We start from the raw sequence: 57,472 nt of genomic DNA on the forward strand, positions 1-57,472 counted from the left end.
TATATTTTCGTCTTATTTTATGTAAATAGTGTACCAAAGCACTTATATTTTTTCGATTTATACGAAATTTTGCATAGCGTGCTGAATTAAGTCTATAATGTGTGTTAAGTTTCGTGAAAATCAGTTCAGATTTAGATATTGCTCCCAAAATAATGCACATCATATCGAATAAAGTCCGGTTTAATGTCTGTGAAGTTTTGCAGAAATCGGTTTTGCACGATTCCATAGATTTGGTACACCAAAGAACCCAAGTCCTTTGGTCCTTCAAAGATATAGTCGGCCCCGTCCGACTTTTGAACATTGAACAGAGGTCAATGGGAAATAGAGTGTGCAATGAAGTCAAAAATACCAAAAATTCTAAAATCTAGAAAAAAATTAAAATGCTAAAAAAGTGATAGGTCCTGGACCAAGTTTTTGGTGCTAAACGAGTTTAAAAAGTGCTAAATATAACTCTTAAAGTGCTAAATTGGCAACACGGGGTAATGACTAAGCCCCTATGATTCTTAACGATTTTAGGTGTTTTGCACGATACAGTTAATTGTGAAGCAAACATATATACACTTATAGTAATAAGGTCTTAAAAACTTGTATTTAAATAACATTTTTTCTCTATTATATTCGACGGCTTATTTAGAAAATATGGAAAATCTATAAGAGTCTGTTAAACAGATAAAATATTCTTCGACAATCCACATAAAATTATTCTATCAGTTTTGAAAATATAAACCCTTCAAACAGTGAGCATGAATTGTTTGCACTTCCCCTCCAAAAGAAATGAACATACCTTTGTAAGATAAATCAATATTTAAAAGCATAACACTTAACCATAACTCCATCATACATTTATACTTTAATTGTCATAGCATAACTGTTGCGGAAATAGAAGACCTACATAAACATACACACAATACTGCAAATTCATGCTGTTATGTTTCCACTTACTGATTTCTGTTCTTTTTTTGGGAAATTGCATATGAAATAATATTTTATTTTTGCTAAAAATTTCCATTATAAATGTACATACATGCAACAATATATTTAAATGTGTATGTACATATGTACGCACTCAAATGTACACACTTTTAAATAGGGCAATACCATTAAAATGTTACTATCTATACATGCTCGTATATGGAATAAGGAGTGTGTCATCAATATTGCACTGTGTAAAAAAACAAATAAAGACAAATAATAATAGAAACAAATGATAATCTATTGATGTATTTAGAAAATAGAAATAATGTGTAATAAACATTTCAAATTGGAGAAGATTGAAATTGTTCAAATTTTCTAAATTTCCTTTTTTCACTCCACTGTTCATCATCCGAAACTGAACTAGCAATAATATTACTGGTGTTTAAGCAGTCACATATGGTTATTACTATCGGATTGCTTTACAAGCGAAATGAGCAGAATGAGAGCACTCTTATAAATTGCATTTCGAAACAATAATGATTGTCGGCCAATGAAATTTTATTGGTCTACATGCAGACAATGTTTAAGTAGATAATTTTATGGTAGAACTATTTTAAGGACTATATTACCAAATATACCCTTATTTGAATAGTTTAAGAACTGGAACTACTTGTTGTTGTAAAAGGAAGTAAATATTTGACAATAATAGATGATTTACATAAGTGAAGTCAAATATGAGTCGTTTATTTTGAAAGTGGTTTAAGTCCAGAGATACTAATTGCAGCAACCTTTGATGCCAAATTTTTCTAAAATGAAGTTTACAAACCCACTAGAAACTACATTTTACTGTCTTGACTTTCGATGTTTCGAATAATGTGCGGGATTAATATGGGGTTGGAGAAAAACAAATCCATTCTTTTCGGCAGATGACTGTACTTAGATTTCTGCTCGTTGAAAGAATGACATTTCGCAGTAAATAAACTTATTTTGTTGTTTTTCGGTACATTTTTGAGTTTTTCGTTGACAAAGGCGAAAATGCAAGCCATGCGGCTAAAATTGTGAATGGTGTTAATGGTTCCGATACTGTAACAGCCAATTATGTGCAATTTTGGTTTCGTAGATTCCGATCAGGAGTTTTGATGTTAAAAATGCACCTCGTACAGGTAGGTCGGTCGTCAAAAATGTCGATAAAATCAAGGAAATGATCGAAGTTAACCGGCATGTTAGCAGCCGACCATAAAACTGTTTTAAACCATTTACATTTGACCAGAAACGGCCAGAATTGGCCAACAGGACAGGTTTCGCATTCCACCAGGACAACGCTAGGCCACACACATCTATAGTGACTCGCCAGAAACTTCGGGAGCTTGGTTGGGAAGTTTTAACGCATCCGCCATACTGCCCGGCACCAAGCGATTGTCATCTTTATCTAGCATTGCAAAATGTTTAATGATAAAATTCCAATTTCATACTGATTTGGGTGTTATTTTACATTTGACCTGATAGAAAAATGCTTTAAATACGAATTCCTTAAAGATCACATAATCGACTAGAAGAATTTTTGAGATCTTCGAATAACAGAAAATACTTTAACCAGTAAGGAAAATTCAAAATTCGGACGTGGCCGACTATATGATAACCCACTTTGGGTACATTTAAGAACTTTTCAAAGTATGAATTTAGATATGTTATATGGATTGATATGTAAACCAATTCAAATTAACCCATATACATCAGACAGAGTTGGGTTCTTTACTGTACCATTTATATGCGATAAAGGAAAATTATCTATGGGAGCCATTTATTAGCTGCAGCAAAGTGCCCTATAAATCAGTGTACAATTTGCATGAACATATTTTACATAATCCAAAACACGTTACTCAGAGCATTATCTGAATCTGAACCGATTTTAACAAAAGTTCACATACGTCAATCTCTACTTAATTCAGTACGCTGTACACAATTTTGTCTCAATCGGACAAAAATTGTGACTTGTGTAAACTATTGTGGAATCGGAAAAACCTATATATGGGAGATATATCTAAATCTGAACCAATTTTCTCCAAATTCAATAGAGTTCGTCCTTGGGCCAAATATGTGGTCAGTGCCAAATTTCATAAAATTCGGATAATAAATGCGACTTGTATTTTGTTTACAATTTAAAATGGGATAGGCAGACGAATATGCATAAATCGACTCAGAAAGTGATTCTATGCATATTCTCAAAAGATGTGTTTATCTAGTTTCCTTTTGCCTATTACAAACATATCCACAAAGACATAATTCCCTCTACCACAGTGTGTTGAAGGGTATGAAAAGTAATGAAACATATACTTAAACGTGGAACAATATATCCCATCTTCGAACTTGACCTGCCTGCAAACAAAAGACAAACCTATGCATAAATTCAGCACCCTATCTCAATTCCTTCAAAAGATAGCGTGATTACAACAGACGGACGGACATGGCTAGATCGTCTTAGAATTTTACCCTGATTGTATATATTCTTTATAGGGTCGGAAATGATTATTTCGATGAGTTACAAACGGAATGACAAAATTAATATACCCTCCATACTATGGTGGAGGGTATAAAAATTCAATATCGCACATAGCCCACGTAATTGCAGAATACATTGAAGCGTATGAAGTATACCGATTTAGGACATAATATGTTACGTATACGCAGCGTTTGCCAAACTTTGTTGAGAAAAAAATACTAGAAAGTGCTAATAATTAAAAAAAAATTCTTTTTCAACCTAATTTGCTTTAATTTGATATTCTAGGTTCTCCCTTCGTAGAAAATCTTCCTACTAAATATGATCAATATTATCACTAGAACGCCGAAGGCAGTCATTTTGACCGCTTTCCAATTTCAAGTACAAAAGCAACTGTGCATTTAATGACACTTTTTTTTAAAATATGGTGACTTTTTGTACCTCATAGAATTACGTTTATTATAAAAAATTCACCAAATTTAAAAAAAAGTGTCATTGAATGCACAGTTGCTTTTGTACTTGAAATTGGAAAGCGGTCAAAATGACCGCCTTCGGCGTTCTAGTGTTATTATCAATTATAGGGTAGACTTCATACGTAAATACGTTTCATAACCTAATTGATTCTAACTAGATATTTTAGATTCTCATTGGGTTGCAAATCTCACGACAAAAATTTGATATTGTTTGGTAATGTTTGGTATTTTGATGACTTTTGCGACGTTTTTCATCTGAAGTGAACTTCCTACAAATAATTATCAATACTAGGTCATGTTTCGGGGTAGTCCCCAGAGAGGAATGTCCCTATTTTCAGTATTCCAAAGTGGCTATAATTTACAATTCTGTATTGTCAATGTATAGAAAACTTATTTCCAGTTTCCAATATACGTTCATGATTTTTACATCGCTTTCATACAAAGGCTCCTCTAAAATTACTAGCCCAGGTTTCCAACCTGGGTGTTTGTTGCTTGGGTAAACATTTTCATAAATAAACTTATGTGGGGCTATATTGATCGTTTTCTATATATAACCTTAATTCCAAATTATATCCACATCGCCAAAAAATCAGGCTAAAGCCGTCGAAATACCAAAAATGTGTCTGAATTTTTATTTATTATATTTGTGCATATGGTTGTAACAGGCAAAAGGAAACGAGATAGACACATGGTTTCTTTTGAGAATATGCATAGAATCACTTTCTGAGTCGATTTATGCATGTCCGTCCGTCTGTCTGATCCGGATTGGATGAAATTTGGCACAGGTCACTTATTTGGCCCAAGGACGAACCCTATTGAAATTGAGAAGAATCGGTTCAGATTTAGATATAGCTCCCATACATATTTTCGTCCGATTTAATATAAATGGTGTACCAAAGTCCATATATATCTTTTGATTTGCACGAAATTTGGCACATCGTAATGAAATAGGCCTCGAATGATGTGTGTTAAATTTCCTGAAAATCGGTTCAGATTTAGATATAGCTCCCATATGTATTATCGTCTTAACCTGGATCGATTTTATGGTAAATGGTGCACCAAAGTTCCTATATATCTTTCGATCTGCACGAAATATGGCACAGCGTAATGAATTAGGACTAGAATGATGTGTATTAAGTTTCCTGAAAATCCGTTCAGATTTAGATATAGCTCCCATATATATTTTCGTCTGATTTAAGGTAAATGGTGCACCAAGGTCCCTATATATCTTTCGATTTGCACGAAATTTGACACAGCGTAATTAATTCGGTCAAGAATGATGTGTGTTATTTTTCCTGAAAATCGGTTCAGATTTAGATATAGCTCCCATATATATTTTCGTCCGATTTTATGTAAATGGTGCACTAAAGTCCCTATATATCCTCCGATTTTCACGTAATTTGGCATGGTGTACTGAATTGGGTCTAGAATAATGGGTATTAAGTTTCCTAAAAATCGGTCCAGATTTAGATATAGCTCCCATATATATTTTCGTCCGATTTAATGTAAATGGTGTACCAAAGTCTCTATATATCTTTCGATTTGCACGAAATTTGGCACAGTGCAATGTATTAGGTCTAGAATGGTGTATGGTAAGTTTCCTGAATATCGGTTTTGATTTAGATATAGCTCCCATATATATTTTCGTCCGATTTTATGTAAATAGGCCCTATATAACTTTCCATTTGCTCGAAATTTGGCATAGCGTACTAAATAAAGTCTAGAATGATGTGTGTATATATATACAGTTTTTCTTCCGATTTTATGTAAATTGTGTACTAAATAACCAAGGTTTGTTCGATTGCCACATAATTCTGTACAATGAGCTGTAGTTAATATAAATTAATCTCTGGCAAGTCTTGTTTAAATCGGTTTAGTTTTAGATATAGTTGCACCAAACTCCTCATTTTTATCGGATATTTATCCAAATAATCTACGGGTGTCCGATTGATATTTGCTTTAAATTAATTTACATAATTTTGTCCCATTGTAAGGAGCCACTCTATATCTGACCAAATGAAGAATTTAGTGTAGGTTGCAGAATGACATGCTTATGGATCCAACTTCATTTTACTGGTCCTTCAATAATGCGACGTTCTTTAGGATTCATCTGTTGAATATACCCAAAGTTTTGAAGGGTATCATATAGTCGGCCCCGTCCGACTTTACTACTTTACTTACTGGTTGGACTTTAGGAATGTTCTAGTCAGTGAGAACTCAACATACCAAATTACAGCTGATTAGGTTGAAAAACGTATCCAAAATCTTTAAAATATCGAATATTTGCAGTGCCGTTTCAATGCAGGCTACCCTGAAACATAGGCCCATATTTATAATTCTTAGTAGGAACATGTTCTACCAAAAATTAAAGTTATTTTATATTAAAAATGTGCCCAAAATACCGAATATTGGGGTGTACTGCTATCTACTACCGTAAAAGTTGACAGAGTACACTCTAAAAAGTGGACCGATATTGCAATATCAATCATATTAAAAATTCTTCATTTCTTTAAATTTCAAATTACCTTCTATAAAAAATCCAATAAAATCTTCCGCAATAAATCCACCCTAATGTACATTAATTAATGTTTACATACCAAAATTTACATTTAAACAATTACATTTTATTATCATGATCATTAATATTACATAATTTTTTCGAGGCAACATTAATTTAAAAAAAAAACATTCAACGAAAATAATGACAAATTATGCAAATTGAGCATTGCAATAAAACAAACAACCAGACATAAATACATACATACAGAAATTTAAAAAGGGAATATTAAAAGTAATGTTTAATTGGCAGCAGGTACGTGTTTTACACAATTGAATACAAATACCGTAATAAACTTCTGACATTACCAAAGATAATCCCTATCATGCTGTACGTAATTACAGTGGTTGGCTGTTCGCTTTGGTTGGTTGGTTGTTATCGGACAGATTAATTAATTATGGCTATCAGATGCAAAGGATTTAAAGTCGTTTTTGGTTTGGCTGCCAAGGTCCTGTTTAAAAACATAAATTAAAATGAAATGCAAAGTGACAATTTTTTAAATACTATTTTTAACAATAAATAATGAGAAGGATACACTGAAACAGAATTGTTTGTATATTGGTTATAGTATTTTCTGGTTCAATATATATATATATATATATATGTTTTTTTCATTTCATAATATTTGACATTTGCAATACTCTCGCCATTTTATAATGCCATAAACGTAAAGTATTTATTTCATTTTTCCACCTATTATACTTATTTCCATGAGCACCTCCTGGTGCAAGTGTACTTCAAATTCATACAATGTTTCGAAGTTTATATTCAATTATCATTATATCAATAAAATGTCCATCATTGATTCGCATACTTCATTCTTTCGTTGGTTTTTCGTCATTTGTTCAGCACTCCCAGCAAAAATTTGCTGCCATCAAATACCGATATATTCGACAAAAATAAAACCCCAACCAACAATACGTGGTGTGTCTGGGAAAATTGGAAACACAATTGCCAAATGTTTTTTGTTGTTTTTTTATGAACAACAAATATGGGAATACAACTTTTATGATCTGTCTTTACCTTGACAGCCAGCACAAGCAACAAATAATGCTATTGGGTAAAAATAATAAATAACAACCACGAGAAAGTTTTTTTTACGTTTATAAGTGTTTGAATATATAATTGTAATGGAACTTTGCATATAATTGGAACTATTATTTTGGCCATTAGTTTTCGAAGTAAAGTACATGTTATTTATAAAAATTATATTATTTATATAAGTAGAATATGTTAATAAGTTCTACTCCGGTTGGTATTTAAAGAGAGGAAAGGGATTGATATAGCTCCCGTATATATTTTCGTCCGATTTAATGTAAATAGTGCATCAAAGTCCCTATATATCTTTCCACTTTGCACGGAATTTGACATGGCGTACTGAATTGAATCTAGAATCATGTGTGTTATGTTTCGTGAAAATCGGTTCAGATTTAGATATAGTTCCAATATATCTTTTCTTCCGATTTTATGTAAATTGTGTGTTAAAGACCCAAAGTATGTCCGATTAACACAACATTTTGTACAATGTACTCAAGTTAATATAAATTAATCTCTTGCAAGTGTCGACACGACACGAAACTTTTCACAACCTATCAAATTCAGACTAGAATGACGTTATTGCGTTTTTATACCCTACACAACTATGTTGTCAGGGTATTATAGCTTTGTGCAGCCCCAAAATTGTGTAACGCCGCGAAATATTGGTCCTAGACCCACCTTTAAGTATACCGCTCGTCATATCTCGACTACCTGAGTCGATCTAGACGTATGTGTCATATCTCAAATAGCTGAATCGATCTAGACATGTGTGTCCGTCCGTCTGTCCATTATAATTTGTAAACACAATACAGGCCACAGTTATGGACCAATCTTCACGAAATCTTGCTGTAGGATGGGTTCTGGCCAATAAACATCGGCTAATATTTAGGGGATGAAATGGACCAAAATCTTTATTTTTGTCGATTTTTCTGGTCACTCCAGATGCCGCAATTATGGCCCAAAGACAGGGAATTTTTTGCACGTAGAAGGGGATCGGGCCAAAGAATAAGCATGCCAGTTTTGATAAAGATCGGTCAATATTTAGCTGGTCAAATGGACCCTGACTTTTGTGTGAAAAATTACAAAATTTGTATTCTATGTATTCTATATATTTGCACCTGAAGGTCCTAGACCCGAGAAGTTGATAGTATGTTCAAGAGGAGTGGTTGACATTTAAATTGATACCAATTATGTTGTAGTATGTACTCGGATGTGGGACTTACACATAAATATTTACAGGTGCTTACGTATTCATATATTAGAGGGCGGAAGTATAGCGCTGATCGCTTTGAAATTTTTCATGAGATTCAAGTTATGGTCACCGACAACGCCTATAATTTTCGGTGATGATCATATAATAAGTTTGGGATGAAGTGGAACGAAAACTTATTTTTGGGTGTGTTTTTTTTTCGAGTCGATCTATAGGCCAAAATTGAAAGCCGAACATCACAACCCACGATGAAGGGAATCTGGACAAGTGATTAGAAGGGCTGTACTGAATATTTGTTGAGCAAATATTTGTTGGTCAAGAGGGAGTAAATATCGCGAAATATTGCCTAAGCTCAGAATATAGATCCACAGAAAGTTATAGTTTCGTGGAAGTTGTGTAGGGTATCATATGGTCGGCCCCGTCCGACTATACTGCTCCGCTCATTGTTTTTTGAAAAAGCTTCCTCTGTCACAGGAATTTTTATACCCTTCACCACACTGTGGTACAGGGTATTATGTCTTTGTGCATATGTTTGTAACAGGCAAAAGGAATCGACATAGACACATTTGAAAATATGCATAGAATTACTTTCTGAGTCGATTTATTCATGTCCGTCTGTCCGTACGTCCCTCCGTCGGTCTGTCCATGATACATTGTAAACAAGGTGCAGGTTGCATTTATTATCCGAATTGGATGAAATTTGGCACAAGTCACTTATTTGGCCCAAGGATGAACCCTATTGAAATTGGGAAAAATCGGTTCAGATTTAGATATAGCTCCCATATATATTTTCGCCCGATTTAAGGTAAATGGTGTACCAAAGTCTTTTCATATAATTCGATTTGCACGAAATTTGGCACAGCGTAATGAATTTTGTCTAGAATGATGTGTGATTAGTTTTGTGAAAATGGATTCAGATTTAGATATAGCTCCCATATATATTTTCGTCCGATTTAAGGTAGATGGTGTACCAAAGTCCCTTAATAAGCGTAATGAATTAGGTCTAGAATGATGTGTGCTAAGTTTCGTGAAAATCGGTCAGATTTAGATATAGCTCCCACAATATTTTCGTCCGATTTAAGGTAAATGGGGCTCCAAAGTCCCTATATATCCTTCGATGTGCTCGAAATTTGGCATAGCGTACTGAACTATGCCTAGAATGATAAATAGTGAGTTTCGGGAAAATCGGTTCAGATTTCGATGTATCTTCCATATGTATTTTCGTTCAATTTTATGTAAATGGTGCACCAAAGTCCCTATAAATCCTTCGATTTGCACGAAATTTGGAATAGCGTACTGAATTGAGCATAGAATCATGTGTGGTAATTTTCGGAAAAATCGATGCAGATTTCGATTTTGTTGCCATATATACATATATATTCGTCGGATTTTACATACATGGTGGGCCAAATTACCAATGTTTATTGCGTTTTATTGACATTTCTGCAGATGAAGACATAGCTTCCATAGCTTTCGAATTATTATTAAAAATAAATTTTTAACATCAATTTTGCTATAAATCGTTTTCCATAGATTTGTCCCATGGTACGCAGGCGATACTAAATCTGGTCGAATAAAATTAAATTTATCATAGGTTGCAGAAAGACAGGATTATGTTCCTTCGATGTAATTGTAAAGATGCCATGTAATTGTAAAGATACATATGACCATATACATACATATGAATAGTCGGCATTTTCAAGCTTTCAGACAAATTTTTGGATGTAAATAGGTATTTTGTGTTTACATTAAGTATTTAATCTCCGTACGAAAAATTATCAATATTGGTTCATGTGTCGAGGTAGCCCTCATATAACGGTACACACATTATTCGGTATTTTGAGTTTTTTTTCACATTTTACAACCTAATCAGTTCTAAGTTGGTATTTTGGGTCCTCACTAGATTGGAAATCTTTCTATTAAAATGATCAATATAGGTCCATTTTATAGAGTAGCGCCTACATCCCAAATTTCGGTATGAATCCAGTTCGCTGTAATTTTATATCTTCGTAATTTTATATCTTTATATCAAGTTTCCTGATAGCCCCCATTAATTTTACCCCCAATATTCCGTAGTTTGGGGTTTTTTGGCTGTAAATCTTTCTATCATGGCGTGTCAAGTTCGCATTTCCCCCATCAAGTGGCTGTAACTTGCTATAAAAGGGTTATTAAAGTTTGACATAAATGAATATAGGTCCATTTTTGGACATATCCCTCATATAAAGTAAGCGCCCTATTGCAAGTATTTTTAATGTTTTAGTCGCATTTTCCAATTGATTGTGGCTGTAATTTGGCATAAAGGGATTGTGGAGGGTAAAACCCCGATTTAAGGAAAATTGTCTATATAAGTCCATATTTTGATGCGTTGTAAAGAAATCTTCATTGAAACATCCACGCCCAATAGTCATTGAACTAGTCTTCATTGAAAAATCCAAGGCTAGAAGTCATCGAAAAATTCTTCATTGAAAAATCCACGCCCAATAGTCCTTGAAAAAGTTTTCGTTGAAAAATCCACGCCTAGAACTCTCGAAAAAGTCTTAATTGAAATATCCACGCATAAAAGTCCTTGAATAAGCCTTCATGGACAAATCCACGCCTAAAAGTCCTTGTAAAGAAATATTCTTTAAAAAATCCAGTCCTTTAAAAATACACGTCTAAAAGTCCTTCAAAAAAAACCACGCCTAAAAGTTCTTCTAAGAAATGTTCTTTTAAAAATCCTCATTCTATCCCGAGTCCTTGTGGGTCTTTTCCGTCCTTATTTCCTTGAATCGTATACTAATTACCACACATGATGTACCTCCAAATAATCAATAAAATTGCTTTAAGGTGGGGACCCTACCAAAAATCAATATTAGTATATTTTTGTCATTCTGTCATACAAAGAAAGATCTACACTTTTTCTTTCATGAACTTTGGAGTTTACCTCTTTTCGTTAAAACCTCCATGATGTATTTTTTTTTTAATTATTCTTAAACTCAAGAATAACCCCTAAATATAACAAAGAAATTTTTTATGTATTTTTTGATTACGGTTTTCAATGAAAAAATCCTGCTATAATTAAGTACAAAAAAATGACCCAATCAAAATTTAAAACATACCCATTTTAAAGAACAACTTCAAGTGGCGGACAATTCATTATATGTTCAATTATTTAAATTTTTATTTTTCAAATTTATTAGCTTATTTTTAAATTTAAATTCTTAATAATCGCTTTCTTTTGTCAAGAAAATCTCCCAGACATGTCTATCAATTACACTAATTGAATTGCCTTTAACAATTATTTCATTCGTTCGTCCATCTTTACAGCTTAATGTTGCCGGTTTAACGAAGGCCTTAGTTGTTTACAAAGTCTATCAAACCATGTTTCGTGTTGTCAAGGAATCTGAAACGGTGGACAGTCGCCAACATTGTTTTCTGCTGCAGAGTGCCGGCCATGAGCCGCGCTATCTAAGTGTTGAGACACGACAAGAGCTATTGCGCATCGAGAACAGTTGGAATGCAGCCATAGTAACGAGTGTCATTAAATTGGGGGTAAGTAAACGAATTGAGGGGGAGTGGAGCCGTCGGCTCCCCCAAAACACAAGCAAAAACAAATAAAAAAGCAGGCCAATACAATATTCCTTAATACTATCAGTAACACCATCATCCTCACCATCATCCATATCGTCACCAGCACCATCTCAATACGAGACAATGTATTCATTACTTCCATTAACAATCTGCCTCCTTTGGGACTGCTAGTCCTTGAAAAATTCTTCTTTAAAAATCCACGCCTTTGGGACTGCTAGTCCTTGAAAAATTCTTCTTTAAAAATCCACGCCTTTGGGACTGCTAGTCATTGAAAATGTCTTCTTTAAAAATCCAAGCCTTTGGGACTGCTAGTCCTTGAAAAAAATTCTACTCCCTAATAAAAATCCACCCTTTGGACTGCTAGTCCTTGAAAAATTCCTCTTTAAAAATCCACGCCTTTGGGACTGCTAGTCCTTGAAAAATTCCTCTTTAAAAATCCACGCCTTTGGGACTGCTAGTCCTTGAAAAATTCTTCTTTAAAAATCCACGCCTTTGGGACTGCTAGTCCTTGAAAAATTCTTCTTTAAAAATCCAAGCCTTTGGGACTGCTAGTCCTTGAAAAATTCTTCTTTAAAAATCCACGCCTTTGGAACTGCTAGCCCCTGAAAAATTCTTCTTTAAAAATCCACGCCTTTGGGACTGCTAGTCCTTGAAAAATTCTTATTTAAAAATCCACACCTTTGGGACTGCTAGTCCTTGAAAAAATCTTCTTTTAAAATCCACGCCTTTGGGACTGCTAGTCCTTGAAAAATTCTTCTTTGAAAATCCACGCCTTTGGGACTGCTAGTCCTTGAAAAAATCTTCTTTAAAAATCCACGTTTATAGTTCGAATAGTCCCTGAAAATTTTTACTTCCTGAAAATTCCAGCCTGTAGATCTGCTATTCCCTGAAAATTTATTTTCTAAAAATCCACTACTGTAGGTCTCCTAGTCCCTGAATAAATCATTCTTTAAAATCCACGCCTGAATGTCAACATTTATTTTTTATTTATTTTTAGAAGAATAAGGTATTGAAATATATACTCCTTGAACGTTATCCTCTATTCCGCTAATGTGATAATTATTATTACCGATGATTGATTATAAAATCAATGACCACCTCATTACAAAAAAATCTTTGCTAATTATATGTTTTGCATATAAATACCACAACATTACAACTAATTAAAAATATTCACTAAGTACCCAGTCGAGAGTTCACCACGATTTTCACTCTCCTCCACTGAAAAAATAAAAATCCAATTTTAACATGAATTCCCGGGAACATCGTGAACTATTGGAAATCTTCTATAAAAAACAATCGTATGTTTTTCGCCTGCTGGCTTTGTGGAAATTGCCGGATACGGTATCGGACCGTTTTCGTCTACTACATCGTTTCTATTTCTATTTCATACTCTTCTTTTGGGTGTTATCCTTCGACGCGAGTTGCCTGATTCAATTCATATCGAATATCAGCGATTTGAATGAAGTCATTAAGGTGTTCTTTATATTTGCCACTTCGTTGGCGGTGTTTGCAAAATTCTCAACAATTAAAATGAAAAATCATCTCTATGCGGAATTGATTGAGACCATACACGAACCGAAATATCGTCCCGTCAACAGCCGCGAGGTGAAAATTTTCCGCGAGACACATCGTCTGTGTGGTAGGGTGCGTAATTTTTATCTCGTGATCTCGTTGTGTGCCCTCAATGTCGTTATGCTGACTCAGTATATTTTTGATAATTCCGAATTACCCCTCTCGCTATATAATCCGATTAATATTGATACGAAGCTACGCTATCGTCTAATGTATTTGTATCAATATATTGCCGTATCGATTTGTTGTTATATGAATATTGCCTTTGATTCGATCTCCGCCTCGTTTATGATTCACATCAAGGGTCAATTGGATATTCTGTGTGATCGTTTGGAACATTTGGGTATGGATTATGAGAGCAGTGATGAGGTGATTACGGCCCAGTTGAAAAATTGCGTCAAATATTATGGTGATATTATACATATTGTTCGTATAGCTGAGGATTTGATAAGTTTTCCAATATCGATACAAATTGCATGTTCGGTGTTGGTATTGGTGGCGAATTTTTATGCAATGTCATTTGTAAGTATTAAAAAAAAGGATTAGTTTCAACACTTTTTTTAATTAAAACAATTTTTAAAAAATCCACGCATTTTGATAACCCTTCAAAAATATTTTTTTAAATCCACGTCTTGTGGTAGTCCTTGAAATTATCCTTGGTAGTCCAAATTATCTTGTGGTAGTCCTTGAAATTATCCTTGGTAGTCCAAATTATCTTGTGGTAGTCCTTGAATTTGAAATCGCATTGTCGTATTTCTTGAGAAATATTTTTTTAAAAATCCACGCCTTGTGTTAGTCCTTAAAAATATTTTTTAAAAAATCCACGCATTGTGGTAGTCCTTAAAAATAATAAAAAAAACACGCCTTGAGTTAGTACTTAAAAATAATTTTTAAAAAATCCACTCCTTAGTCTTTAGCAATAATTTTTATAAAAATCCACGCCTTGTTTTAGTCTTACATAGCTGGCTTGTGACAGAACTTTCGTTACATAAGCCGAGCTTAAAAAAGATTTCCAAGCGCGTCGGTCTTTTGCGCAGTTTTTCCAATTTGAAAGACCATTTTCGGCAATGTTGTCTCCCACTTGATCTTTCCATCTTATTCGTGGCCTTCCCCTTCTGCGTGCACCATCAACTAGTTCGCTTTTACATGCCTTTTGGGCTGGGGCATCTTCATCCATTCTCCATACGTCTAACAATGCCGATGTCCGAGAATAGCTGGTACATCTCATGGTTCATTCGACGGCGATATTCACCGTCAACGCAGATCGGCCCATAGATCTTTCGGAGAATTATTCTCTCAGACACTCCAAGAGCTGCCTAATCTGCTTGCGTAAGTACCCATGCTTCAGATCCATATAATAGCACGGGTAGTATCAGCGTCTTGTAGAGTGTGAGTTTGATCTGGCGAGAGGTGGCCTTGCTTTTGAGTTGCTTACTCAGACCATAGTAGCATCTGTTGGCCAACACTATACTTCTCCGAATTTCAAAACTGATGTCATTAGTTTTATTTATGACCGTACCAAGGTATGAAAAATCGTTGACTACCTCGAATCTATAGTTCTCAAGTTCCACAGTTGGTACGAGTCTAGTGGAGGTCTTGCGCGTTGATACCATCAGCTTGGTCTTCTCGCCGTTTACTGCCAGACCCACTTTGGCAGACTCCTTCTCAATTTGTTCAAAGGTGGCTGTTACCGCTCTCAATGTTCGACCCATTATGTCGATGTCATCGGCGTAGGCAAGTAACATGTGTTGTTTGGTATACAGAGTGTCATTTCTGTTCACCTTTGCCTCTCGCATGACCTTTTCCAGTAGGATGTTAAACAAATCACACGACAAACTGTCACCTTGTCTGAATCCTCGTTCGGTATTGAAGGGCTCCAATAGGTCCTTTCCTATTTTAACTGCTGATCTTGTGCCAGTTAAAGTTATCCTGCATAGCCGAATTAATTTTGCAGGAATGCCAAACGCAGACATGGCTTTAAACACTTCTGAACGGATAGGGCTGTCGAATGCGGCTTTATAGTCGACGAATAGGTGGAATGTGTCGATGTGCTTTTCGTGGGTTTTTCCAGGATTTGGCGCAGAGTGAAAATCTGGTCAATGGTGGATTTGCCAGGTCTGAAGCCGCATTGGTATGGTCCGATGATGTCATTGACCATTGGCTTCAATCGTTCACACAGCACACTGGATAGCACTTTATATGCGATGGAGAGGAGACTTATTCCTCTATAGGTGGCACATATCGTCTTGTCTCCTTTTTTGTGCACGGGACATAGGACGCTAAGGTTCCAATCATTGGGCATGCTTTCCTCTAGCCAAATTGTAATAATCAGCTGGTGCATGCTCCTTACCAGCATCTGACCACCAGTTTTGAATAGTTCGGCTTGTAAGCCATCGGCACCTGCTGCTTTATTATTCTTTAGCCGATTGATTACTATTGTGACCTCATCTTGGCTAGATGGTATACACTCTATACCGTCATCTATTATTGGTCCTGGGTATCATATTCATCGCTACTATTTGATACCAAAAGTCTTTCAAAATGCTCCTTCCAGATCCTCAGCACTCTGTCTGTATCTGTCACCAGGTTTCCTTCTTCATCTCTACAGGATGATGAGCCTGCACCAAAACCTTCGGTTTGGTGTTTTACTCATTGGCAAAATGTCCGGACTACATTCTGACTCCGATCAGTTCTAGTTCTTTCTTCTTTTTATGAAAATACGTTTCTCTTTTCTCCTTTTCCCTCCTAGCAATCGTGCCATGGATTTCTTGGTGGTGGTTTTGGGTACCCAAGTGTTGCTTTTGCTGCAGTATGTAGGGAGTGGGCAATTCTTTGCTTTTGTGCTTCTATACTATTATTGGGACAAGAAGTGCTTTCGTCAAGCAGGTGTGTAAGGTGAGCGGAGTAGGCCTCTGCCACTTGTTGTGTTTGCAGCTTTTCGACGTCGAGTTTCCGTGTTACATTAGATCGCACCTTTGCTGCAACATTAAGACGAGTGCGAACCTTGGCTGCTACAAAGTAGTGGTCCGAATCGATATTCGCTCCTCGGATCGATCGAACGTCTAATACACTGGCTGAATGCCTTTCGTCTATCACAACATGATCAATTTGATTTCTCGTTATTCGATCGGGAGAAATCCAAATGGCTTTGTTTATATCGAGATGCTTGAATCTGATGCTGCTAACTACCATGTTTTGTTGCTCCAGCGAAGTCAATCAACCTCATGCCGTTGTTGGATGTTTCTTTATGGAGGCTGAATTTTCCGACGGTGGGGCCAATGATATTTTCGCTTCCGATTTTTGCATTAAAATCTCCTAGCAGAAATTTAATGTCATGGCCAGGGCAGCGGTCATATGCTGTTATTAGGCGCTCGCAAAATATATCTTTGGTCTGTTCATCTTTGTCTTCGGTCGGAGCATGGGCGCAAATGAGACTGATGTAGAAGGATGTCGCTTTTATACGGATTATAGAAATTCGCTCATCTACTGGAGGGAATCTGGAGACGAGGTCTTTTATTCTCCTGTTAACCATAAATCCGCAGCCAAATTCATGTCTCGTTTCATGGCTGCTATAATACAGTGCGTAATAATCTGATTTACTGACGCCAGTCCCTTCCCATCGCATTTCCTGCAAGGCAATAATATCAGCTTTGCACTTCCTGAGTACATACGCCAAGGCGAAAAGTCTGTATCGAAAAAAAGTCCGTCGCTACAAGAAAAATCTGCTCTGAAAAGGAATGTTCTGGTGTGATGCCAAATGTCCGAACCTTGACACGTTGAATTTAATTCGTAGATGCAATTTCGGAACAATAGTCGACATAAATACAACTTATCCAGTAAAGACATTTGTAAGCCACATTACCCAATATGCCTGATGAGCCGCTTAACCAACGGCGAAACGCGTCGCATAATGGTTGGAATGTAGTATCTCTCTGGCTTCCCTTTTCATGGAAACTCCGATCATGTAGCACATTTCGAAAGAGAAATTGATAAGAAAACTGTGCCTGTTCTGTACAACGTGCGCACATTCCAAGTGCAGATTCGCAGATCGTGGTCCTTTATAAGTTTGCGGGGGCCGTTAACATTGGGGGGGGTTTGGTTCTCTTTTTTGTTGCTTTTTCATAGTAAGAGGTGTTTTCCGAGTGTGGGCAACTAACCCGACGCCTCAACCTCTTTTTTATAGTTCTTATGGGTGAACGCGCAGCACTATTTCAATTGGTGATGAAAATGGGTACCCAGGTGACACCGCGGGGAGTTGATTGTCCCCAATTTAGATGAAAGAGGGACTTCGCCATGTTAAAGCCAAAGCCGTATTTATATTCACCTACGTCACCCTTGTGTGTTAGTCCTTAAAAATAATTTTTAAAAAAACATCGTCCTTAAAAATAAATTTTAAAAATTCCACGCCTTAAGGTAGCCCTTGAAATGAATTAAAAAATCCACTTGTCCTGATAGTCCTGGAATTCTTTTTTTTAAATCGACTACGAATTTTTATACTCTACACAACTTTGTTGTCAGGGTATTATAGCTTTGTGCTGCCCCAAAAGTTTGTAACGCCGCGAAATATTGGTCCTAGACCCACCTTTAAGTATACCGATAGTCATATCTCGTCCGTCTGTCCATTATAATTTGTAAACACGATACAGGCCACAGTTATGGACCAATCTTCACGAAATTTTGCATGTAGGATGGGTTCTGGCCAATGAAGACCCCTATGGTTTTTGGAAAAGATCGGTTAATATTTAGGGGATGAAATGGAACAAAAACTTTATTTTTGTCGGTTTTTCTGGTCGCTCCAGAGGCCGCAATTATGGCCCAACCACCACGAATTTTTGCATGGAGAAGGAAATCGGACCAAAGAATAAGTATGACTGTTTTGATGAATATCGGTCAGTATTTAGCGGATCAAATGGACCCTGACTTTTGTGTGAAAAATTGCAAAATTTGTATTCTATGGGGTATATATTTGCACCTGAAGGTCCTAGACCCGAGAAGTTGATAGTATGTTCAAGATGAGTGGTTGGCCTTTAAATTGATACCAATTATATTGTCGTATGTACTCGGATGCAAGACTTACACATAAATATTTACAGGTGCTTACGAATTCATATATTATTTAGTAACCCATTAACACACTAGACGGCGGAAATATAGCGCTGATCGCTTTGAAATTTTCCATGAGGTTAAAGTTATGGTCACCGACAACGCGTATAATTTTCGATGATGATCACATAATAATTTTTGGTTGAAGTGGACCGAAAACTTATTTGTTGGTGTTTTTTTTTCGAGTCGATCTATAGGCCAAAATTGAAAGCCGAACATCACAACACAACGCACGGTGAAGGGAATCTGGACAAGTGATTAGAGGGGCTGTACTGAATATTTGTAATATTTGTTGACCTCTAGTCGGTCAAGGGTGCCCAAGCTCAGAATATTGAATCACAGAAAGTTATAGTTTGGAAGAAGTTGTGTAGGGTATCACGTCCCCGACCGACTATACTGCTCCGCTCACTGGTTAATTATTTTTTTTTTAATTTCCCAATTACAGCTCTCCGATCCCGGTGACTATGCCAATTTCATCAAATTCCTCATCTATCAGCTGTGCATGTTGTCACAAATCTACATCCTCTGCTATTTTCCCAGTGAGGTTACGGCAAAAAGTGAAGAAGTTCCCTACTATTTGTATTGTTCGAATTGGGTCTATTGGAATCGTATGAATCGTAAATTGACTTTGCTAATGATGACCCGATTCGATATACCGATACGTATTAAATCGATTAATCCGACATATACATTTAATTTGGCGGCCTTTACATCGGTAAGTATTGAAAATGGGTTAACAAAGAGAGGGGGAATGCAAGAGTAATTTTAGTTTCTTCTTCTTCTTCTTGCAGATTGTAAATTCCTCCTATAGCTATTTTGCATTGCTCAAGAGAATCAATAGTTAAGTGGATGTTGAAGTTGTGGGAGGCCTGTTGAACTTCATTAAATTATTTATAAATAATATATTTCCTTATCATTATACTTACGTCAAGAAATATTTTTGAAACACACACCCTAATATTATTACAAAAAAAAAATTTAATAACAACAAAAAATAACAAACAAACAAAAATTTTCCAGCAGACCACTCCTCACTCACTCTGTTGTTATTGTTGTTTTTATTTTATTACGCAATTCATTAAAACAATTTCTATTATCTATTATTTAATCTAGAGCATTATTAGTTGCTAACTTAGGAAATTAATAAACATTATTTATTTAAACAGTAATAATAATAAAAAATATACATAAACAAAAAATAAAAATAACTTTTTATATTTAAAAGACGTCAAAAATTAAAAACAAAAACAGAGTTGGTTGTTAGTAAACATTTTTTTTGTTAAGGTGTTCTGAGATAAATGTTGACTTGTTGTTGTTGCTTTGAGGGCCTGACTTTCTATTTTCCTTATTCATTATTAATTAGAAACAAATATTATTGTTTTGTAATTTAATTTATATAAAATGAAAAACTATAAAAAAACAATTTGCACTTATTTTGGCATAGAATAATAATAAAAGAATTTATTTAATTCGAAAATAAATCACAAACATAAACAATAGCTTTTTTATTAAATTAAAATATTATTTGTTTAATAAAGAGTATTATTTTATAGACATAAAAAATGTGTTTATATAAACTATTATATTATTATTATTTTTTTTTATATCAGAACAAGTGTGATATTGGTGTGGTCAAGAATTTCTATATTTTTTTTTGTAAAAGTAATTTAAATATGAAAATAACAAAAACGGATTTCAGTTCGATCGACTTGTTATTTTCATCCTGGATAATACCAAAGATTTTTTCTTTTCAAAATTATCTGATGATATTAATATTTTAATCTGAACGGCATCAAACTGATAAGTCTGATAGCCCTAGAATACAAAAATTACAGTCCTTGAAAAATTACTGCTAAACTAAAGAAAACTTCGTAAAGTAAATTTGTATATTTATTCGAAATACCTAAAATCGCTTAGGACCCTTACACGGGGTCTATGTTAAAATATTGACCTACATTGAAATTGTTTTTAATTACCAAGAGACCTGAAAAACAAACAACTATTGTCAACCTGAAAAAGGGTGGCCATGGCTATGCCAAAACATGCCATTGACCTGGAATGGCAAATTACAGGACGATAAAATCAAAATACCGAAAAGGGGGACCGTAACCATTTTTTATGGCCAAAATATCGAAAATGTTGGATGCCATTATATGGGGGCTATACCAAAAGATGATTATTTTTGACAGGAAGGCATTTAAGGAGTACCTAAAATTTCAATATCGAGGGAAAATGCTGAATAATGGAATGGAACCCATTTCTCCTCTGAATCTCGGACCAATATTAATATTTTTTAATAAGGTGATTTTGAACCTAACAAAAATCCCAAAATATAAAATTATAGGCAATTTGGTTGATAAACATGTCCTCCCTTATATTAGGATATTGGTCCAATGAGAACCCAATATGCCAAATGGGTTGAAAAACGTTACCAAAATGCCGAATAATGGGTCGTTACCGTTATGAGGATGATCTACAAAAAATTAGTATTCACTCACTAGTCCTGACTTTTGATCCAATGTGATCCTTTTATGCTTTTTTCAATGACTGCAAGTTGTGCGTTAAAAAATTGTTCAAGGACTATTAGAAGGCCTAGATATCTTAAAAGTTCTCTTTCAAGGACTGTTAGTGTGCGTGGATTTTTAAAACATATTTTTCAAGGACTATTAAAAGACCTAAAGAAGGCGTGATTTTTATTAACATATTTTTTCAATGACTGCAAGTTGTGAGTTAAAAAAATTGTTCAAGGACTATTAGAAGGCCTACATATCTTAAAAGTTCTCTTTCAAGGACTGTTAGTGGGCGTGGATTTTTTAAAAATGATTTTTCAAGGACTATCAGAGGACCTAAATTTTTTATGAATTATTTTTCAAGAACTATCAGAAGGCGTGGTTTTCATTAACATATTTTTTCAATGATTGCAAGTTGTGCGTAAAAATTGTTTCAAGGACCAGATTTTTTAAGAATTATTTTTCGAAGACTATAAGAAGGTGTAGTTTTTTTAAGAATTTTTTTCAAAGACTATCAGAAGACATAAATTTTTTATGAATTATTTTTCAAGAACTATCAGAGGGCATGATTTTTACTAACATATTTTTTCAATGACTGCAAGTTGTGCGTTAAAAATTGTTTCAAGGACTATCAGAAATCCTAGATTTTTTAAGAATTTTTTTTCAATGACTATCAGAAGGCCTAGATATTTGAAAATATTTTTCAAGAACTAGTAGATGTTTTAGGTCTTTTAAGAATTATTTTTAATAGTGAAACGCGTTAAAAAATTCAAGGACTATCAGAAGGCCTAGATTTTTTAAGATTTTTTTTTTTCAATATTATTTCCTAAATTTTTTTTAAGAATTGTTTTTCAAGGACTCTTGGAAGTGTTGATATTAAAAGAATTATTTTTCGAGCACTATCAGAGAAGGCCTAGATTTTTTTTTAAGAATTATTGTTCAAGGACTATCGGAAGGCCTGGATTTTTTAAGAATTATTTTTCTGGGGCTCTTGGAAGGCGTTTTTTTCAATGTCAAGGACTATCAGAAGGCTTAGATGTTTAATAATTATTTTTCAAAAGCACTTATAAAGCTTGAATTTTTTGAAAATATATTTCAAGGACTATCAGATTGTTTAGGTCTTTTAAATTTTGTTTTTAATAGTGAATAACAGGTGTGTTAAACTAATTCAAGGTCTATGAGAAGGCCTAGAAAGCGAGGATTTTTTGAATATATTTTCCCGATAATGCGATTTAAAAAAACATTGGAGGGCTATATAGATATAAAAATATCAATGACTATCAGAAGACGAGTTTTTTTTTAATATTTTTCGAGGACTGTCAGAAGGGGTGGATTCTTTTTAAAAATAGTTTTTAAGGTCAGAAAGCATTGATATTTTAAAAATTATTTTTTAAGGACTACCAGATGGCCTAGAGGTTTTTTTTAAATATTTTCGAGGACTATCAGAAGGGGTGGATTTTTTTTAAAAAATAGTTTTTAAGGTCAGAAGGCATTGATATTTTAAAAATTATTTTTTAAGGACTATCAGAAGGCCTAGATGGTTTATTTTTTTAATATATTTTTCGATGACAGTCAGAAGGGGTGGATTCTTTTTAAAAATAGTTTTTAAGATCAGAAGGCATTGATATTATAAAAATTATTTTTTAAAGACTATGTTTTTTTTAATTCTTTCTTTTTTCAAGGACTATCAGTAGTCGTGAATTTTTTGATTATCACTTTTGTCTATATCACACCTTTAATGATAATTTTTTTTAGATTTAAAAAAATATTGTATTTGTACAAATTTGTATTTTATATTTACATACATCAAAATTGGTATAGAAAAATGTTTTTTGAATATTTGTTTAAGTTTTAAAGTTGATATTAAATTACTAATTTTTTTAAGATCATTCATTCATGTCAAGATGTTGATGATTTGAAATTTAGAGTTACTTTTGTGTTTAAGAAATAATTGATATTTCCAAAAATTAAACTGAAATTAAATTAATTTTAATACACATTTTAAGCTTTAAGGCATTTTCTAAAACAATGTTTAATGTGTTTTTGAAACAAACGTTTTGTCAAAACAGTATTTTTAGAGGTTATATGGCAGAATTTTGGCAACTCCTAATGTTAATGAAAACGTTTACACCTATTACAAGCTATTTCCAACCATCTGTCAATGAACGAGTTAAACCAAAATTTTTTTTTGAAATATTTACAAAATAATTTGAATAAAAATTACATATATTAAAAATATCATATCTTACGTTACATTGTTTTCCTTTTCAAAAATCTATTTCTATGTGGTATATTGCTTGTTTATGTTTGTGTATATTTTTGTGTTAAGTTCTATTAAAAAATATATGTATATAAAAAAATTATAATATATATCCATTAAACATGCCTGTTTTTTTTTTCAATTTTCATTTTTGTTCACTAATTTCATAACAACTTTTCCATTTTGTACTTCCAAACCGTAAAGGCTACCATCTTTGATTTCATTGGCCAATACCTCATCGGTAATGGCCACATGGATACCGGCTGGACCGCTAATATAAATCAATGATTTTGTATTGACATCATTATAAATGCTAGAACCGCTGCCGGAATATTTCGAATGCATACCCCAGCTATGATAGGGTGATGTATTAGTATCCATGCCCGAACCAGCATTACCATTCATCGAGTTGGACGAAGAGCCTTTGGCCACACACTCATAGAAGCCAGGTAACTTGAAAAGTTTTTGTACAAGTTCCTTGGCGGTATTGGATATGAGATAAACGGCATTATAATTAGCGCCATCCAAGCTAACGTAGAGGGTTAGACGGGGTGTTATGGCCCTGAAAGAGGATAGGCGAATGGAAATTATTACAAAACATTTATATGAAGGATATAATTGATTTCAAACTTACTTTGCTCTCAAGATGTTGAACATGCGTATACCATCAGCCAAGCCGCAGATTTGGATTAAGTCATCTTTGGACATTCTGAAAAAAAATTGAAATAGAAAAATATTTATAAATAACCTTATAAGAATATTCTTTAAAAATGATCAGAATGGGTGAATTTTCCTAAAACAAATTTTGTAAGCACTGCATGAAGGATTTTGAAAACGGAATATTTCAAGGGCTACCAAAAAAATTTCTAGATTTAACGATGGGTTTAAAAAAATATATATTTTTAAGGACTATCACAAGGCGTGGATTTTTAAAAAATATTTTTTGAAGGACCAACACAAGGCGTGGATTTTTAAAAAATATTTTTTGAAGGACCAACACAAGGCGTGGATTTTTAAAAAATATTTTTTGAAGGACCAACACAAGGCGTGGATTTTTAAAAAATATTTTTTGAAGGACCAACACAAGGCGTGGATTTTTAAAAAATATTTTTTGAAGGACCAACACAAGGCGTGGATTTTTAAAAATTATTTTTTGAAGGACCAACACAAGGCGTGGATTTTTAAAAAATATTTTTTGAAGGACCAACACAAGGCGTGGATTTTTAAAAAATATTTTTTGAAGGACCAACACAAGGCGTGGATTTTTAAAAAATATTTTTTGAAGGACCAACACAAGGCGTGGATTTTTAAAAAATATTTTTTGAAGGACCAACACAAGGCGTGGATTTTTAAAAAATATTTTTTGAAGGACCAACACAAGGCGTGGATTTTAAAAAAATATTTTTAAGATCTATCAGAAGGCGCGGATTTAAAAAAATATATTTTTAAGGACTATCACAAGGCGTGGATTAAAAAAAATATTTTTAAGGACTATCACAAGGCGTGGATATAAAAAAATATTTTAAAGGGCTATTACAAGGCGTGGATTTATTAAAAATATTTTTAAGGGCTATTACAAGGCGTGGATTTATTAAAAATATTTTTAAGGACTATCACAAGGCGTGGATTTTTTAAAAATATTTTTAAGGACTATCATAAGGCGTGGATTTAAAAAAAATATTTTTAAGGACTATCAAAAGGCGTGGATTTATTAAACATATTTTTAAGGACTATCACAAGGCGTGGATTTATTAAACATATTTTTAAGGACTATCACAAGGCGTGGATTTATTAAACATATTTTTAAGGACTATCACAAGGCGTGGATTTATTAAACATATTTTTAAGGACTATCACAAGGCGTGGATTTATTAAACATATTTTTAAGGACTATCACAAGGCGTGGATTTATTAAACATATTTTTAAGGACTATCACAAGGCGTGGATTTATTAAACATATTTTTAAGGACTATCACAAGGCGTGGATTTATTAAACATATTTTTAAGGACTATCACAAGGCGTGGATTTATTAAACATATTTTTAAGGACTATCACAAGGCGTGGATTTATTAAACATATTTTTAAGGACTATCACAAGGCGTGGATTTATTAAACATATTTTTAAGGACTATCACAAGGCGTGGATTTATTAAACATATTTTTAAGGACTATCACAAGGCGTGGATTTATTAAACATATTTTTAAGGACTATCACAAGGCGTGGATTTATTAAACATATTTTTAAGGACTATCACAAGGCGTGGATTTATTAAACATATTTTTAAGGACTATCACAAGGCGTGGATTTATTAAACATATTTTTAAGGACTATCACAAGGCGTGGATTTATTAAACATATTTTTAAGGACTATCACAAGGCGTGGATTTATTAAGGAATATTTTTTCAAGGACTATCAAGGACTATCACAAGGCGTGGATTTATTAAACATATTTTTAAGGACTATCACAAGGCGTGGATTTATTAAACATATTTTTAAGGACTATCACAAGGCGTGGATTTATTAAACATATTTTTAAGGACTATCACAAGGCGTGGATTTATTAAACATATTTTTAAGGACTATCACAAGGCGTGGATTTATTAAACATATTTTTAAGGACTATCACAAGGCGTGGATTTATTAAACATATTTTTAAGGACTATCACAAGGCGTGGATTTATTAAACATATTTTTAAGGACTATCACAAGGCGTGGATTTATTAAACATATTTTTAAGGACTATCACAAGGCGTGGATTTATTAAACATATTTTTAAGGACTATCACAAGGCGTGGATTTATTAAACATATTTTTAAGGACTATCACAAGGCGTGGATTTATTAAACATATTTTTAAGGACTATCACAAGGCGTGGATTTATTAAACATATTTTTAAGGACTATCACAAGGCGTGGATTTATTAAACATATTTTTAAGGACTATCACAAGGCGTGGATTTATTAAACATATTTTTAAGGACTATCACAAGGCGTGGATTTATTAAACATATTTTTAAGGACTATCACAAGGCGTGGATTTATTAAACATATTTTTAAGGACTATCACAAGGCGTGGATTTATTAAACATATTTTTAAGGACTATCACAAGGCGTGGATTTATTAAACATATTTTTAAGGACTATCACAAGGCGTGGATTTATTAAACATATTTTTAAGGACTATCACAAGGCGTGGATTTATTAAACATATTTTTAAGGACTATCACAAGGCGTGGATTTATTAAACATATTTTTAAGGACTATCACAAGGCGTGGATTTATTAAACATATTTTTAAGGACTATCACAAGGCGTGGATTTATTAAACATATTTTTAAGGACTATCACAAGGCGTGGATTTATTAAACATATTTTTAAGGACTATCACAAGGCGTGGATTTATTAAACATATTTTTAAGGACTATCACAAGGCGTGGATTTATTAAACATATTTTTAAGGACTATCACAAGGCGTGGATTTATTAAACATATTTTTAAGGACTATCACAAGGCGTGGATTTATTAAACATATTTTTCAGGACTATCACAAGGCGTGGATTTATTAAACATATTTTTAAGGACTATCACAAGGCGTAGATTTAAATACAAAAAAAATATTTTTAAGGACTATCACAAGGCGTAGATTTAAATACAAAAAAAAATATTTTTAAGGACTATCACAAGGCGTTGATTTAAATAAAAAAAAAATATTTTTAAGGACTATCACAAGGCGTGGATTTAAATACAAAAAAATATTTTTAAGGACTATCACAGGGCGTGGATTTAAGTACAAAAAAATATTTTTAAGGACTATCACAATGCGTGGATTTAAATACAAAAAAATATTTTTAAGGACTATCACAAGGCGTGGATTTAAATACAAAAAAATATTTTTAAAGGACTATCACAAGGCGTGGTTTTAAAAAAATATTGTTAAAGGACTATCACAAGGCGTGGTTTTAAAAAAAAAATATTTTTAAAGGACTATCACAATGCGTGTATTTATTAAAAATAATTTTTCAATGACTTAAAAAAGGCTTGAATTTATTGAAAATTATTTTTCAATGACTTAAAAAAGGCTAGAATTTATTGAAAATTATTTTTCAATGACTTAAAAAAGGCTTGAATTTATTGAAAATTATTTTTCAATGGCTAAAAGTAGGTTTGGGCACGTGGATGCTTGGACACTCACCTCATAATATCAGCTCCCGAGAACTGTGCAAATGTTGACAAATATGCCGTCAAACGATGATAGGTCAACCACTGGGTAACCTGTACTGGTGTAGACTCTGGCATTATGGTAATGGAATTCTAAAATAAACAAAAAAAAAAAAATACAAAAACAACAAATTATTATATAAATTTCCTCTCAAAACTCTCAGGAAATCCTCTACTTACATATTCATCAATATCGGTGGCCATTACCGATGGTGGTGGTGCCACCACCATATTTGTGTCCATTATTTTCAAATTGGGCGAATTCGTCGAGGAGACACTATTAATGGCTATGGGACTAGCACTGGCATTGGGCGAAGCACTAGCATAGGGTAACATGCCATCATATTTTGGAATGTGAACTGGCGAATTTGGCCAAATTTTCATGCTGGAAAACAAAAATGTCAACAAAACAAAATGATTAATAATAAAAAAAAAATACAAATAAACAAAATAATCAAAATAATTTTGGTGCGTAAATTTTCCACAATTGTTATTTGATTTCCGTTTTATTTTTAATTAAAAATAATCAAATATAAAGAAGAAGAAGAATCAGAAAAAACACCTTTTGTTGAATGCCTGGAGAACATGGTGTCAGTCAGCAGCAGCAGTCATGATGTTGTTTACTAAAAATTAAATGAAATATTTTATCGTTCAGTGTCGGCGTCGTCGTTTGTATGCCTCATCCTCAACAGCAACAATAGAACAGAATTACAACAACATTATGTGTCCATTATTATGTCTCCACTTTTCGCTGCTCAGCTTGTTGTCATTTGCTCTCTCTTTGGATTACGACTTTGGCAGCTACAGCAGCTGCTGCTGAGCTGAGCTGCGACAGCGAAGCTTGCCACTATGTTATAAAACCTAAACCGGTTAATAGCAATTGTTGTAAACAAGAACACACCAACAACAAAAGTTGTTGTCAACAAGCCACGTTAAAACATCTGTAAGCTGTTCTAAAGTAAAATGTAAATCAATTGTTGACTTAAAACCGGTGGCAAACTATTACACTGAGAGAAAAGACATAGAGGTGGGGAACAGGTATTCTATCGAAAGAAGTGAGGACTTCTATTAAAACTTAAACATAACTTTCCAATTAGTCTACATACAATATGGCAACTTTATGAAATATGGCGTATTCCAAACCTCGAAATATTCGTCGGAGACCCTATATAGTATCTGTCTATAATTCGTCTGTCTGTTGAAATCACATTAGGTTGTCGCAATGTTTATGTTAGAGCTTTGAAATTTTGCACATAGCTAATAATCCAAGGTTGTTGGGAATTGAAAATGGGATATGTCGGTCCACGACTTGGCATTTTTTAAATCGAAGTGTATGTATATTGACACTCCGGGTTTTTGAAGGGTAAAGCAAATATTTGCTGAAAAAGATTTTTGTCAATCCTCGACTTCGATTGGCCTATGAAAAAGTATAGTGTAACGGACCTCTCGTAGGACGTCAAAGAAACAGGCCTATAGTAGGTGGTTAATGAAACGGGCCCCACGTTGGGCGCCAATTAAACTGGCCTTTTGTAGGGCGTTAATGAAACGGGTCCAACGTTGGGCGCCATATAACAGGCTCCTCGTTGATCGTTAATTAAACGGGCTCCACGTAGGGCGCCAATGAGACAGGCCTATGGTAGGGCGTTAATGAAACAGGCTATGTTGGGTGTGTGCGATACGAGCTTGCTTCGCAATTTGTAGCGATTCATAAATAATAACGAGGATTTGGTTCTTTTGAAATAAACACGTTATTAATGAAGATTCCGGAATGAGGGACTTCTAGTATTATCTTTGGTCTTTTATACCCTTTTCTGGGTTAACAAAAATATGTTTATCGCTATCGATAATATTCTTAAAAGATCGATAACATTCTAAAATTATTTACAGAGTTTCAGTTACAGTTTTATACTCTACACAACTATGATGTCAGGGTATTATAGCTTTGTGCAGCCCCAAGAGTTTGTAATGCCGCGAAATATTGGTCCTAGACCCACCTTCAAGTATACCGATCGTCATATCTCGACTAGCTGAATCGATCTAGACATGTGTGTCCGTCCGTCCGTCCATTATAATTTGTAAACACAATACAAGCCACAGTTATGGACCAATCGGCACGAAATTTTGCATGCAGCATGGGTTCTGGCCAATGAAGACCTCTATTGTTTTTGGAAAATATCGGTTGATATTTAGGGGGTGAAATGCACCAAATACTTAATTTTTATCGGCTTTTCTGGTCGCACAAGAGGCCGCAATTATGACCAAAACATCGCCATATTTTACATGGAGAAGGGGATCGGGCCAAAGAATAAGCCTGCCTGTTTTGATAAAGATCGGTCAGTATTTACCGGGTCAAATGGACCCTGACTTTTGTGTGAAAAAATTGTATTATATGGCGTATATATTTACGCGTGGAGGACATAGGCCCGAGATATATACAAGAGGAATGGTTGACCTTTAAATTGACACCAATTATATTGTCGTATGTACTCGGATGTGGGAGTTACACTCAAATATTTACATTTCCGTATGCGAAAATATAGCGCTGATCGCTTTGAAATTTTCCATGAGGATCCAGATTTGGTCAAGGACAACGCCTATAATTTTCGGTGATGATCAAATAATAATTTTGGGATGAAGTGGACCGGAAACTTAATTTTTTGTGTGTGTTTTTTTCGAGTCGACGTCTTGCTATATAATTTATAATGTAGATGAACATATTTTGACATATCCCCCAAATAAGGGTACCGACCGAATATAGGTATTTAAAAATTCGGCCTAAGAGTGGACGATTTTAAAATTTCGCACAGGAAGAATTTAGCGACATTTTCACGTATTGAAATTAATATTTCAGTTTTAAATCCAAAGAGTGGAAGATTTAAAAACTTCGGACTGGGAGGACATGACGGAGTTTAAACGCGTCCGTACTTAGGTATTGTGAATCAAATACAGGTCGCATTTATGAAACGAATTCGTTGAAACTTGGTACACCTCACTTCTGTGGAACAAGGACGAACACTATTGGCGAAAATCGGGTCATATTTATGTATAGCTATAATATATATTCCTTCGATTCCACAAATAATACACCAAACACCCAAAGTTTATAAGATTGAGACGAAATTTTGGCATAACGTACTTAAGTGAGCCTACACAGAAAAAAATAATTCGTACATTATACGAATAGGGTTCAGAATGTGTTGGGATTTTTGTATTTTATGAATGCATTTCCTAAAACTTTAAATACTGGTGTCTTGTCAGAGAGAGAGAGAGAGAGAGAGAAAGAGTAAAAAAAAACCTTGGAGTGTGTGCGTTTGGTTGTGCATGTTTTCGTTTGGGCTTGTTATTCGTATATTGTATTTAGTATTTATATCGAAATAATTTGGAAAATACATATGCGAATTTTGTAACACCAATGCAGAGGTGGTGGAGAAATTGGAGTAGAAACAGTAGTTAAATAAACGGTTCCAAAAACAAGAACCACCATGTAAGGCTATTGACGGAGAGCGATACCAAAACAAAACACTGCCGAGCAATGAATGGTAGTGGTGTTTTTTTCCTTGGGAGGAATACATTCGTTTTTTGTCAAAGAAAGATAGAGTGAGAAAAATTAAGCCAAATAGTGGTAAAGTAGAACGCAGTAGGAAAATAGATGTAATATTAATGAAAAGTTAAAATTTTTTGAAAAAAAAAATAGTTCAAAGTGAGGTACATGTACAATATGGAAAACAGTTAACTATGAACGAAATTGTGAAAATATTCATTAATTTTCTCCCTCTTTCTCTCTTCATCTAAATAATGCATCAAACTTCCAAGGTTTGTTCGATTGCGATGATATTTGGCATAGCGTACCGTATTGACTTTACAATGACGTGGATTCGCTTTAAATCGGTTCTGGTCTACCAAACGACTGTTAATTCGCAGCGAACTGATCATATGATATTCCACTTTTTTCTGCCTAATATTAAATAATACGATTTGTGGTTTCAACAAGACGGTGCCACATGCCACACAAATCAAGCGAAAATTTCTTGGTCTGTGTCAAAAAGTGGTCGAAAATTACCTCAAAAGAATCGATACTCGAAACAATTTGCGTGAAGGTCATGTATGTAGTGTAAAAAGTGATTCAATAATTTATTTTGATCCCTGCCTTTCTCTCCAGACCTTTTTTTCGCGGTGTATGTCCATATCAAACAATTTACATTGTAAAACGCCTCTTCTCTTCTAAGGTAAACAGTATTGTTTTTTGTGAAAACCGGATGATTTGCTATTTGCAATGGTATGTAGATTAATTGCGCCATGACTACGACAAATATGCTGCGCAATTTAGTATATGAGAAAATCTAGCTCATGGCCTGGGGTGTGGGAAAATTTCTTTTGGAGAATTTTTGGTATAGAGGATTTGCCAAAATACAAAATAATAGCCCTTGGCATTATAGGGGGCCCATCGTACCAAACTGATTAGCTTAAAACATTCGTGTCCTAAAAGCTTCAAAATATCGAATAATGGAGAGTTCCTAAAAAAGTGGATCCATATTGATTGCACTCCACCTTATGGTGGAGGCAATAAATAAGTTATAACAAAAAAAAGCACATAATTGACATCCAGATCTTTTAAAAATCCGAGCCTGCATCTTTTCAAACATCCAAGTAAAGGAGCTTTTTTTTAAATACATGCATATGTCCACTCCAGGACATTCAGGATCAGTATATATTTTTTTTTTATTTTTAAAATCTAGTAGTCTATGTCATAGTCTGCCCGCCTCTAAATATAGAAACAACATCTTATATTTCATTTAATTACAAATTAGTAGAATTAAATACCAATAGAGATACATTCAATTTTAAAAATATTTAAACAATTATTATTGCAATTCAAAACTATGACCTAACGAATATAATCTGAGTCCTAAAATGCGGGATCTTTTTAAAAATTCAGATTGTCTTTGTTTAGAGGAACCCCCTATTCTCGGTTTCAAAAAATCTATTTATACCCTACACAACTATGTTGTCAGGGTATTATAGCTTTGTGCAGCCCCAAAAGTTTGTAACGCCGCGAAATATTGGTCCTAGACCCACCTTTAAGTATACCGATCGTCATATCTCGACTAGCTGAGTCGATCTAGACATGTGTGTCCGTCCGTTCGTCTGTCCATTATAATTTGTAAACACGATATAGGCCACAGTTATGGACCAATCTTCACGAAATTTTGCATGTAGGATGGGTTCTGGCCAATGAAGACCCCTATTGTTTTTGGGAAAGATCGGTTAATATTTAGCGGATGAAATGGACCAAATACTACATTTTTGTCGGTTTTTCTGGTCGCTTCAGAGGCCGCAATAATGGCCCGAACATCGTGAAATTTTGCATGGAGAAGGGGATCGGGCCAAAGAATAAGCATGCTTGTTTTGATAAAGATTGGTCAATATTTGTATGCTATAGCGTATATAATTACCCCTGAATGACATAGACCCGAGAAGTTGATATTATATCCAAGAGGAGTGGTTGACCTTTAAATTAATACCAATTATATTGTTGTATGTGCTCGGATGTGGCAGTTACACCTAAATATTTACAGGAATCTCCGTATTCGTATATTATTTAGTAACCCATTATCACTCTAGAGAGCGGAACTATAGCGCTGATCGTTTTGAAATGTTCCATAAGATTCCAGTTATGGTCAAGGACAACGCCTATAATTTTCGATGATGATCAGATAATTATTTTGGAATGAAGTGGTATATATATAGACCACAAATGAAAGCCGAACATCACAAAACAACCCACGGTGAAGGGAATCTGGACAATAGCTGTACTGAATACTCGTAATATTCGGAAAATATGTCAGCGTGAGGAAGAGGTGCTGTTTACCTCTAATCGGGTAGGAGGATGCAAATATCACGAAATATTGCCCAGGCTCGGAATAAACATCCGCAGAAAATTTGAGTTCCGTGGTATTTGTGTAGGGTATCGTATGGTCGGCCCCGTCCGACTATACTGCTCCGCTCACTGGTTTTTATTTAATTTGAACTTATAACTTCTCAAGAATATCTCCATAAAATTCCAAGTCCAAATCTCAAAAACTCTTAAAACTATAGCCGATTTATTGTGTCAGCAATAGGCGAGCGCAAAAGTCGAATTTTGGGTTTTTCGATTTTTGACAAAAGTCGATTTTTAGACTTTTTTATTTTTGGACCTACACAGCTATCGTATGAACTAGGATAAATGTAATCGTTAAAGATCTTCCTTATTTTCCAGATTGGTTTTTATCAAAAATTGGCGATTTTCGAGCAAAGTCAAAATCCTAATTCATTCCAGAGCCAGATATCAGTGCTGAATTCACTCAATAATTAAGGCTTGTGTCTTAGAAAAAATCAATCCCTATCAGACCTGGGCCATTTTTGAAATATAACTTAAATTCTGACCTGTGTCATTTTTGAACATTTTAACAAAAATACAGGGTATGTCCGTTGGTAAATCCAAATTTTTGTACTTTTTGCAAAATCTAGGCTCGGAATAGGGCAGATATGGACTCCTTCAAAAATACAGGCCTGTGTCAATTAAAAATCAAAATAAAAAGACTCAGGGTACTTCTAAAAATCCGAGATCTTAGTTATTAATGATGGGCTATTTAAATATCACGGCTTGGGCCAACGTTTAATTTGTTCTGTAAAAATTCAAACCATTTTTTTTAAATCCAGGACTTCCTATAAAAACTTTTATAAAAGAATTAAAATCGCTAAAAAATTTAGACCAGGTCCAGGTTTAAAATTCTCTGACCCTTTTAAAAAATGTCTAAATACCATTTAGGCTTATGTGAAGTTATTTCCCACCTCAATACAATCCAAATTATCATAATAAACTATGATAATGCCTATAAAAAATCGGAATTAATTTCTAATTACTTTTCAAGTGTTGCGTCTTTAAATAACGAAAAAAAAATAATAATAAAATTGATAAATGGCGATAGTAATAAAATTATGACGCCACTAGCGGGTCTTACGTATTCAAGCATTTTTCCACTTGATTACAACCCGCGGACCTCACGCCTACACTTTCATCCACACCACACCACATGTTTGTATAATTTATTAACACATGTGAGATTGTTGGCAAAAAAAGAAAACATTCTAATAGCTTCGATAGAGAAATGAGCGGGTTTTGTAGTTTCACAATATTCCATTTCAGAATTTCCTCCCTCAAACCCCATCTCCGAAACTTCATCTTCCTCTGGAGGTGATTCAAGCCGCAATTGTATTTTCTTAATGTGAATTCATCATCTCAGTATTCGTAATATTTTTTTTCTTGTCTTAATTAATGAATCATTTTAATTAATTAAAAAATGCACTGCAACATCATGTCTGATCACGAATAATAGTTGTTATATTTAATTCATTCTTGATTATAAAATTTAAAAATTAAAAAAAAAAAACAAAAACGGGGACTTACTATTCGGGACTGAAACAACCAGCGCCACTGGTGGTTGTTGGTGTTGTAATCAAGTCCAATGGTATATCCGTCATTATGGTACACTCGTAACTTGGTTGGAATTTATCCTGTTCGGACTGGGGACGTTTTTGGATTTTTTCACGATCCTGTTTGTGTTTGCGATCGGCACCTTTTAATTTGAAAACCTAAAGAAATGGGGAAGAGAGCAAAGAAAGAGAAGGGAGTTAGGAGATAAATAAGCCATTTAATATTGAAAAAAAATCTTAACGAAAGTTGAAATTTTTAACGACGTTAAAATGTGTGGTAAAAAATTTTGAACGAAAGTTAGAAAATTTTTACGAAAGTTAAAAAATTGTTACGAAAGTTAAAAAAATTGTTACGAAAGTTAAAAATTTGAACTGCAGTAGAATTTGTTTGACGAAAGTTAAAATTTTGAACTATCGTTTAATTTTTTTAACAGAAGTGAAATTTTCAACTTTTTTTGGTAGTAACGAAAGTTAAAAATTTCAACTATAGTTGAAAAATTTTTAACGAAAGTTATAATTTTAACTTTAATTTAAATTTTTAATGAAAGAAAAAAAATAACTATCGTTGATTTTTAAACGAAAGTAAAAACAAATTAAATACTGTGAACATTCTTTGGCGAAATTTAAATCATTAACAGATTTTAACGAAAGTTAAAAATCAATCAAAAATTACATTTGAAAATTTTTAAATGAAAATTTATTTTTTTAACAAAAGTTAAAATTTATTTTTTTTTTAATTTTCGTTAAAAATTTAAGATTTTAATTTTTGTTAAAAATTTCAAAGTTGAATTTTCGATAAAAATTTGAACTTTAGTTAAAAAATTATCTATCCTTAAAATTTTTAATTTCCGTTAAAATTAAAAATTCATTCAAAAATCTTAACGAAAGTTGAAATTTAAATTACATTTGAAATTTTTTAAAGGAAATTTAATTTTTTTTAACGAAAGTTAAAATTTAAATTTTTTTGAACGAAAGTTAACATAAATTTTAATTTTAGTTAAAAAATTTAAATTTCGTAAAAATTTAAAATTTGTATTTTCGTTAAAAATGTAAAAATTTGAACTTTCGTTAAAAATAAAAAAAATATATAACTTTCGTTAAAATGTTAAACTTTAGTTAAAGAAATTTAAAACATTTTGTTTAAAATTTCGTTAAAAATTTAAGATTTTTATTTTCGTTAAAAATTTAAGATTTTAATTTTCGTTAAAAATTTCAAAATTGAATTTTCGTTAAAAATTTGAACTTTAGTTAAAAAAGTATCTATCATTAAATTTTTATTAATGATTATTATTTTAATTTCCGTTAAAATTAAAAATTCATTTAAAAAAATTTAATTTAGAATTTTCCTCAAAAAATTATTATTTTAGTTTTTGTTAAATATTTAAATTATCATTAAAAATTCACAGTCTGAATTTTCGTTAAAAATTTAAAAGAATTCAAAAATTTATCTTTCGTTAAAAAAAATAAAATTTGAATTTTCGTTCAACATTTGAAATTTGAATTTTTGTTAAAATTTTTAGATTTGATTTTCGTTAAAAATTTTAGATTTTAGTTTTCGTGGAAAAATTAACCTTTAGTTCAAGAATTAAAAAAAAAATTACTTTTATTAAAAAAGTTTAGTTCAAGTATTCAATATTTGAATTTTCGTTAAAAATTCCATCTTTGAATTTTCGTTAAAAATTCAATATTTGAATTTTCGTTAAAAATTCAATATTTGAATTTTTGTTAAAAATTCAATATTTGAATTTTCGTTAAAAATTCAATATTTGAATTTTCGCTAAAAATTCAATATTTGAATTTTCGTTAAAAATTTTAAATTTGAACTTTAGCCAAAAAAATTAAAAAAAAAATTAAATTAAATTAAAATTTTAACGTTCGTTTAAAAATTTTTACTTTAAATTTTGGATTGAAAAATTTAAACTTTGGAATTTCGTTAAAAATTTAATATTAGAATTTTCAAAAGTTCGTTAAAAAATCAAAGTTTTAAATTTCTAGTTAAAAATTCAAGATTTTAAATTTCGTTGAAAAAATAAAATTTTGACTTTTCGTTAAAAAATTTTATTTCAGGCTTTCGTTAAAAAATCGAAATTTTAAATTTCGTTAAATTTTTTTAACTTTATTTACATTTTTTAAAAAATGAACATTAACATTACCATTTAGTTAAAAATCCAAGATTTTAAATTTCGTTAAAAGTTTAAATTTTGACTTTTCGTTAAAAAAATTTAATTTCAGGCTTTCGTTAAAAAAATCAAAATTTTATATTTCGTTAAATTTTTTAACTTTAAAATTAACATTCGTTAAAAATTCACAATTTTAATTTCGTTACAAATTCAACATTTCATGTCAATAAAAAAATCCAAATTTTAACATTCGTTAATTTTCGTTAAAAATTTAATATTCGAAATTTTGAAAGTTCGTTAAAAATTCAAAGTTTCAAATTTTTAGTTAAAAGTTTAAGATTTTAAATTTCGTTAAAAATTTAATTTTGACTTTTCGTTAAAAAATGTAATTTCAGGCTTTTGTGTCAAATTTCCAAAATTTCATGTCATTTAAAAATCCAAATTTTAACTTTCGTTAAAAATGCATCATTAAAAATTTCAATGTAAAATTCCGAATTTTACTTTCATTAAAAATCTTACATTTGTTAAAAATTTCAAATAAAACATTTATTAGAAAAAATCTAAGTTTTACATTTGGTCAAATTTTCAAAATTTTTATTTTCGTTAAAAAATTCAAAAAATTATTTTTTATGTCGTTAAATTTTTTTATTTTGAAATTTTGTTTTTTTATTTAAAAATTAAACTTTTTCGTTAATTTTTTGTTTTTATTTATTTATTATTTTTTTTTAATTTTCTTAATTCTCGTTAAATACTCAAAACTCACCTTAACTTGACAAGCTGCTGCATGGATTGGCATCGGTTTGCCGCCATTCAACAACAGGCCATTCGGTGTCAAATTTCCAGCTTGGCTGCGGGGCGATGCTCCGGCACCGGCTCCAGCAACAAGTCCCGCCGTTATAGCTGCTGCTGCACCCAATGGTGAGGGTGGGGCAGCAACACTACCAATTGGTGGTGTTTTTGTTCCCGAACCTGGCAAATTCTGGTTGCTGCCGATATTGTGGAATGGTGTTGGTGTTACAGTTGCTGCTGTTGTTGTTGTTGTATTACTATTCTCGATATATGTCTCGATTTGTAAACGAAATGGTACGCCTTTTTCGCCACCGTGTTTCTTTGGCGTAAACTCGGTCGATATACAGTTGACCTTGATGTAAACGCCGACCTCTTTCATGGGATCCCAAAAGATCTCGACCGTATTCAAATAGTTCGGATTCAATGGCTGGGAGACATGGCACAGGCCATAGGAGAGTGGCAAGTCAACTTCGATGATACGCTCGCCGGGACGTGAGGCCTGCCATTGTTGCATTTGTTCACGTTCCATATATTGTAGACGGCGCTCATGGAAGCATATTTTGATAACGCTCTGCAATGAAAACGAAAGGAAGAAGAACAAGAATCAGAATTATAACAACGTTGATCAGCAATCAATGAAATATGACGACGACGATGATGACGATGGTAGAGGCGAAATCATAAGTGGAACTGTTTATAAGTTTTATCAAGTTGGGTGCATGTATGTATGTGTTGGTGTGTGTGTGTGTGCGTTTGCCTAGTGACTAATTGATTTGTATTTAGACAAGCATAAAATTGACTACTTCTTTATGAGAAACAAAAAAAAAAAGAAAACAACTTTATTAACAATAATAAAAATAATTCCTAAAAAACAAAATAATTGAAATCTATATGAATTTGACCTCTTTTAATCAAAATGTTGTCCTCAATGAGTGACTGATTGTTTGACTGCCACTTGGATATTGAAATTGTTTTGTCATGTGGCATCATTGCTCATCGCTATCGTCATCATTGTTTTTGTTTTTGTCTTTGTTTTTTTTTTTAATCATGTGAAAACTAACTCTTTAGAAATTTCCTTATTTTCACACTTAGAAAATATGGAATTTTTTCTTTCTATCCTCCCAAGAAATTTCACGTGATACTCAGGCACAGAAAAAAATAATTCGTATATTATATGAATAGAGTTCAGAAAGTGATGCCAATATCTGGAATTCTGCATTTTATGAATATAATTCATAGAATTTTAATTACTAGTTTCTTATCAGAGAGAGAGAGAGAGAGAGAGGGAGATGTTATTCATCTTCTTTGTTGTGTCGTTTTTTCTTATTATTTCGTTTATTCATATATTTTATATTTATATGGAAATAATTTGGAAAATGCATATGCGAATTCTAAAGCGTCAAATAAAGCATCGTCTGAAATAAAGAAACAATGGAATACGAGGTAACCTCAATCGAGTGAGTGGAGAGACATAGGTTGTTAGCAAGAGAGGCAATTCCCAGTGAGGGGAGTTCTTAAAAAACACAACCGAACAACGAATGGTTGTGGTGAATTTCATTACGAAGGGATACATTTGCTTTTGCCAAAAGAGAGAGAGGAAAAATGAGCGCGAATGGAGGTAAAGTAGAGCGAAGTAGGATAATAGTTTTGATATTTTATTTTTTTTTGGGAAAATAGTAGACTTCTCAACACTTCTTTGTTGTTGTTGTAGCAACTAACTACATGTTTGTTGTATTAAATTAATCTGGTTCTGACTCCTCTGTTTCCAGGTTCAGGAAGGTTGCAATCTGTAACGGCTGCGTGCAAAGAGATTCTGGAGACAGATGAGTGGGTTTAGCAGGACAGTTAAAGAGATGCAGCGTATCGTGAGGTCCAAAATCACATGCAGGGCATGTGTTTGGTACCGCGCTGTCAATTTGGGCCCAATACAAATTAAGGCGGCTGCACCATCCTGATCTTAGTTGGGCTAAAACCACTCTCGTTTGTCTTGGCAGCTGTCGTTCTTCTGCTGCTATAGGTGGTGGGTGGACTCCAAGTACTTCATTCACACGATATTGGTCCATTGCCTGGGTAACTGCTTCCGTGTGAATGTTGGTAATTCCTGCTCGATAAGCCTCACGATATAGGGGCTCTCTTTTATACCGTTGGACCTCTCTCTCTCTAGATCATGTACGTGCCTGGGTGGGGGAATTCTATCCATAAGATTAAGGCATGGATGATTCCTGCGATAACACCCAAGCAGGTACTGCATCGACAACATCCTGTTGTGACGATTCTTTTGATATATTGTATTTGGTATTTATATGGAAATAATTTGGAATTCTATCCATAAGATTAAGGCATGGATGATTCCTGCGATAACACCCAAGCAGGTACTGCATCGACAACATCCTGTTGTGACACTTCTTTTGATATATTGTATTTGGTATTTATATGGAAATAATTTGGAAAATTCATATGCGAATTGTACAAAAGGTCGGCAGGAGTGTCTGAAATAAACAATGGTATGTGAAACTAACCGCAATCGAGTGCGTGGAGAGACGTAGATTGTTAGCAAGCGAATCACTCGTCAAACAAATGGTTACCAAATTAACAACAACCAAGTAAGAGGAGAGGCGGAGAGCGATACCTAAAAAACGCAGGCGAACAACGAATGGTTGTGGTGTGTTGACAATACATTTGTTTTTGCCAAAAGAGAGAGGAAAAATGAGCACAAATAGAAGTAAAGTAGAGCGAAGTAGGAAAATAATTTTGATATTAATGAACACTTTACATAATTAGAAAAAAAATCATATACAAACGTAAACATTCGATTGAATTTGTAGCTCGTATCAACACTTGTTTGCTATATTGTATTTGACATTTATATGAAAATAATTTGGAAAATGCATTTGCGAATTGTACAGCATCAATGAAGAGGACGGTAGCAGTGTCCGTAATAATGAAATAATGGAATGCGAAACTAACAACGAATGGTGTGGTGTGTTTTTTGTTGACAATACATTCGATTTTGCCAAAAGAGAGAGGAAAAATGAGTAAAGTAGAGCGAAGTAGAAAAATAGTTTTGATATTAATGAACATTTTGCATATTTAGGAAAAAATAGCAGTTTTCTCATAGAAAATTCATATACAAATGTAAACATTCGATTGAACTTGTAGCTCGTATCAACACTTGTTTGCTATATTTTATTTGACATTTATATGAAAAAAAAAAAATGGAAAATGCATATGCGAATTGTACAGCATCAATGAAGTCGATGGTAGCAGTGTCTGTAATAATGAAATAATGGAATGCGAAACTAACAACGAATGGTTGTGGTGTGTTTTTTGTTGACAATACATTTGTTTTTGCCAAAAAAGAGAGGGAAAAAATGAGCGCATATAGATGTAAATTCGAGCGAAGTAGGAAAATAGTTTTGATATTAATGAAAAGTTTACATATTTGGAAAAAATTGTGGCTTTATCATGAATATAAGAATTGTTACTTGTAGTTTAAGAGGTACTTAGTACAATATGGAAAAAAATAAGCTATGAATGACATTATGAAATATTGATTATATATTATTTCTGTGCGTGAATTGATATGAACGATAAAATAGAAGAGAAGAACAAATGTAAATTTTTTGAGAATAGAAAAAATTTTTATATTCCGTAGTCATTTTATAAAAATCCAAACACTAAAGAATATTTCGTAGCAAGTTGGAGAGCATGCAGAAGGCACTCTCCCCCTTGGTGAGGGGCGAAACCATAACCCCCGCGAAGCTCCCCAGGGGGCCACATCAACTGTCAGGCTGGATCGACAGATCCAGGGGCACCTGACACCCGCGGTACGGAAAACCTCCGCTCAGGCTCGAGACCGAAGCCTCTCACAGTTTGACGCACGTCCGGACTGGTATGCCAAAACAACAATAAGCAACGGTGATAACCGCAAGTGGCAGGTAAAAACCTGGCCACAAGCAGTGACAAATACACACATAACATACAATTAACATGCTGTCCTCACGGACAGCACAAAGGGCCCAAAGGACCGCGGCATCGGACATCACAACACAAACACTGAACAAAACTGCCCTCACGGACAGCCTACACTACATCCACAGGACGAGTGAAGCACAAGAAGTGGAAACCACGAACCACCCACGATGCACAGACAAACGCAGGCAGCACGTACACCAACTACAACCGCCGAAAACCGCACCAAGACCGGCACACGGTGCACCTACACACCACCACCCGGTGCAACCGACCAAACCCAACTGCAAGGGGGCTATGCACGAGGACCACCTCCGCTAAGTACAGTCCTTCTCCTAAATGTTTCACGAGCAAAACTACTTAAACCACTAAAGGTCCGATCGTCTTCAAGAGCCCTACTGAAATCCCACCCCGTACCTCCATTCGATATACCCATACTTGCTAAATATCTAATGTCATAATAGTAACAGCATTCCGTCAGTATATGCTTCCAGTCCTCAGTCATCCCGCACCCACATAAATCCGTCTGGGCTAGGCCTCTCTTATGCAGAAATGCATTGAGAGAACCATGCTTATACATAATAGCCCTACATCTCACTTCAAGATCAAGCGGCGCGGCGCCAAGCAGCACCCGCAACGCCTCTGTTGAAACAGTGCGACACACTGGCAAGCACGCTAACATGACGACCCGCTGACACGAAAGGAGCTTCTTCTGCCCAAAAAATTGTTTTCTACAGACGCCAAGTAAATATTCTTTTGGGATATCAGAACGTTTTGTCATTGGAGTGTATTTTTATAACCTAAGCCTTATGGGTTGTGAGGTTATGACCAATTAAAAAAAGTGTTTAATCGAAATATTAGTTTTCGGCCCCAAGTTTTTTTGGACAAATACATTTCGGCCAGTTTGAATTCGACTTGTCCGAAGAGGCGTCAGTTCATTTCTTCTGGTACATCTCCCAAAAAGTGCCAATATTTTAAAAAAAATTGTAAATTGTTATGTATTGTTATTATGTGTATTCTAAATCCTATATCAATCGAGTGGTGTGTACGATTTTATCCAAGCAGTGCATATCGTAATATTTTTAACAAACATAGATCAAAAATGTTTTCGATGCTAAAAAGACACCAAAAAATAAAACAGCTGAGTCTAGAAGAGAGTACTTAGATGCCTTAAAAATATACAAAGGTATTTGTAAAACTAATAAACAGGAACATAGTATGAAACTATTAGCCACAATAAACCAAGTGAGGGATTCAAAGCAATGGTGGAAAGCGGTGAGAGAAATTAGAAATCAAAACTTCAAAATCAGCTCAACCCTATCCTCGTATACTTTTAAAACCTATTTTCAAAACCTATTGAATCCTGAGTATAATGCACAGCAGATAAGTTACGCCCCGTTCTTCAATACAGATTCTATATTAGACAGTGAAGTCAGTTTAGGATAATTGCAACAAATCCTGAAGAAAGTGAAGATGAATAAAGCGCCAGGAGAGGATAGAATACCATATGAGCACATTGTCCACACCCCAGAAGTTTTCCATAAACAACTAATAAAGCGATACAACGCTATTTTAGATAGTGGAATCGTAGATAACGCCTTAATTAATAGAGTTATATTCCCCATCCACAAGAAAGGAGCTATGACCGAGCCATCGAACTATAGAGGAATATCCTTCATGAACTGCATGGCTAAAATAATGATGGGTTTTCTAAATGAACGACTCTGTAAATGGGTAGAAAGAAACCAAATTCTAATCGAATACCAAGCAGGGTTCAGAAAAGGTTATTCCACTGCAGACAATGTGTACAATTTAGCATCAATTGTAAGCCTAAAGCTTCATGGAGGTAAAAAAGTATACGCTTTCTTTGTGGACTTTAAAGCCGCTTTCGACAATGTTTTCAGAAAATCTCTAATATACAAGCTTTCACAACTCGGTGTATCATACAAATTTCTTAAACTTATAGAAAATATATACAACAACACTCAATATGCAGTGTGGACAGCAGACGAACTGTCAGATTATTTCGAAACTAAATCGGGAGTAAAGCAAGGTTGCCTTTTGTCACCTATTATATTCTCAATCTACATTAACGACATACATGAATATCTACAAGGCGGAATAAACATAGACAATACGAATATACGATTGCTGTTATATGCAGATGACATAGTAATACTGTCGGAAGATATATCGACTCTGCAGTCCATGATATTCAATCTTGAAGAATACTGTCGTATGTGGAATCTTACTGTTAACATGTCAAAATCTGAAATTCTGGTATTCCGAAATGGCGGCCGACTTAGTAGAAGTGAGAAATGGTCGTACTGTGGATATGTTCTACATTTTGGATGGTCGTGAGGCAAATCATTGGAATAAGCTCGTGTCTTATTTGAAAACATCCTTAAATTATAGAGCATTACTAATAAGCGAGTATAATTCGTTATAAAATCAAAACTCAAAGAAAGGACAGACGGTTAATAAATAACCATTGTCGATCAAACACTATTTATTCTTGTTTTACAATATATGTATAAATAATCAAAGATTCAAACTGTATTAAATGAAACATTTTAAATAAAGAATCATTATTATTATTAGATCAAATCCGGATCCATCGATCTGCTCATTTTGATATCCTCCCAAAAAATCTCGTTTGATTAACACAGACTATGGGATGTTTAGTGCGTCATTTACATAAAATCGAATGAAAATATATATGGGAGCTATATTTTAATCTGAACCGATTTTAAGGAAACTTAACACTCGTCATTCTAGACCCAATACAATGCGATATGCTGAATGTCGTATCAATAGAACCAACCAACCAATACTTAACACATCTTATTCTTGACTCAATTTGGTATTGTGTGCAAAATTTCGTGCAAATAGGAAAAAACGTGGGGAGTTTGGTGCACCATTTACCAAAAATCCGAAGAAAATATATATATGAGAGCTATATCTAAATTTGAAAGGATTTCAACAAAACTTAACACATGTCATTCTATACTCAATTTGGACCATATATACTTTTGTAGTAATAAACACAAGTGTCAAATTTTGTACCTGAGCCCCATTGATTCCATAACGAGAAAATAATATTTTCACTATAATAAATATCAATTATCATTTCCTGTTGAAACATTTTTCTTGTCTAGAAATTGTATAAAATAAAACTGCCGCTATATATTTTTTCTTAAGATGATAATGTCATCCGAAATCATAATTTAGATCATATGACTACAAACAAACAGAAAATAAATCTCTCTATAAAATATAAATCCCTATCACTTTGTGTCTACAAAAAAGAAAACGAAATTATTTATTGAAATGTTTTGATTTAATTTTGCCTTGTAAAACATTACCTTGGCTTTGGTAGAATTCTAGCAAAATTTATTATAAGTGACCGAACAAAAAATCTGATCTGATATAAATCATCAATAATATTAGTATCAATTAGAACAAAGTTCATTTTTGGAGTTTTAGATCTTGGTTTGAAATATTCGTCCAAGGCCTCATAATATATAGTCGTGATATAAATAAAATACTAAATCGATGAAGCTCAGAATTTTTAAGCTAAAATATGGTGCAAAAATGTTTTTGTCGGTCTCGGTCTCGGAACTTTATCACTATCGTGTATATCTTAAAATATCTGTCGCACTTTGGTTCAATTAAAATTGAAATCGATTTTCAATTTATGTGTGGGATTTAATAAGAAGGAGTGGGCGTGATGTGTCCCAAAAAAAAAAAAAAAAAAATTAAGATCCCCATTTGGGGAAAATACGTAAGTTTGGCAAATTTCTGGATAGAGAAGTTGGTATTTTTCAGATACTATAACAGATAATGTATTTATTGTTTTTTTTAGGCTGGTTGGATAACGTTTACACACAATGAGCTATTCTATTTTTTCTCAGGTGTGGTCGTATACCCTTAAAACACGTTCTTGTAGAGTCAACTCAAATGCGGACCAATTTATTAATCATATTATGGATGACAAAACCTGCACAGAGGAAAACCAGTGAGCGGAGCAGTATAGTCGGACGGGGCAGACCATATGATACCCTACACAATTACCACGAAAAGCTAACTTTCTGCGGTTCTATATTCCGAGCCTGGGCAATATTTCGTGATATTTGCACTTATTTATATTTGGTCACTTTAGGTTTTTGTTAATTTGACCCACGGAATATTGACCGATCATCATCTAAACAGCCGCTCTAAGCATTTGGTCAGATCCCCTTCACCTTGTAAAATATGCGATGTTCTGCTATAATAATTGCCTCTAGAACGACTAGAAAATCTGACGAAATTAAAGTTTTCTGTTAATTGCACTCCCTGAATGAAATCTCAACTTCTCCGAAAACTATAGGCGTCGTCCTTGACCATAATCGGAACTTCATGTACAATTTCAAAGCGATCAGCACGGCATTTCCGTCCTCTAATGGAGTAATAGTAATACTTTACCTAATTACGGATAACTCCCACATCAGAGTGCATACAGCCATATAATTGGTATTAATTTAAAGGTCAACAACTCCTCTTGGATATACTATCTACTTTTCGGGTATATGTCCTTCAGGAGCAAGTATATATGCCCCCAGAATAAAGATTTTGTAATTTTTCACACAAAAGTCAGGGTCCATTTGAACCGCTAAATATTGACCGATCTTTATAGAAACAGGCATGCTTATTCTTTGGTCCGATCCCCTTCTCCATGCAAAAATTCGGGGTGTTTTGTATATGTCCTTCAGGAGCAAGTATATATGCCCCCAGAATAAAGATTTTGTAATTTTTCACACAAAAGTCAGGGTCCATTTGACTTGCTAAATTTGGACCGATCTTTATCAAAACAGGCATGCTTATTCTTTGGTCCGATCCCCTTCTCCATGCAAAAATTCGGGGTGTTTGGGCAATAATTGCGGCCTCTGGAGCGACCAGAAAAACCGACAAAAATAAAGTTTTTGGTCCATTTCATCCCCTAAATATTAATCGATCTTTTTCAAAAACAATAGGGGTCTTCATTGGCCATCATTGGCCACCCATCCTACATGCAAAATTTCGTGAAGATTGGTCCATAACTGTGGCCTGTATCGTGTTTACAAATTATAATGGACGGACGGACGGACACACATGTCTAGATCGACTCAGCTAGTCGATATATGACGATCGGTATACTTAAAGGTGGGTCTAGGACCAATATTTCGCGGCGTTACAAACTTTTGGGGCTGCACAAAGCAATAATACCCTGAAAACATAGTTGTGTAGGGTATAAAGATTAACAAATTTAAAGATACTATACATCCGTGATACGCTCGTATTGTTGTATAGCCAAAATTTTACACGTCCATCCGATATTAATGCCCTACACAATTATGTTGTCAAGGTATTATAGCTTTGTGCAGCCCCAAGAGGTTGTAACGCCACGATATATTGGTCCTAGGCCCACCATTTAGTATACCGATCATCATATCTCAACTAGCTGATTCGATCTATACTTGTGTATCCGTGCGTTTGTAAACACAATACAGCCACAGTTTTTTTTAGCAATCGACACGAATTTTTGCATTCAGTACAGTTTCGGGTCGAAGGAGACTCCTATTGCTACTGACAATTATCGGTTATTATTTAGGGGATGGAATGGACTAAAAACTTTATTTATTATTATTATTTATTCTGGTCACTCTAGAGGTCACAATTATGACCTGAAGATGACAGTTATAGAAAAAGCATGACAGTTTTGATAAAGATCGGTAAATATTAGGATTTATTTTTCCCCAACCTAATATTTAGCTTGTCAAAGGGAGCCCGACTTTTGTGTGAAAAATTACAACATTTTTACTCTATGGCGTATATATTTACTGCTGAGCGAGTTACTCCTAGGAGTTCATAGTATATCCAAGAGGAGCGGTTGACCTTTAAATTGATACCAATTATATTGTTGCATGTACTCGGGTGTGGTGTACATGTACTCGGATATTAAATGGTGTCAAAGTGTTATGATATTGTTTAGTAGTAGTATTTTACACGGTGAAGGGTTCTGAATCTTGAAATTTTGGGTGAGGGCCACTCGTCGTCCAAATGTGACAGATAAGGCTGGGTTTTTGGAAATTCGTACTAGAACGGTACGAAAAGTACTAAATGTGATACCATTTGTATTTGGCGAACCGGTGGAGCTAGAACTCTGAAATTTGGGTTGGTGGTCGTTGATTGAGTGTAGGATAGATGTACTAAAGGTTTTTTGGAAATTCGAACTATAACTATTCGAAAAGTACGAAAATGTACTAAATTTGGTACAATTCTGTAGCATGCGAACGGATAGCGTTAAAATTTGAGTGTGAATTAAGGTTGAGAATTAGGGTCCATTTAAGGAGATGGTTTTTTAAAGCGTGGAGATGGTTTTTTAAAGCGAAAAGTACTATATGGTGCTATATTTGGTACAAATTTGATTTGGAGGTACAAATCGAGCTGGGATCCTGAAAATTGAAATTAACATTACCGTTGGAGTGTAGGATTGGGATATCTACATAGTTTTGGAAAATTTTACTTATGTGTACAAAAAGTACTAAATCGTACTATAATTGGTACAATTTGGATTTGGGTGAAGCGATAGAGCTGGAACAATGAAGTTTGGAGTTAAGATCATTGTAGGGATGTAGGATTAGGGTCAGGATTCAGTTTAAGAAAATAATACTTATGGGTACCAAATGGTACTAAATTTGGTACAATTTGAATTTTAGGTGAACCAATAGAGCTAGAATCATGAAATTTGGAGTCAGGATCACTGTGTAAAATTTAAATATGTAGGAAGTTTTAGAAATTTGTACTAATGTGTACTTAATTTGGTACAATTTAAATTGTGGGTGAACCAATAAAGTTGAAATCATGAAATTTTGATTTAGGATCACTGTGAAGGTGTAGGGTTGGGGTATGTAGGAAGTTTTAGAAATTTGTACTAAGTGTACCAAATTCGATACAATTTAAATTGTGGGTGAAGCGTTAAAGTTTGCATCCTGAAATTTTGATTCAGGATAACTGTGGAGGTGTAGGAAGTTTTGGAAATGGGTACTACTATGTACTAAATTTAGTACAATTTGAATTGTGGGTGAACCGATAGAGTTGGAATCCTGACATTTTGACTTAGGATCACTGTGGAGGTGTAGAATTAGGGTATGTAGAAATTTTTGGAAATTAGTACTATTAGTACTATGTACTAAATTTAGTACAATTTGAATTGTGGTTGAACCGATAGAGGTGGAATCCTGAAACTTGGTTTTAGGATCAATGTGGGGGTATGATTGGGGTGTTGGTTTGGGCTAAGAAGGAGGTTTTGGAAAATCGTACTCCTGTGTACTAAATTTGGTACAATTTAAACTATGGATGAAGCGATAGTGTTGGAATCCTGAAACTTGGATTTAGTATCACTCTGGGGGTGAAGATTTGGGTTAAGTAGGAAGTTTTGGAAATTCGTACTACTGTGTACTAAATTTGGTACAATTTGAATTGTGGGTCAACCGATAAAGTTGGAATCCTGAAACTTGGATTTAGGAACACTGTGGGGGTGTTGGTTTGGGCTACGAAGGATGTTTTGGAAAATCGTACTCCTGTGTACTAAATTTGGTACAATTTAAATTATGGGTGAAGTGATAGAGTTGGAATCCTGAATCTTGGATTTAGTATCACTGTAGGAGTGTAGATTTGGGATAAGAAGAAGGTTTTGGAAATTCGATCTATTGTGTACTAAATTTGGTACAATTTGAATTGTGGGTGAACCTATAGAGTTGGAACCCTGAAACTTGGATTTAGGATGACTGTGGGGGTGTAGGTATGTAGGAAGTTTTGGACATTGGTAATAAATTTGGTACAATTTGAATTGTGGGTGAACCAATAAAATTGGAATCCTGAAACATGGATTTATGATGACTGTGCAGGTGTAGGATTGAGGTATGTAGGAAGTGTTGGACATTGATACAACTATGTAATAAATTTGGTACAATTTGAATTGTGGGTGAACCAATAAAATTGGAATCCTCAAAATTTTGATTTAGGAACACTGTGGAGGTGTAGAATTGAGGTATGTAGGAAGTTTTGGACATTGATACAACTATGTACTAAATTTGCTACAATTTCAATTGTGGCTGAACCAATAGAGTTGGAATCCTGAATCTTGGATTTAGGATCACTGTGGGAGTGTATGTTTGGGTTAAGTAGAAAGTTTTGGAAATTCGTATTGCTCTGTACTAAATTTGATACTATTTGGATCATAATTAAGATTTTATATAATTCATAATTTCAATTGGATGACATGATGTAGGTAGCAATGGAAATTTTTACTTATGTGTTCTAAGTGGTACTAAATGTGATACAAATTGGATTTAGGTGAACCGATAGAATCCTGAAATTTGGAATTATGATTAGGTTATGTGGGAAGTGTTGGAAATTCGTACTTATGATTGCTAAAGTAGGTAGTTATGGAAATTTATATTAATGTGCACTAACTGATTTGGGTGAAGCCAAATATGATTTTTTTTCAAAATAAGTATTACAAGAGTACAAATGGTAAAAAATTACACCAAATTTATTATAGAGGTAAATTTCTTTGCGGTCGGAATGGGTGTGTAGGCTTGAGATACAGAGGTAGATTTGAGAACATTCTATGACAGAACATTCGTACTAAATGGTTCTAAAATTTAAAAAAATGGTCGATATAGGGTTTTAAATACATCCCACATTCGCTAATGAAGTAGCGGGTATAGGCTAGTAAAAATATATTTTAATATTATTTAGTACTTTGTAGCTCGACCTTTGTTTTCTATCACTGCTTTAAGCCGTTTTGGTCGGCTTAAACAAATTATACGTATAGGTCAACAATTTGGTATATTTCCTATATTATGATCATGCCTATTATTTACTACATGCAGTATAATGTAAAAACTGTCAGAATACCTATGGTGAGGTTATAAAAAGTGTACCCCTTCCGAAACTAACTCCTTTTCTCATTTTAAAATCGAAATTTGAAAAAAAACTCTCATCTTATCGATTTCAAACTTGTTCCACTTCTCACCAAAAAATATGCAATTTTCCTAAAACACAGTTTCTTTGAGTGTATATTTTTGCCATTGCAATATAATTTTTTTTTTAAATATAGTATTTTTTGCCATTTACATTTTTCTGATCTCCGTTTCTATGACGTTTTCATTTATATTTTTTTTAAATACTGGCTTGGCAATTCTTATGTTTGTCACTATTGCCGTTGATGTTGTTTGTTTGTGTCAAGACAGGCAATTGTTTCTAATTAAAATACATTAAAACCAATTAAGACAATTGCCTCGAGATGTTAAATGAAATATAGAAAACAACAACAACAACAAGTCAAGTCAAAACTGACAGCCAAATGTATGGTAAGAAAACGAATGAACAAACCACAAGTAATAGTTTATTTATTAACATTTAACTAATGTTCACACAACAACAACAAGAACAAAACATCTCACATAGACATACTAATAATGGCGTATGACGAATGTCGATCAAGAGAAGTAGTTGTTTTGGCACAGTTACTAGTGCGACAGGGAATGATAGACTGGCAGAAAAAATGACGCCGACAGGAATGGTGATGGATTTTAAAAACATTTCATTGCGTCAAAATACGATGGCAGTCCGGAAAGTTCTTAGCCTAGCACAAAAAGCGCGGTATAAACAGAAAACCAGTAAGGAAAGTAGTAAAGTCGGACTGGGCCGACTATATGATACCCTTCACCACTTTGGGGATATTCTACATATTTATCTTTACAGATGTTGTCTTTTCGAAGGAACATTGATTTCATACTTTTTAAATAGACTTTAAGCAAACTTTACGCACGCTATTTGGTATGCTTCACTGTTTAAAATGTTATATCAATCAAGCACCCATTGATTATTTGGTTTACAATCAACATGAATTTATACTAATTTCAGTACGTTTTGCCAATCGGCCTAGCTATGGGTCTTTAGTACACCATTTACTTAAAATCGGACGAAAGTATTTATAGGAGCTATATGCAAATCTGAACCAATTTCAAGAAAACTTTACACACACAAGCACACAACTTAGCACACATCATTCTGGACCCAATTCAGTGCCCTATGCCAAATTTCATGCAAATGGAATGATATATAGGGACTTTGGTGCACCATTTACCTTAAATCGGACGAAACTATATATGGGAGCTATATCTAAATCTGAACCGATTTTCTCGAAACTTGGCAAACATCATTCCGGACCTAATTCAGTACTCTATGCCAAATTTCATGCAAATCGAATGATATAGAGGGACTTTGGTGTCCCTTTAACCTTAAATCGGACGAAACTATATATGGGAGCTATATCTAAATCTGAACCGATTTTTCCCAATTTCAATAGGGTTCGTCCTTGGGCCAAATAAGTGACTTGTGTCAAATTTCATTCAAATCGGATTATAAATGCGACCTGTACTTTGTTTACAATTTAACATCTACAGACGGACGGACGGACATGCATAAATCGACTCAGAAAGTGATTCTATGCATATTCTCAAAAGGAACCCTGTGTCTATCTCGTTTCCTTTTGCCTGTTACAAACATATGCACAAAGACATAATACCCTGTACCACAGTGTGTTGAAGGGTATAAAAACTTTTAATCATACGATGACAGTTCGAAAAGTTCTTAGCCTAGCACAAACCTAGGCAGGAATCGATCCAATGAAAACTTTTAATTATACGATGGCAGTTCGGAAAGTTCTTAGCCTAGCACAAAAAGCGCGGTATAAACAGAAAAAAGTGAATTGTTTTGGAAACTCCCATCTCTGTTATGAACGCATATTAAATTTTGTTTCGATCTGGCAACTCTCTTCATATAGGAGCAGGTGTTCAAAAAAGACGGATCTGCAATTTTTTACAATGGAAAAATTAGAAATTCGAGCTTTCATTGTAAAAAATTGCGGTTGCGTCTGTTTTGAACGCCTGTTCCTATATGAAGGAGTTGCCAGATCGAAACAAAATTTTACATGTGTTCATAACTGAGAAAGAAGTTTCCAAATCACTTAATTTTGGAGTTGCCAGATCGAAACAAAATTTAACATATGTTCATAACTGAGAAAGAAGTTTTCAAAACACTTAACTTTTCTGTTTACACCGCGCTTTTTTGTGCTAGGCTAAGAACTTTCCGAACTGCCATCGTATGATTAAACGTTTTCAACGGACCGATCCCAGCCAAGGTTTCCTTAGCAATACAAATAATGGTATGTTACCGTACTGCAAGAATCTACTATTTCTTACTACGATAACAATTTTCCCTTTATGATATCGAAACAAGTGAAAAAGCGTTAAGTTCGGCCGGGCCGAACTTTGGGTACCCTCCACCATAGATATACTAAAAGGTAGTTGAAATGAAAATGTAGGGAAAATACCAAAACCATAATGTGAACCATGTTCCAGAAAATGTTGATTTCATCCAACCTGTGCCTATCTTATTATTCTTCCAAACTTAGTTCAGTTTCGAAAATGTGGACTATCGGTCCACTCCCTCTGATACCTCCCACACAGGTGCTAGGCCTAAATGCGGGTTATAGTTCATGTATAGTTCATTATCTAACCTTACGTTCTAACTTTATCTTGATATCCTCCGCAGGTTAAATGATTACGACAGACTCTTAGAACCAAACCCAAAACGCGGAACAAATTAGATAACTATTTTAATATAAAAAAGGGGGTTATATGGGGAGTACCCCAAAAAGGGGGCGAATATAAATAATTTTTGGTAGGGAGATTTGTTACCATATACGACTACAAAATACCACATTGCAGCGAATTCGGTTGAAAATCGCGCTCAAGAACCCCAAAATACCGAATATTGGGGGTACCCTTATATGGGGGCTACCCGAAAAAATGGACCTATATTCATATTTTTTTGTGGAGAAATTTGGTATTTGGGGACTACCCCAAAAAGGGGGCGAATATAAATAATTTTTGGTAGGGAGATTTGTTACCATATACGACTACAAAATACCACATTGCAGCGAATTCGGTTGAAAATCGCGCTCAAGAACCCCAAAATACCGAATATTGGGGGTACCCTTATATGGGGGCTACCCGAAAAAATGGACCTATATTCATAATTTTTTGTGGAGAAATTTGGTACCTATTAAGAACTCAAAATACTAAATTACAGCCTATTCTATGCCTAAACGTGGACCGATATATCCCGATATGCCTGCAGGCAAAAGACAACCCTATGCAAAATTTCAGCACCCTATCTCATGTGGTGTACGTTGGAATTGCAATTTTCGAATTTCGAAAAAATGAGTGTTGTGCTGAATTGTGCTAGGTTTGTGCCAAATTGTGCCGTAACTTTTTTTTCGAAATTCGAAAAACTAAGGAAGATATTCGAAAAAACATTTTTTTTCGAAAAAATTTCACAGAATTGCAATTTTCGAATTTCGAAAAAATGAAAGTTGTGCTGAATAAAGCTCAATTTGTGCTCAATTGTGCCGTTTAAATTTTTTCGATATCATGTACCGTTTTCGAAAAAATCGATATTTTCGAACGTATGGCAGGATTGCAATTTTCGAATTTCGAAAAAATTAAAGTTGTGCTGAATTGTGCTAGCAGAGCACACAATTGTGCCGTTTAAAATTTTTCAATATCTCTTACCATTTTCGAAAAAAATACGATTTTCGAACATATGCCAGAATTGCAATTTTCGAAATTCGAAAAAATAAAACTTGTGCTGGATTGTGCTCAACGAGCACATAATTGTGCCGTTTAAATTTTTTGAATATCTTTAACCGTTTTCAAGTTTTTGCAATTTCGAATATATAAAATAAAACCAGTATTTTGTATGAAAAATTTTTGTAAATATGCTAAAAATGCAAATATCAAAATGCGCTAAATTGTGCTGAGTTGTGCTCGCCTAGCACAATTTTTTGTCCATACATTACAAATTTCTATCGCTACTCGTTACTCGCTAAAATTGAAAAATCCTTATAATTTCCATAAAAATTAGAATTTTTGAAATCTGAAAGTTGTGCTGATTTGTGCTAACCTAGCACAAATTTTTCGCCATACATTGCAAATTTCTATCGCTACTCGTTACTCGCTAAAATTAAAAAATTCTTATAATTTCCTTAAAAATTAAAATTTTCGAAATCTGAAAGTTGTGCTGATTTGTGCTAGCCTAGCACAACTTTTCGTCCATACATCGCGAAATTGTGTTTCTACTCGTTACTCGTTAAAATCGATCATATTTATTTGGGGATAAAAATCGTTGTAATTTTGCTAAAAATGCAAATATCAAAATGCGCTAAATTGTGCTGAGTTGTGCTCGCCTAGCACAATTTTTTGTCCATACATTACAAATTTCTATCGCTACTCGTTACTCGCTAAAATTGAAAAATCCTTATAATTTCCATAAAAATTAGAATTTTTGAAATCTGAAAGTTGTGCTGATTTGTGCTAACCTAGCACAAATTTTTCGCCATACATTGCAAATTTCTATCGCTACTCGTTACTCGCTAAAATTAAAAAATTCTTATAATTTCCTTAAAAATTAAAATTTTCGAAATCTGAAAGTTGTGCTGATTTGTGCTAGCCTAGCACAACTTTTCGTCCATACATCGCGAAATTGTGTTTCTACTCGTTACTCGTTAAAATCGATCATATTTATTTGGGGATAAAAATCGTTGTAATTTTGCTAAAAATGCAAATATCAAAATGCGCTAAATTGTGCTGAGTTGTGCTCGCCTAGCACAATTTTTTGTCCATACATTACAAATTTCTATCGCTACTCGTTACTCGCTAAAATTGAAAAATCCTTATAATTTCCATAAAAATTAGAATTTTTGAAATCTGAAAGTTGTGCTGATTTGTGCTAACCTAGCACAAATTTTTCGCCATACATTGCAAAATTAGATAACTATTTTAATATAAAAAAGGGGGTTATATGGGGAGTACCCCAAAAAGGGGGCGAATATAAATAATTTTTGGTAGGGAGATTTGTTACCATTACGACTACAAAAAAATTGCAGCGAATTTTTGAAAATCGCGCTCAAGAACCCCAAAATTGTACCCTTATTTGTGCTACCCGAAAAAATGGACCTATATTCATATTTTTTCGCCATACATTGCAAATTTTATCGCTACTCGTTACTCGCTAAAATTAAAAAATTCTTATAATTTCCGAAAAAATTATAAAAAATTGCAATTTCCTTAAAAATAAAGTGTTGTGCTGAATTGTGCTAGGTTTGTTTGTGCTAGCCTAGCACAACAATTTTCGAATTTCGAAAAAATGAAAGTTGTGCATACATTGTGCCGTTTAAATTTTTTCGATAAATTGATATTTTGTTTCAATTTTCGAACGAAAAAATTAAAGTTGTGCTGAATTGTGCTACTCGTTAAAATCGATCATCGAAAAAATTTATTTGGGGATAAAAAATCGTTGTAATTTTGCTAAAAATGCAAATATCAAAATGCGCTAAATTGTGCTGAGTTGTGCTCGCCTAGCACAATTTTTTGTCCATACATTACAAATTTCTATCGCTACTCGTTACTCGCTAAAATTGAAAAATCCTTATAATTTCCATAAAAATTAGAATTTTTGAAATCTGAAAGTTGTGCTGATTTGTGCTAACCTAGCACAAATTTTTCGCCATACATTGCAAATTTCTATCGCTACTCGTTACTCGCTAAAATTAAAAAATTCTTATAATTTCCTTAAAAATTAAAATTTTCGAAATCTGAAAGTTGTGCTGATTTGTGCTAGCCTAGCACAACTTTTCGTCCATACATCGCGAAATTGTGTTTCTACTCGTTACTCGTTAAAATCGATCATATTTATTTGGGGATAAAAATCGTTGTAATTTTGCTAAAAATGCAAATATCAAAATGCGCTAAATTGTGCTGAGTTGTGCTCGCCTAGCACAATTTTTTGTCCATACATTACAAATTTCTATCGCTACTCGTTACTCGCTAAAATTGAAAAATCCTTATAATTTCCATAAAAATTAGAATTTTTGAAATCTGAAAGTTGTGCTGATTTGTGCTAACCTAGCACAAATTTTTCGCCATACATTGCAAATTTCTATCGCTACTCGTTACTCGCTAAAATTAAAAAATTCTTATAATTTCCTTAAAAATTAAAATTTTCGAAATCTGAAAGTTGTGCTGATTTGTGCTAG

At 33.8% G+C, this 57,472-nt stretch overlaps 2 protein-coding genes across 2 annotated transcripts; one reads left to right on the plus strand and one right to left on the minus strand.

The window, feature by feature from the left end:
- The first annotated feature begins 13,508 nt into the window (after positions 1 to 13,508).
- Positions 13,509 to 19,783, plus strand: LOC133331995 (odorant receptor 46a-like). The gene is made up of 3 exons (XM_061540380.1): positions 13,509 to 14,357; positions 19,384 to 19,653; positions 19,730 to 19,783. Exons 1-3 carry the CDS (start codon positions 13,509 to 13,511, stop codon positions 19,781 to 19,783), a joined length of 1,173 nt encoding a protein of 390 aa, XP_061396364.1.
- Positions 19,784 to 23,828: 4,045 nt separating this feature from the next.
- LOC133331994 (upstream-binding protein 1-like) lies at positions 23,829 to 38,393 on the minus strand. The gene is made up of 6 exons (XM_061540379.1): positions 38,285 to 38,393; positions 35,376 to 35,560; positions 28,109 to 28,313; positions 27,903 to 28,021; positions 24,343 to 24,417; positions 23,829 to 24,270 (listed from the first exon to the last, which is right to left on the minus strand). The coding sequence occupies exons 1-6, from the start codon at positions 38,315 to 38,317 to the stop codon at positions 23,847 to 23,849; spliced, it is 1,041 nt and encodes a 346-aa protein (XP_061396363.1). The 5' UTR covers positions 38,318 to 38,393; the 3' UTR covers positions 23,829 to 23,846.
- Between the last annotated feature and the right edge of the window lie 19,079 nt (positions 38,394 to 57,472).

Source organism: Musca vetustissima, unplaced genomic scaffold (genome assembly GCF_032173495.1).
Source record: "Musca vetustissima isolate MV318-11 ecotype Yass unplaced genomic scaffold, APGP_CSIRO_Mvet_v1 utg89744, whole genome shotgun sequence".
NCBI classification, from domain to species: domain Eukaryota; kingdom Metazoa; phylum Arthropoda; class Insecta; order Diptera; family Muscidae; genus Musca; species Musca vetustissima.

Bases quoted from the DNA above. Each gene is read 5' to 3' on its own strand.
- LOC133331995 (XM_061540380.1), top strand. From the start codon at position 13,509: ATGAATTCCCGGGAACATCGTGAACTATTGGAAATCTTCTATAAAAAA. The intron at 14,358-19,383 runs GTAAGTATTAAA...TCCCAATTACAG, and splicing joins ATTTTTATGCAATGTCATTT to CTCTCCGATCCCGGTGACTA. The intron at 19,654-19,729 runs GTAAGTATTGAA...TTCTTCTTGCAG, and splicing joins ATTTGGCGGCCTTTACATCG to ATTGTAAATTCCTCCTATAG.
- LOC133331994 (XM_061540379.1), bottom strand. From the start codon at position 38,317: ATGCCAATCCATGCAGCAGCTTGTCAAGTTAAG. The intron at 28,314-35,375 runs GTAAGTCCCCGT...TTTGTTTTCCAG, and splicing joins GGTTGTTTCAGTCCCGAATA to CATGAAAATTTGGCCAAATT. The intron at 24,271-24,342 runs GTAAGTTTGAAA...ATCCTCTTTCAG, and splicing joins TTCAACATCTTGAGAGCAAA to GGCCATAACACCCCGTCTAA.